Source organism: Malus domestica, chromosome 07 (assembly GCF_042453785.1).
Source record: "Malus domestica chromosome 07, GDT2T_hap1".
In the NCBI taxonomy this organism is placed as follows: domain Eukaryota; kingdom Viridiplantae; phylum Streptophyta; class Magnoliopsida; order Rosales; family Rosaceae; genus Malus; species Malus domestica.
In genome coordinates, this window is record NC_091667.1 from 30,292,707 (window position 1) to 30,345,441 (window position 52,735).

Genomic DNA, 52,735 nt, shown 5'->3' on the forward strand with positions numbered 1-52,735 from the left:
TCTGTGTTTGTTAAGTTTCATGCATTTGTTATAAATCATTTCAAATGCAATATTAAAACACTGCAATCTGATGGCGGATGAGAGTATATGAGTAGGTTGTTTAAACAATTTCTGGATACAAATGGGATATTACATCTTGTCTCTTGTCCTTATACCCCTCAACAGAATGGGTTGGCAGAACGGAAACACAGGCATATTATTGAGACTACTGTGACATTATTGAGTGCTGCAGGGTTACCTCAACAGTTTTGGTTTCATGCTTGTAGTCATGCAGTGTTTTTGATTAATAGAATGCCTTGCCAAAACTTAGAAATGGTGTCTCCCTATGTTAAATTGTTTGCCCAATCACCATCTCTGAGTTCCTTAAAGATTTTTGGTACTGCAGTCTATCCCTACTTAAGACCTTATAATGTCAATAAGTTACAAGCTCGAAGTGATGAATGTGTGTTTTTGGGCTACTCTATTGGATATAAGGGAGTGTTGTGCTATAATCGGAATACACAAAGGTTATTGTTATCAAGGCATGTCATCCATGATGAGAATGTGTTTCCTTTTAAGAAGTCTCATTCTTCTGTCCATATTTCTTCACCGGTTGTTTCCTCACAGCAAGAGTTACCAAGAATGAGATATATTGTGGTTCCTAATTCCTCTACCCCAACAAGAGAAGAAATTGGTGGGAATGATCAATCTGTGGATATGCATTCTATGGCATCTCAATCTTCCAGTCTCTCTTCAAGTCCAGTTCTGCATTCTTTATCAGATATACAAGCTACTACACTACATTCCTCTCCTTCTTCCTCTCAAGTGTTGCCTGTCCTTGATCTTGACCAAAATCAGGTATCTTCATCTCCTGTTATACATACTTCTTCTGAGCATAATATGGTTACACGTTTAAAAAGTGGAGTCCTGCAGCGAAAAGACTACTCTGCTTATTATGCTTCTGCCTCAAATACTTCTGTTGATAATGATGTGATGTTTTGTGGATTCACTGCGATTCTTGACATTCATGATTCACTAGAACCTTCTCATTATAAACAAGCTGTTCTTTCTGAGGATTGGAGGAATGCTATGAAGGAAGAATTTGTGTCTTTACAAAAACAAGGTACTTGGGAGCTCGTACCACCTCCGGTTGACAGAAATGTCATAGGGAGCAAATGGGTGTACAAGATCAAGAAGGATCAAGATGGCAAAGTGTCTAGATATAAGGCACGTTTAGTTGCTCAGGGTTATAGTTAGGAACAAGGATTGGACTATGATGAGACTTTTAGTCCGGTAGTAAGACATACAACAGTGAGGCTGGTTTTGTCTCTTGCTGCTATGCAAGGATGGGAATTGCGGCAGTTGGATGTAAAGAACGCTTTTCTTCATGGTGAATTACAAGAAGAAGTTTTTATGAAACAACCTCAGGGTTTTCAAAATCCTCAGCATCCTAATCATGTGTGCAAGCTTCTCAAGTCCTTATATGGTCTTAAACAGGCTCCAAGGGCATGTAATGCCAAGTTTACAAGTTATTTACCTTCTTTAGACTTTCAGTCATCTCATTCAGATCCTAGTTTGTTTGTGAAAGTGTGTGGGAATGATGTAGTGATCTTGTTGTTATATGTGGATGATATCATCATCACAGGTTCTTCATCTTTCCTTATTCAACAAGTGATTGCTGAATTGAGTAGTGCTTTTGATATGAAGGACATGGGCAAGCTTACTTATTTTTTGGGACTTCAAATCACGTACAAAGATAATGGTGATATATTCATTAATCAATCCAAGTATGTGACTGATCTACTCCATAAGGCCGGCATGATAAATTGCAGACCTTGTTCCACTCCAAGTAAACCTCATACTCAATTGCTCAAAGATGAAGGAGAACCATTAGCTGATCCTACAGTTTACAGAAGTTTAGTTGGTGCATTGCAATATCTCACCTTTACACGGCCTGATATTGCATATGCGGTCAACTATGCTTGCCAATTCATGACAACTCCAACTGAAGCTCATGTCTGTCTCGTTAAAAGAATCCTCCGGTATTTGAAGGGTACATGGCAATGTGGATTAACTTACTCTGCTCAAGCCAATATGGATTTATTGGCTTATAGTGATGCTGATTGGGCAGCAGATATAAATACAAGGAGGTCGACTACTGGTTACATTGTTTTTCTGGGCTCAAATCCTGTGTCCTGGCAGTCTAAGAAACAAGGCAGTGTTTCTCGAAGCTCAACGGAGGCTGAATATAAAGCCTTAGCTAATGCAGCAGCGGATGTGGCTTGGATCCGATTAGTTCTTAAGGATCTCCATATGTTTCTTCCTTCAGTACCATTGGTCCATTGTGATAATCTGTCTACATTGGCATTGTGTTCTAATCCAGTTTTTCATACTAGGATTAAACACTTAGATACTGATTTTCATTTTGTTCGTGAACGGGTGCAAAAAGGTGATCTGCAGGTACAGTATATTCCCACTGAGGCTCAGATTGCAGATGTCTTAACTAAAGGATTACATAGTCCTCTGTTTGTTCATCATTGTTCCAATCTCCGACTGGGATATCCCAGCTGAGATTGAGGGGGAGTATTAACAATGTATGGGGTATTTGAGTCTTTTCTTATGTATCTATACACATCAGCTAAATGAAGGATATTAGATTACTTAGTCATTAAGTTTGGACAGCTGCTATATAAGGCTGGATAAGGGTGTAATTGTTTAGTTTTTGTTCAGTTAATACAACAACTTCTTTTGCAAGTCACTTTTCTGTCTCGTTCTCTCTTCTTCTCTTTTCTTCTGCGATTTCCATAGTTTCTTGCATTTAAGCTTTTCTGAATGTTTCAATGGCTGAACATGCCATTGTTATGAATTTGAATCTTGCTTGCACGAAGGGATTGAAAAATCAAGTCAGAAGTCCAACAGAGTTTGAAGCATTACAATAACATTCAATCACACTCATCACACATATGATATTAGTAATTTAGTACCAATAAATAAATATTAATTATACCAAAAAAAAAAGAAAAAAAAAGAAAGAAAGATAATATGCAGAACAGAAGGGTTTTTGGCAAACGTCCATAGTGGAAGGCTGAGTCAGAGATTCCAGTAATGTTGTTCCTGTTACCCACCCACCCAAAGTCTAAATATATGAGGAGAAGAACGCGCTTAAGCTTAAAGCGTGACAGCTTGGATTTAATTTCCATATAGTCTACAATATTATATCAACAACTTATACGTTGCTATTCGGTCAAAACAACCGGTCCAACCTCTTCATGCATTTCATTCCCAATCCCTCCTCAGTCCTTATCTCCAATCCAGTCCCCTTCCTCGTCTAGTCATTCTTCATGCATTTCAATTTCATTCCCAATCCCCTCACCTCTTATCTTCAATCTGCTCGCGCTTCCTCCTTCTTGTCATTCTGAAAATGGTGTTGTGAGCAGTAGCAGATTTAGGATTTGAACATTGGAGGGCTCGGTGTTAAAGGTCTAAATTTTTAAATAGAAACAAAGCGCGAAGCGCACAAATAAAATTTAGTTTGTTCACTGAGACATTTCATTGAACACCTGGTGGACTTGTTGTCGTAAGATGAACCATGATGCGCACATGTCATCAAATATCGACGTATGCAAAAAAGCAATTTGATGAGTGCGGAGAAACTTTGTCGAGCGCTGAGAGAACTTGTCGAGTGCTCTCAAAGCAAGCTATCGAGTGCTGCCGAGATATGCATAGAAGTCATTACATCAAACACTTGGTGAACACAAAAAAGACTTGTACCAAACATTCGAAGAATCCTCAAAAGACCTTCAAATGTATATATTTCGTACTTCGGTCGGTCCTGAGACCACCTTGGTCCCAATGTATATCCGCCACTGGCTGCGAGTGTTGGCATGAGTTGATATTTTTGTATTTATTGGCTCGAGCCATATGTTCTATAATGTCACGTGATTTACAGAGATAACAAATAGAAAAGAACATTTTGGTGTTGAATAACTAGTTAGATTTCAGATATTCCAAACAAAACAAAAAAATTGAGTTTAACTTCAAAATCTTATCCAAATTAAAGATAGAAGATGAATTTCAATTAGTTATGAATGAGACTTACACAATCAAATAACAACATGAGCAATTGCCTCAATCGTTCTTCCTTGTTCTCTAAGAAACATGTTTGTCTTGTAAGTTTCCTTTAGATATATATATTTGAGTATTCATGTCAAAATATATGGCAACAAAGCATGAATAAAATGAGTTCCATTTCGGACAAACGTATACAAATATGTATTATCATCCATTTTATATTCCAGCCGCACATGTTTCACTTGATCAACAAGGATCATACAAGCTCTCAGACTCAGAGGTTTATTCAAATCTTTGACATCCCAGGTCGTGCGGGGATAGCCGGCGACATCACATCATCCTTAAAAGATGGAACAAGTTCCTCATTAGTTCTTATCCGCTTGAAAATATTACCAGGGGACTTGAGATCCACAGTTGCGCCACCTTCTGGACGTCGAAGCGTAGGAAAAAAGAAAGGACAAGGATCCGCCCGGCCGCCAGAGTGGAGATTACTGAACGGCGCAAGAACGAGAAACAGGGGCAGGGTTTTAGGGATAGCGTGTGTCGCGCGTTAGATAAAATAACAAGAATTTCAGATGATGGTGTTTGATGATAAATTTAGTCATGCGTGTCAATGCCTTTCTAGTAGTGCCATTCTTTATTTACGAAAATATTGTTACAATGAGCAGCTTACTTACTGATAATAAGCTATGATGAATCTCAATTTAGTATCAAACTTATTAGGTTTCGGATATGTGATTAAAGAAGTTGAAATTTCATCATAAAATTTATCGACAATATAGAAGTAGTGAAACTCTTTATAAACACTTGCAAGTCCTTTCTAATGTGAGATTCACACTCTCAACACGCCCTTTCATGCGTGGTGTCATTTAAGTTTAGTACATAAACGACACGTATTAGGTAACGTGGGATCATATGGACCCGTTGATCATGAAATCAAGTGAAATATAAGGAGTAGCCTAATTCTTTATAAGCACACACATGCTAGGTGCTTTTAATTTCTCAATGTGAAACTTACACTATCATCATGTGATAATCGCACGTAAGATATTTTCAAGCAGCCATATGTGTATTGCTAGATAAACTAATCATGTGCAAATCAAGTTTCGAATCTTTCTCCTCCTCCTCCAATATAGGGGGTACAAAAATTGACACATTACCTTCACTTTTTGAATGTCATATTCTCCCCTAACCAAAAACACACTAAAAAAAGAGAGTGGGAGATTGTATGTACGTGCATAAGTGCGAACTAGATTAAGAAAACCATGAAACCCAACCACAAGTGAAGGACAACTCCACTTTGGACTTGAAGGGGATTTAGTTGAGCAAAATCCTAAACGATGTGTTGGTGCGGGTGAAATCGAAGAGGGAGTCGGTCCACCATCTCCGCATTTGACCTGAATTTCATCCCAATTTCAATTTCGAATTTCATGTAAACCAGAAGGCCCTTCCTCAATTCTAATAGGATAGTCATAAAGAAGTGGCCCTCGCTTTGAAGCTTTGACTTTGACCAAATTCCACACACTCACGAAGCAAAGCAGAAGAAAAGTCACGCTTTCCTCCCTCCTTCCTGTGAGACCCTCAGCCAACAGCAATATAAATCCCCATAGCCTTCCGTTTCCTCAGAGCTCCCTCCAAGCTACTCTCACTTGAGGTTCCTCAGCAATTTTTCTCTCTCTACAACAAGAACACAAATTATCCTCCTCTTACTATCTCTCACTCTCTGTCTCTGAAGATTTGTTGAGTGCTTTAAACTTTAAGGGTGAGGAAAACCTTTCTGGGTTTGATTGTTTGAGGTTTTTAGGACTTAAAGTTTGAATCTTTCTGTATTTGGATTGAGTTTTTTGGAACAATTTTTTTGTGATTTCAATTGGGTTTTGTGAAATACTTTTGGGTTTTGAGTGGTTTGGGTTGAAGTTTTATATTTGGATCTGGGGTTGTCTGTCTGCACTGATATCTGGGTTCTTTTAGCTTACAATTCAATATTTAAGGAGAAAATTATTGGGATTTGTGAAGTTTTATGAATATTTCTGGAACTCAGTAGGAAAAACCAACCATATAGTTTTTAAAATTTAGCTTTTGGGTTTGTTTCTGAGGACGTGGGTTGAATTTTTCTGTTTCTCATGTTGTGGAAAATCTTAGATTCAACAACTAACCAGCTGTGGAAGTGCTTTTAAAAAAAAAATAAAAATTATTGGATGATATGAACAACTTTACATATAAGCAGCTTATTTAAAGCCGCTATCAGTTATTGATTTTGAGTGGTATATTGAACTTTTGCTGTTACAATGATGCAGGACTTTGGAGATGTGCAAGGTTTCCAAAGATAAACTCAGCCCCTCAAATTTTATCATGGAAAGCGAATTCCAGAAGCAGAAATCGGTTTTGGTCGAATTGTCCGCCTCGGACAATCTCGATGCTTTCAGGACTGAAGTAGAAGAGAAGGGTTTCCATGTTGACGAGGCTGGCTTTTGGTATGGAAGAAGAATCGGGTCAAAGCAGATGGGGTTCGAAGATAGGACGCCGCTTATGATTGCTGCCATGTTTGGTAGCACTAAGGTTTTGAAGTATATAATTGAGTCTGGGATGGTTGATGTCAACAGGTCCTGCGGTTCAGATAGGGTCACTGCCCTTCACTGTGCCGCTGCTGGCGGTTCCACTGCTTCACTTGAGGTTGTCAAGCTCTTGCTTGATGCTTCCGCTGATGCTAATTGCGTCAATGCCTACGGAAACAGGCCCGTTGACTTGATTGCCCCGGCTTTGAAGTCGCCCTGCAGCTCAAGAAGGAAGGCCATGGAGATGCTGTTGAGAGGTGATAAGTCGGTTATGGAAAGCGATCAGATTGCTATCGAAGAGGGAGACCAACGGAAGGTATCGAGCCCCCAGATGCCGAAAGAGGGAAGTGATAAGAAAGAATATCCTATTGATATTTCATTGCCTGATATCAACAATGGGATATATGGTACAGATGAGTTCAGAATGTTCACTTTCAAGGTGAAGCCGTGCTCGAGGGCCTACTCTCATGACTGGACAGAGTGCCCTTTTGTTCATCCAGGCGAAAACGCAAGGAGGAGAGACCCAAAAAAGTACCCATACAGCTGTGTTCCCTGCCCCGAGTTCCGCAAAGGATCGTGCCAGAAGGGAGATGCTTGCGAGTATGCTCATGGTGTCTTTGAGTCCTGGCTTCATCCTGCTCAGTATCGAACCCGCCTTTGCAAAGATGAAACCGGTTGCACGAGGAAAGTGTGTTTCTTTGCTCACAGACCCGAAGAACTACGCCCGGTGTATGCTTCTACGGGTTCAGCCATGCCTTCACCAAGGTCAATGTCAGTCAGTGCTGCAGACATGGCAACCCTGAGCCCGTTAGCTCTAGGTTCATCAGCTATGTCTATGCCAATTACATCAACACCGCCCATGTCTCCACTGGCAGCCGCTTCTTCTCCTAAAAATGGAGGTTTGTGGCAGAACAAAGTTAGCCTCACCCCGCCTACCTTGCAGCTTCCCGGTAGCAGGCTAAAGAGCGCGTGTAGTGCCCGAGATTTGGAGTTGGAGATGGAATTGCTAGGACTAGATAGTCATTCAAGCCAACAACACCAGCAACACCAGCAACAGCAGTTGTGGGATGAGATATCTCGTCTCTCCTCCTCACCGCCCTACAGCAGGCTTGGAGAATTGAAGCCAACTAACCTTGAGGATGCTTTTGGATCCTTCGATCCTTCTTTGTTGTCTCAATTGCAGGCACACTCTCAAAAGCCTTCAACACCAACCCATCGCCAAAACATGAACCAGCTTCGTTCGAGTTACCCAACCAACTTGTCATCCTCTCCGGTGAGGAAGCCCTCATCATTCGGGCTTGACTCACCCAGTGCTCTTGCAGCAGCCGTTATGAATTCCAGGTCCGCTGCATTTGCACAACAGCGGAGCCAGAGTTTCATTGACCGCGGAGCAATGAACCATCTTTCCGGGCTTAATGCCCCAGTTAATTCTTCCACCATGAGGCAGTCTTCAGATTGGAGCTCACCTGGTGGGAAATTGGATTGGGGAATTCAAGGAGATGAGCTGAACAAGCTGAAGAAGTCTGCTTCATTCGGGTTCCGAAGTAACAATGCCGGAACACCACCTGGCTTTAAGCCATCGGCAGTTGACGAGCCGGATGTCTCTTGGGTCAATTCCCTGGTTAAAGACGTTTCTTCTGAGCGGTCCGAGCTGTTTGTTGCAGACAACAAGCAAAGGTATCGTCACCTCAGCAACGGGGCCCACGAAATGCTGCCGTCATGGGTGGAGCAGATGTACATAGAACAAGAGCAGAGGGCATAAGCAACGATGTGCTCCGAGCATCCGCAGAAGAGATCGATACGTCGAAGTTTTATATTAGTCTTCCGATAAGATTTATAGTTACTTGTAATCTAAGAAAAAGGGGGAAAGCTACAGGCTACAGCAAACCAATTCAAGGCCCTCAAATTCTGGGCAGGAGAAAGGAGATCAAGTTTGGGCTGTAGAATTTGGAGAAATTAGATAGGAGGAGAATGCTCTGCTATATTTTTTCATTAATATTGTATTTATTTATTTATTTATTTTCCCTCTCCATTGGGAGATGCTAATTTCTAGTTATCCATCAAGATGATAAATGCATCAGTGGCAGGAATGTATTTTTATTCAATCTGATCTAGTTTTGCAACTCATTTGGAAAATAAAGTGTTTCTGTGTTGTACTCTAATGATACTTCCATGTTTTTATTCATCAGTCTTGCTTTAGATATGTTTTACATCGGAAATTTAGAAGGCAGCAACAACTTTTATTAGGGGATCGGCATCCACTTTGAATCTCTACGTTCGGAGCATGTGGACTAAAGAGATTCAAACTAGTCAATTTCAATTTTATGCTCTCTATTAGCCCATTTCACTGGCCCCCTTCACAAAGAACCAAAAACTGGCTTGAATCTCTCTCTTGAACGGTCCAGATCTCATAGTTTGCATGCTCCGAACATAGTGATTCGAAGTGGATCTCAATCCTTTATTCCTTTCATAAAGAACCAAAAACTTGTATAGGTTGAATCTTTTTCTCTTGAACGGTCCAGATCTCTTAGTCTACATGCTCTGAACATAGCGATTTGAAGTGGATCTCAATCCTTTATTAGGTTATTGAATAACTTGATGGTTCACTGCCAATATCAAACGCAACCCGAGCTCTTTTTATAAGGCTAATCTAGCTTAGTTCAAATTCCATTTGAAATAGATATTGAATACATGACACTACAAGCATAATGTGTGTCACAACGTATACTCATGCGTCTGTATCTCTCGTCACATAGCATTCAATGATAAGGCAAAACTTCTAAGTAATGCACAAATTATTAAAATATTGCATATCTTGTATGACACGGCATATGTCCACTCATATATGAGAAGTCTTGCATGCCACTGCATATATCCACTCATGTGCATCTCTCAATAATGGGACTTAATACTAGAGAAATTTTTAACCACGACAACTGTGTCACATAAGATTGTCCAAGACACACACACAAAGAGAACCCGCTACATTCAAGACCACCAAAATGAGCCATTATGGGGCGTGAACGTCGAGGGTCTTCTTTGTTTGTGTCTTGGCATCCCTCTACTAGAAAGAGATTTCACTACATTCTATAATATGCCACTTTGGCACCCCGAAACAACGAGACATTATTATGTGCAAAAATTAAAACACATGATATTGTCTCATCGTTTCAGAATGCCACGATAACATTTGAAAGTGTAGATGTAAGGTTGATGAAAAACAACATGGGGTTTAGGCATTTATTATAAAGAAAATTAATGAAAATGGTTTGAAAACTTTGAGTTTTAATGATAAGGAAAAAATAAAGGATAAAGTGAATAGTACCATGTTTGACTTTTTAGTGTAAAAATGTGGGTTTTCGTTAAAATGAACAGTACCGCAGACTTTTCGTTAAAACACCATTTATTATATCCAATCATCTACAGTGGAAATTGGGTGGTCAGTTCATGGAGGCGTACAGCATGCCGCCTTGCTGGAGCGTTTGAGTGCCAGCAAGGAAGGATAGAAAAACGCAGCGTTCCGCCTTTGTTTTGTTTACACAAAATTGTAAGTTAAAAGGGAATTTGGAAGCCAAAGGCGTGTGGGGCCCCAGGGCTTTTGACTTTGGGAAGCTTTTGGGTTTGTGGTCCACCCAGCCGCCCATGACTATTTTTTCTCAATCCAACAAATATAGTGACAAAAGTCCCCATAAAGGAAGCTTCCTCCAACTTCTCCTTTTCATATGTAGGTGATTAGTGACGAGGATGACACACCCACTACTTCCTTCTTGTCTTATTATATTTTTAAGGAAATGATTTCCGCACTTTTATTTTTTTATTCTGCTAAAAAGGAGTTCAAGTAAAAGAATGAGCGATTGAAAAATCGTTGTTCGTTCTTTATTCTGGTTTAGGGGATTAATGTTGAAGGTAAATTGGCTTTGGATGATGAAGGTGGTGGAGGTTGATGCAAAAGGTGATTCATATTCACCTTCAAGCATTTGTGGCACTTTTTCTTTTCTTTTCTTTTTTTTATCTCGAACTTTTGTCCAAACGGGTTCTCGTGAGAAAGTTTTCCACCGAGACCCACATTATCAGCGGACTTCAACTAGCTTGATGTCTTGTTTGTATTTTATAAATAGTTGTGTTGGTAATTGTAAGACATTTTGTTTCAAGTTGTGTGATGTCAATCAGACAATATGTAATTTAATTGAGATGTAACTTTAGTTTTTGACATTCACATTTGAGTTTTGGATAAATTCTTATCCTATTACTATTCTATAATGTTTTTTTTTTTTAACTAACGATATTTTTTACATTAAGGGGGAGATGTAGACTTGGCCTTACAAAAACTAGTGGAGTTAATGTACTACTTAACCAACTAGTCTAACTCACATATGCGATATCATGACTTCACTTCCCTCCGCAATGACAACTTTTTGCCAAAATTCTTAAATAACTATTCTATTATGTTTAACAAAGTATCTTAATTTATAAAAAAAATTAAAAAAAAAAAAAAAAAACTAGTAAAGATGTTGATAGAAAAATTAAAATAAAAAAGTACTGGCAACAGAAAACGCGTTAGACTCTCTCTCTTTGGTTTCTCAACCTTGCAAACTCCTTTGCCGCCGGCCCCAGCCTTTGGCTTAGGTGCCGGTGGCTATCCTTGTCCAAGTTTCTTGTTCTCCTGGTCCTCTTCTCTCTTTTTCAAATTTCCCTTAAGAATTTTCCCAGTTTCTTTGAGCTTTGTCTCAAATTTTCCTGTGAGTTTGTCTCACTTTTAGACTTCATGTCCCTCCTCTCCACCCCTCCCTCTCCTCTGGCTATTCTTTTCCAAACTCAAAACTCCATCTCCTCTCACTTTTCCCTTATGCTTTCCTTCCCCATAAACAATCCTCACCCCATCCTTTGATCTGCAGACTCCGGCCGAATATGGTTGCCAACTTTATTTCCCTCCTTCATTGTCCCCCCCCCCAAAAAACAAAAACGGTTTGCCAAATTTCCATCAAGGCCAAGTGTACTGCGGTAAGGGTATTTTACATACCACTTAGCCTCAACTTTTATCCATATGTTACTATATTTGTATATATTTGATGGGATTCGTGAATGAGATTTGGATTTGGTGACTATCTTTTGATTTTGCATCTTTGGTGAAGAAATCTGGATGTGGTGTGCTTCTTGTTGTGGGTTTGGTACTTTTGTGCTGCGATGTCTTGTTTGTTTTCACCACTCAGTCGTTTGTTCTAGTGTTGCTACTTCAGTAGCTCCTGACAAAACTTTCGTGGTGGTGACGGCGGCGATCATAAATTAGGGATTTGAGTTCCTGTTTTAGTTTATTTAATTGGGCTAGACTTTTATGTATTTGTTTCTCCCCAATGTATTTGGTTTATTTTGCCTTCTTTTGAGTTGGCCTGTAACCTACTATTGGATTAATGCATTTAACTTTCAGACCAAAAATAAAATTGTACTACTTAACCAACTATCCTAACTCATATCTAATACAACATGACTTCACTTCCCTCCACAAGGATAACTTTTTGCCAAATTTCTTAAATAAGAGGCCAAACTTGTGTAAAAAATGGAAACATAAGGCCGACAAAAAATGGAAAAGAATAGTTATTGCTTAAAAATTGCGAGTCCTTGCCACTTAGTACTACGTTGTAGTGGTGTTCCTCCTCACTTGTAAATGAAAGGTTTTATGTTCGATTCTTACCAAAAGCGAATTTGAATCACCTTATTGTTAGCCTTTGTGAGATTTAATACACTCCTGCCCTACAGATAATATCTTTTTTTCCGAGAAAAAAAAAAAAAAATTGGCAGTCCTTGTCGATTGGGACGAGGAAACTAGATTTGGACCAAAATCTTAGCCACACGGTCCACACTTAACGTTTCCTAATTTGGGTTTTACCAACCCAACCCCATTAAAACGATTTAAAGCGCTGTGGTATTGCCTCGCCATCCTCGCGCCCTTCGCAACCCAATTTGCTTTTTCGAAATTTTGCGCAATCCGATTGGAGGTTCGTTTCGCTCCGTCTCAACGTTTATCTGTACATTTATTCGGCGTTGGTGGGATCAACATGCTTACAGGTTCGTTCTTTGTGATTGTGTATGTGCTTGGTTGAAGTGCCTTGAAACTGTTCGACAAATTGCCCCAGAGAAATGCTTTTGTGAATGTGATAAGTATGTTTGTATATGTTGCCTTTTGGTTGAAGGAATTTGGATTAAAAAGATCATTTCTTTGGTACCAGCAGCACTTCAATTGTCTAATTTCATATGTTATGTGTAACGGGAAAAATCTTGGAATTTTGATTTTTGAGTTTTACTATTATTTTCTTCGTTTTCAGGATTAACTACTGGGACCCACATTCAGCCCGAAGTAGTCGGAATCTGTCATACAAGGCAAATTCCTGGTATTCCTACTAAAATTTATCATCTTGGTCGTAATCTAGACCGTTCCTTTATACACGATTACATCATTTCTCGGTGTCCTTATGTGCTTGTAGGTTTAAAGCATGCCCCGTCGTGCTTTTCAAATGCGAAGTTATGTAGAAAGAAAGTTATTACTTGCAGAGCTATCAAGGCAGAAGATGTAACCTCTAAGCACGAGGAACGCAAAAAGAACAGGCCTTTAGTTAAGATGTGCGGCATTACCTCTGCTAGAGATGCAGCTTTGGCAGCAGAAGCCGGTGCTGACTTCATTGGGATGATTATTTGGCCCAACTCTAAACGCTCCGTTTCACTTTCTGTTGCAAAGGAGATTTCAAGAGTTGCAAGAGAGTATGGGGCGCAGCCTGTTGGGGTATTTGTGGATGATGATGCAGAGACAATATTAAGAGCCAAGGATGCATCCGACCTTGAATTTGTTCAGGTATATAGATTTGTGTGCCTTGTTTAGCTTGCACATTGCATAATACATAACAAAATGCTTCGAATTGGAATACCTTGCGGTTTTGCAGCTTCATGGAGATGGCGCCCGAGCGGCCTTTCCTGCATTAGTTGGAGAGCACCGTATAATCTATGTTCTTCATGCTAACGAAGATGGAAGTCTTTTAAACCAGATTTCCGCTGAACAATGTTCTCTAGTTGATTGGATTCTTGTGGATAGTGCAAAGGGTGGCAGGTAACAAAATTCCTTTTTCTTCTTCATCTCGTTCTTAAACATCGTCTTGTATGTATGACCATTCGCATTAGCCATTGTCTGAACGACAGTTTAAATATAGGCGAAACCATGATCGTGATCCCTATAGTTTGGACGATGTTCAGTTTGCTCAAGATTTAACCCCAGTAGTTTACTAACAACTTTATTTAGAAAGACAATGGCGTTTTTCCTTCAATTTATTTGACAAAATTAGCACGTGAAGACCATTGTAAAGTGTTTTAAAGTTCCATAAAGTTCATAATCTCACATATGCATAGAATACATGAGATTGTTATGATTCACTTCACTCTGAAATTGCTGCAGCGGTAAAGGATTTGATTGGACGCGGTTTAAGCTGCCGAACATTAGAAGCAAAAACGGGTGGCTCTTGGCAGGAGGAATAAAGCCTGAGAATGCTGGTGAGGCTCTTTCTATCCTCAAACCTCAAGGAATTGATGTGAGTAGCGGCATTTGTGGCGCCTGCGGCATCCAGAAGGATCAGTTGCGAATATCTTCCTTCATGAATGCAGTTCATTCAGTAAACTACTGAATGAGAGCGTGTGTAAAGTCACCGTTTTGGGCCCTGTATAATGTTCGTTGTGCAAAAGTTTAAATAAAGCAAATGAAATTAAGAGAGAGCACAAAAAAATTCATGGTTCAAAAATATTAATTTTGCAATAATGTTCGAGGAGCCAGTGTTTTTCACCCGATTTAATCACCGAAGGATGTGTCTGTAACATATTAGTGTTACTTGTTAAAAATAAATAAGGTTGAGTAGGGACGAAGTCAGAGATTTGTATGGATTGATGCATCATCAAATAATTATTAATCCATAATGTTTTTCAATACAAATTATTGTAATATCTATCGATGTGTTTTTATATTTTGAAAACGTTACATAACAATCTCATTACCAATACCATCAAATATCTCTCTTTATCAAAATAACCAAGTTATTATTCATCTATTGATCTTCCATACAATTTCACAATTGATCTTCATAAATTTCATGGGCGAAAATGTTCTTTCAACGATAGAAGTAGCACATGAAAGAGTACATTTTTTTAACACCAAAAAAACTAAGTGTGGGGCATCCGCCTCCTCTGAGCCAAGTTAGCTCCGTCTATGAGGTTGAGCATGTTCTAAATGTGGATGCCCACATGTCCTTCATCTATTATTTGATTTGAGTGGACGGTACAAATTGTCAAAGAAGTGGCTTGGCAAAGAAAACACATCCCACTTGTTTTCAATTCTAAAGGAACACAATAACTCACAGGGAAGACACGAGCAGAAGAAAAATGACGAAAGGAAGATAAGAAGGAGAGAGAAAAGAAAGAAAGAAAAAAAAAGAGAACAGAAACAAGATATAAGTAAGCTACAAGGCTAGAGAGAGAGAGAAAAATAATGTGAATTATTTTGTACTCAGTCTTATTTTTTTGTTGGTCAAAGTTGTGAATTTTATTACCATTAAACAACTAAATACGGAAGGTCCAAAATAAGTAAAACACAACAAAAAACAAAAAGACCTAAAGTTACACAACACAGGGCCCAACACACTTGTTGGACCCAAATGTTAGAGTATGAGTGTGATTCTCACAGTTTAGTAATAATCATTGTTATTTCATATTGGTATAAAGAGGTCTTAATGTGTTTATAAGAGTTAATTCGACTTTGGTTTGGATTGGAACTCTATTGTTGGCTTGAGAATAGAACTCATACTTGTACAAGGATTTGGTCTTGTATTCCTTGTAGGATTGTAATAGGGCAATCTATGTTTAGTATAAAAACATAAGCCACTGCTCTCACAAAAACATACGCTCAATATTGAACTAAGACCTATTGTTAGTTTGAGTACTTTTGGTTTTGCAAGAGAGGAGAAGGTGCACTGTTTAGAAGTTTGCTTTGGCTTCCACTGTTTTTTACGATCTTACAATACAACCACCACATTACGGCATTCACCACAACAAGGATCAGACAGAGGATGAGCTGTTCTACCATCATGAGCATAATGAGCTTTTGAAGTCGGTCCAAGAATGGATAAAAGAAACAGCAGAGTCATGCTCAACCGTAGCGGTGCTAGTGGCCACTGTGGACTTTGCGATCGCCTACGCTATCCTACGGGTTAGTTTGTTATTGTGTTTATCGAATTGTGATTTTAATGCTTGTATAAATTTGTGGTTCATGAGCTTAATCTCTTAACTTATAAATTGGATAAGTTTAGTCTTACATGTGGTATCAGAGCCTAAGGTTTTTGCTCTTGAATTCAAATTGACGGTATTAAAATCAAAGCAATAATAGGCGTGATGGTTTAGCTGGAATTGATCTTGATTTGCAAAGAAATTTCTAGGGTTGCTGTAAGGGCCGAATTATTTAGTCGGTCAATATTGTCTCTTTTAAAAATCTCCGGATGGTACCCATCTTTGGACATTGATCTGGCCATAAAACCACCCGACACATTTATAATGTTTTTGTGAAGATTAATCTTGTATTGCTGATACATGTCCTTGGGATCAAAACGTTGCGGTAGTACATCGTTTGTGCAGCTATCGAAGCAACATGTTTCCATGTCCATGGAATCCTCGTTTGCACTTGTGTACCCTTCCCTGCAAAACAAATCATGCTACATGTACCCTTAAAAATCTGCAATGTTGCAGCAAACTAAGTTTTTTATATCAAGTCTGTCTATTTGGTTTTTGAAGAACAACTAATACGACATCGTTTGTAGCATATCCTTTAAGTTTAATTTTATGCCCGTTGGCTGCTTAAAAGACAAAGAATAGGGTTTTGTCTTTTCAAATTTTTGACCGTTAGCAGTCTGAACAAGGTGAGAACTTGTGATTCTCGATCTGGGTTGGATATTTTCTTCCCACGCCTGCATAATTGAAGATATATGTATCAAATTAATAAGTTATATCTCTATTTAAACATCATAATTTTGATTTTGAATACATTGCTTCCGCTGCAGTTGGTTATGATGTTTGTAGATTGAGATAAATTTTGGTTTATTAATCCTCCTTGTATTATTAGCATAATGAATAAACTTGTATTCTGATATACTAATTGTGTTATTGAACAAAGATCATGTTATCTGCATATTGAGATTATATTATTATTTTGGTTCTTCATGTTGACGTTAACTCGTTTGTCATTCTATTGTTGCAATGGTACGAGGTCCATGGGAATTGGGAATGATGGCAATCCGTATGGATGGGTCTTGAGCATTGATGGATAATTTGTTTCGTTGATTTGGAGCCGAGGAATTGCAATCGGGTTGTCGAATACGAGTCCAATGATGCATTCAGGTAACTCAGTTCATTGTTTCATGCATAATTAATTGTTATCCTATATGCGTGATTATAGTGTGATGAGTTGGAGCATAATGAATTAGGGCTTTTGCTATTCCGAGTATGCTTGTTTATTTTGTGAAGGCACAATTAAACTTGAAATCCCTATAGATGCCAACTTATGATTTATGTGAGATGACTGGAATCATTCTTTCTGCATAAAGATTCATTACACTAATATTTGGTGTACACATTGCTCTTCTATTTTTGAGTTAGAGCCTGTGTAATTAAATTGGGTGGAAAATATTGTTTTGTTGCTATTTTGTAGTCTCAAGCAGATGTAAGATTTCTCATTAACTTGCTTGAAACTTGGAAGCTTGCATCATGATTTTCCATTATGAATTATGATAATAGAATTTGACTTATTGTTGCTACCAAATACCTGTGGCTTTTATGTGGGTCTGATTGGTTTGAATTATTCTAGAAAAGCAAAATCGGATTATACGAGTATCCATAATGACATTTTTAAAATTATGAGTGTAATTCATATCCCAATTTTGGTTAGACTATATATAATAGGTTTTGGGGGTGTTGCCATATATGTGAATGATGTAGTTCGGAATGTTTGGGTTCGTTAATGCCAATATGTGCACTGTATAACCAAAAACATGTGAAGGCTCTTGTGTTAGTACCTGTATGAAATGATATAAATTGTTTAGTGAAACCTTGTTGGCAAGAATGTATTCTGAAACTCATCTCACTTGATATATTGTAAGTGTAAGAGATTTGATATTATGTATTAAATCTATAAGTACACTAAATTTTATTGGATGTTCATCTTGATTATCTTGTTTTAATCAAGATGACTTGTGCCTTTATATCCAGACATTATCAAATTTTAGTTGATCTTGCTCGATGGGTATTGAACTAGTTAGGATCAAATTGAATGCAAGAATATTATGCTTGCTATTCTGATTTTGATTATTGATGAAACTGGTGATTTTGGGTCTATGTGAGATAAGTTTTTCCGAATGGATTGTGACTATCTTTTGATACATAGACTATTTGCATAATGGTTTAGGTGTATTTGACTAAACTGAGATTATGCAATTGGTAAGGAATCGGGAATCAATTGGTTCATATCTCCGGTTTCTTTATTGGCTGTGCAGTACATTCTGCTTATGCTTAAGTGGGAGAATCATATGTTCGAATGTAAGCATAAGGTTATTTAGGCCGGCCATTATAATTCTTATGGATGCTTGAAAACCAGATTATGGTTTTATTGAAGCAATTGGTAATTATTTATGTTACTTAATTTGTTTAAGTAATGAGAAGTTCAGTGTTATTTGCTGGAACTAAACTTAACTTGATATAGTGGGAGCAAATCAATTTATGTGTTTGTTCTGGTCAAGTAAAATCACATTGTTGTAAATATAAATTGGATGAATGTGATCATGGAATTTGTTTGCATATTGGTTGCGGCAATTGATCACATTGATAAGACATTCAGTGTATTGCAATGACTGTTAGTTAATACAGTTGATATTAACTTATACTTAACTTGTTTGTGTTAAGTATAGCCTAGATAAGTGGGAGCAAATTGGTTTGGTTTTTGCTATATTGGTTCACATAATTACAAAGTGCAAATTAAGTATGTTGTGACTTTTGAGTTAATTCTGCGATGTAACAGAAAAAAATTCTTAAGTTCAATACTTTAAAATGCATGGGTAAGTTGTATGTGAGGTTAAGCTTTTGTTATCCAAAAGATTTGGTGGCTATATGAGTGGGAGTAGACGTCTTGGTTTACTTTTGAGCTTAGATACATTGATATGAACATGAACTGGACATTGTGATTTATAAGTTAAATCTGTATTTTGTGTTGCAGAGGCAATTATAAATTCATTGTTTTGGTTTATGTAAGCTGGTTGTATCTATGTACTAGTGTGTTGATAAATGACTTATGTGATTACCTTTATATTGAATTTGAGATGATTATTTACTGTTGTGAATCATACTCAAGTGGGAGAATGTTAGAGTATGAGTGTGATTCTCACAGTTTAGTAATAATCATTGTTATTTCATATTGGTATAAAGAGGTCTTAATGTGTTTATAAGAGTTAATTCGACTTTGGTTTGGATTGGAACTCTATTGTTGGCTTGAGAATAGAACTCATACTTGTACAAGGATTTGGTCTTGTATTCCTTGTAGGATTGTAATAGGGCAATCTATGTTTAGTATAAAAACATAAGCCACTGCTCTCACAAAAACATACGCTCAATATTGAACTAAGACCTATTGTTAGTTTGAGTACTTTTGGTTTTGCAAGAGAGGAGAAGGTGCACTGTTTAGAAGTTTGCTTTGGCTTCCACTGTTTTTTACGATCTTACAATACAACCACCACATTACGGCATTCACCACAACAAGGATCAGACAGAGGATGAGCTGTTCTACCATCATGAGCATAATGAGCTTTTGAAGTCGGTCCAAGAATGGGTAAAAGAAACGGCAGAGTCATACTCAACCGTAGCGGTGCTAGTGGCCACTGTGGACTTTGCGATCGCCTACGCTATCCTACGGGTTAGTTTGTTATTGTGTTTATCGAATTGTGATTTTAATGCTTGTATAAATTTGTGGTTCATGAGCTTAATCTCTTAACTTATAAATTGGATAAGTTTAGTCTTACACCAAAAACTAACACACCACAAACAAAGCACCCTAGCATTCTGCAGACGCTGCCACTGCTTACACAGATCGCAGTCAAGCATCCAGCTCCCAAAAACGAAGAAGATGGTGACTTCTACAACCTGCAACAACCACCATGCTGATCGCAACCAGAATACGAAAGAGCCGGGGGAAAACCCACCGATGACAGTGCCAATAAAGGCAAGCAAATGGAGGTGGTGGTGTGTACACCCGAGTAAAAACTCTACGCACTTTCTAAAGAAACCACACCCGAGTGCGGTGAAGAAAGGAGATTGCAGATCAGAAAATAGGAAGTAACGAGGAAGGATGGAGCCAACCCCGGAGTGGGACTGGAAGAAATTGGAAAAATAGAGTGAGAGGGATAGATGAGAGCCATGGAAGTGGAAGGAGAACAGAGGTGAGGGTAGATTGAAAGCGAAAAAAGGGTGGAAGAGCAAGGCATATAGGAAAAGTAGGCAGTGGAAAATTGAAGCAGAAGGAAACGAAAAGAAAGAAGAACAAGGAAAGAAGGTAGAGGACTACCACCGACCCTTGCCGGAGCATGGGCAGGCGGCTGGGGAGAAAAATCAACGATGAAAAAACTCGCACAGAAAGGTGAGAAAGACTCTCAGAGAGAGAGAGTTGGAGACGAAGTTGGAGTTAAGCTTCTCAAACTCGTACTTGTCTTATTTTAGAAAATTAGAAAAACTATTATTATTGTCCAAAAACATAGACATATTTTTCGAACTTTATAAATAAATAAATAATGTGTCTTATTTACTTTACATGATAATGCATACGTACGGTCTATTGAACCACATAAGGTACACATTATTGGAAAATTTTGTTTAACAGTCTTCCCACTTTTGCCTATAGACTGGCAAATTGTCAATTATTTTGACTTTGACTTTTCTCCAATAAAACAAGCGGTGCTATTTGCGGCTGCTGCGGAATCAAAGATTTGACAGTGAGAACGCTTGCGTCATGCTTCGCTCTGAAGCAGTCAAATTCAATTTGGCTAAATAGTTGGCAAATTTGTTATAAAAAAAAAAAAAGATTTTTTTTATTAACACCTCATATATTGTTGAATACACCTCACTTAAAAATGTAATATTAAGCAACTTGTAACTCTAATATAAAATCACTATTCGAGCCCTCATAGGTACTCTTACTTTCCATTGTAGAACAAAGCCCTTAAAACACAAACAAGTTGATGAAAATATATCTTTTGATGAACCGAACAAAAAATCGAGTTTTACTCCTTGTTCATTCGTTGGTTTTTACATTCAAGAAATTATTTAAATAATTGAATAAAATTTGACTTTTTGCAAAATCATGCTCTAATTGGAATCCAAGAAATATGAAGAAAACTGGAGAATGTTGAAAATTTTTAACATGTAATTAAATGTAATATTCTTGTGGCTGTTTGATGATGAAGAAATTCAATGGTTTTTGGTTGGTTGGAACTGACATGACCTTATAAGAACAGTTCTTGCCATTTGTTCATCAGGCTTCTTAGAATCCAACGTGATTGTTCAAGAAAATTTGACGGATTTTATAAATCAAATGACAAGATGGAGATTTTATACAACAATTTAATTTATCTTTCTCGTCTTTAAAATGTGGATTATTCTAAAGAGATGAAGAGTTTGATGTGTGGTTAATTAGTTGATGATTGTGGGGTGTGTGAGATGTGAGGTGTGAGGGTAGTATTGGAAACTACATGAGGTGTGTTAAGACATTGAGATGGAGAGAGAGATTTCTAGCAGGAAAGAGGACAGATTTTTCTTCTTCTTTTATTTCACAACTACCTTAAAACAATGTATGTGAAGAAAGAATGGGTGCTAAAGTAAGACTAGTTATGCAGAGCTGGGAAACTCTCCGGGGGTTAAAGCAAATTTAGTCCTTTGGTATGCTCTAACGCTTCAGTCGTTGTACCTCAAAACTTCACATGGTCATTCTGATACCGCTGACCCGGCAAGTTCCTTATCGGTTTGATAATATACAACATCCCCAGTGTCACTCACGTAATGATCGCGTTTAAAGCTTCTTACAAGGACTCCCAGTAGGTGAAGTGGGAGAGGCCCTGATTTTTTCGGTTCTCTGTAGTACTTCCCGAGCACAGGCTTAGCTGCCTCCGTCTGAAACAAACAAACGAAAGGAATTGAGAATCAGAATGGGGGTACCAAATTGAATTGATTTTCGGCCAAGGAGTCTAGGTTGAAGTGGTACTCACTGCTTCTATTAAGTTGTAATGTGGGATTTGAGGGAAGAGATGATGTATGACATGAGTTCCGATATCATGATGGATGTTGTTGATCCATCCGTAGTCGCGATCAATGGTTGTCAGTCCTCCTCTTAGATAACTCCATTCCTGTTTGATAGATAAAGAAACCAAAGATTAGCCACGTACATTTTAGGAAGTGCTAAAGCAGTTGCGTTGCTCGGATAGTTGATGAAATCGAACACTTTACCTTCCCACGATACCATGGAAGCTTGTCCTCGTGGCCATGGTGATGTAAGTAAGTCACTAAGTCCAACCACAAGACAAACATCTGCATTTGAAAGCAAATTCAATGAAACAATTTTAAGATGAGAGAAGATAAGAGAAGACTCGGAAGAGACTTTTGTTTTATGCCAACGATACAGAAGCACAAGCATATAAAGAAATGGAACCTACCCAGTATGGAACGCCGTAGAGCTTAAGCACTTGGACAGGTCCCATTGTGAAAGACAGACCGACTAGCAGCGCAGCCATTGCTGCCCAACAGGCAGTGGAAGTAATGATGTCTTTCCTTTCATTTGGGAGAAACAATTCGCTGTTTGGATCATAATGAGAGCCACTCTTTCCCGGACTTCGATTCCACTGTGATTGAAATCAGTAGCATACACCAAAACATATCAGAAAAAGACATCCAGAGTTCATCATTCGTGTAAGTAACGAGAAGCAAGATGCGAGAAGCGAAAGGCTCACCAGATAGAAAGGATAAGCAAGCATGGGGAATGGTAGGGTGAACCTAAATATCTGAGTCATCTTATCCAAACTCTTGTAAATTTTCTCAGGCAACTGCAAATCAGATGAGACTAATTAAATGACTGAATGACATAAAAGCGAAATAACTTACTTCTTCTAAGTTAAGGAAAAAAAGATCTATACAACGAACAATTTGATAAGCCGAATTAAGAACAGAGTCAGAAACAAATGGAAGCTCACCGGATGCCAAGACTCGTCATTTTCGACGTGTCCATGGTTCTGATGATGAGTTCTGTGGCTAATTCTCCTGTGACAGTAAATAGCTAATTGTTACTATGCAAGTTTTGTTACATGTTGTCTTAAGAACAGGATAACTTATTCAGGACTGGACTGGACAGGATTATTTTCAGAAACAAACTAACCATCCATGGTATGGGACAAGGATTGAAGAATGAAGAAGATGACCGACCACGCTATTCAGCTTTGGATTATTCGAGAAACTTCCGTGGCCACTGCACAAACAAAACAACAAACAATTCACATCAGTAGGCTAAGAAAAATTGCAAAAAAAAAAAAAAAAAAAAAAATCAGATTGCAAGCAGAGGAAGCATTCAAATTTTAGTTTTCTCTGACTCATATTTCAAACTACTCTAATCTGCATCGATGATGATTCAAACTTGAATGCAAAAGAGCGTGCACCCTGAGTCGGCCAACTAGCCTAACGCAAGAAGCATGCAATTCAAGAGGTCTGAAATCCCGAATTAGAAAGTGTACATTTTTGCTCACCGTCCCTTACGTGATGTAAGCATCATTAATTGCCAATTGAATGAGTGTTAGTTAATCTAGAGAATCTACACAAAACTTAAAACTCAACTAACGATAATTAACGTGGATAAATATACTCATTTAAAAAAACGTGTAAAAATGGATAATTCAACAAAAAGAAAGCAAACTTTACGTACCAATCATGTCCAAGAACAAAGAGAGCCCAGAACATGGTGCCCTGAGCAAACCAGTAGAGAGGCCAAACAGCCCAATTGTTAAGGTAAGATGCAAGCGCCGCCATCCCAAAAACCACAGCCACATCTCTGACCACATAGCTCATAGATTTCCAAGGGTCCTTAACCCAGCAATGCTTAGGAATGGCAGCTCTGATGTCACCCAACTTGAAGGGGGGAGGGGCACCGGGGTCAAATTCACCACCGTCTCCAACCCCATTAGTGCTCACTTTGCCATTGTCTTCCCCATCCACGGATGGGACACGCAATGGCGCACTCACATTGAGTGACCATTTTGCCCCTCTGAACCCCAAAAGATTGGTGCTCCTCACATTGGGGAATGGCCGGAGGGTGGACGGTTTTGAGGGGAGGGCGTTTCTGGGATGTGAGTAGAATTTAGGGAGAGGTTTTAGGGTGCATTCTGAGAGGACCCAAGTCGCCATTGGAGATACCCAGATGGGGAAAATGCAGAAAGATTTGAGCTTTTGGGTCGGATTGGATTGGTTTGGAGGAATGGAGAGTGGGAGTGGAACTAAGTGGTCACAAAACGGAGGAGAAGGATAACGTAAGGGCCGCCCTCCTCCACGTCCAAATACAACCTGTGCTCCTTGTTGCTTGTCCCCTCTCTCTCTCTAGGACTACGCAATTGTTATCTCTCTCTCCTCCTCTATTGCTGGATAAAAGCTTATTAGTTTGGAGAGTTTGATTTTGTTTATATATTGGATTTTGGTGCGCGTGGAAGCAAATTAAAAATTGGAAAATTAATAAAAGAAAGTAGGATGGAGGGCAAAAGAAAGACGTTGAATTGGACGGCGGGTCCAAACAAATGTGAAACAGAGCGGGTAGTGGACGCGGTCAAAATCTGGCTCTTAGTGTCGGACTTTTTTTTGGTCCTTGTCAAAATCATTATTTATTTATATTCATGCTATGCAAATTTTATAAATCATTTTGATTAAAAAGTTTTTTAATTTTAAAATTTTTAGGCTTCGTAACATTTCAACAATTTCTCTTCTTTTAAAGAGTTGATTTTTCAATTCTCATAAAAAAAAAAGAGTTGATTTTTAATAATTTAAATCACAGTATGACATACATAAATGGAAATTTTTTTTTCATTTTTTGATCAAAGATATAAAAGGATGTTGTTGCATATGGTCCAATATCTTAGTAAATATCGTGTTAGTTTCTGCCCATTCGTCTTGGGTTCGAAACACTCACATTCTCTAAATCATTCTAATTGAATCAAACTCTCCCCCTCTCCTTGTTGATAGTAAAAATACTTTAAAAAAAATATTATAAAATGATCTTATTCAAAAACAAGAGCTTTGTAAACACGTCAAATTTTGATTTATTTGTAACTCTTTACATGTAAAAAGTCAAGTATTTTACTTCAGCTTTTCACTCTTTAATTAAAATTATCTTCAACTCGTTTTCAGAATTAAATAAATAAAATATTAATGAACAAAGAAGAGCAGAAGAAGAAATTCGAAGTGTGAAGATAGTGCCTTAATTGCTAGCCCTTCTTTCAATCAATTAACCAAGAATTGACTATACAACAATTTACACATGGGCGGTTCAACCAAACCAAGTACTATTACTAAGGTGTTCAGTGAGAAAAACACGGACGAACAATAGTGCTGATTGACCCAAATCAAATGCCGACCAAATCAAATTTTGACCCAAGGAAAAATCAAAGAATCAACCACACGCGGTCCGGTCCTTGCACATTCTTTTCCATTGTATTGAGTCCTTACTCGGAAGAGTACTGTTGATGCATGAAATTGGACCAACGTATGGAGCGGTATCGGTTTAAGTGGTTCATCTTTAATTATTTTAACACATTAATCAAATTTTAAACATTTTTTTGTTCACGAACACAATACCATACCAAACCCGAAAACACAATATTGGAAAATGTTTGCAATTTATGTACAAGAAATATAGAATGTGGCAACGCTGGATCAAATGCACTAGTAGGATGTGAGCAAATAAGTAATTAGAATGTGCATGGTAGAACGCTCAACTGGGGTACCTTGCCACCATTTACGAGTTTCCAATCTCTTGGCGAGCTCCTTTGCCATTGACGCGAAGTCCTCAGCTCCGCTTCGCAGTTCTTTTGAGTTTTGGCTGAGCTTCTGGTATGTGCAAAACAAGCCATGCTCATCAGCAGATGAATCACGAATTGTGTAGTATCGGAAACAAAAGTACACAACGCTCTGTAAGAAGAACTAATGAATCCCATGTCATAATTTGGGGAAATATGCTAGTGTCATGCACCCGCGCGCAGCCATTGATGTTTGTGGACTTCCCAGTAAGTCTCGCATTCATCAACGGCTGTGATAGATAGACTCAAACACCCGCAATTGACTGATGCTAGCACAACTCTAATTCGGGATCTGAGGCCTCCATTAGTAGAAACCTGTACCTCAAGCTTTTCCTGGCGTTTTGCAAGCTTATATCTCATACATGCAGCTGCTGCGCCTGCAGACACATCCTGAAATAATCGACCACGTTAGAACGCAATCCCCATTTGTTGTATATGCTTTAAATAGCCATGAGGTCTCTTTAAAATAAGCCGTTACGGTGAATATTCAAGTACTTGAATCTTTTCATGGAAAAAGTAGTGAATTACTAGTCATGCCTTCAAATAATCTTTCCTTCTCTGTTCCCTTGTTGCGAAGAAAACACCGGGACATCAAGTCAAGACCACTAGAAAAATTTCGACCTAGAGGAAACAATACCTTTCTTTTCGGTCTTGTTCTTTTGAATTGAAGATGAAGGAGCAGGTCCATCGAATATAACAAGTCCGTCTATTACAACATCGTCTGCACTAAAACAGTTAGATTACGATCACAAAGAGAAGGGAGGTAAAGGGAAGGAATAAAACAAAAGATAGTGAACCTATACGAAGCTCTATAACATCTCGATCATCCTCCCCAGCTTTGGAAGGTTTTAAGGACGGCGGACTTGAAAATAAGCTCTCTAAATTCTCACAATACTTGTCATGATTTGGAGCTGGTTCCATGTCTTGCTCCGCTTTATCCGCTTTTAAGCCTTTAATGATACCGCCTAAAATACCAGGGACACCAACCTGTGGCTAAACAAGATGTTCAGCTCGGCAATAAATAAAAGAATTACACTTCACCACAGAAAATAATAAGGGAGCTTGAACCAACACACTGCAACCTGTTTCTGGTTAAGAGATAAACTGGCGATGACATCTGTAGCGACTGCAATCACTTTATCGTGAAGACAAGGCAAGGTCTCCGGAATCCTGAACCAACCGAAAATCCATTTAGATGGGATGATTCGTATAAAGTGTTTCGACTTTGCATTTTAGTCGTTCTTTAAAGCTTAGCACACGCATACACACACACACACGAGACTACAGGAGAGAGGGAGAAAGAGACCTGAAGTCATTTTCGCGGGACAAAAGAGATACAAGCTAATTCACACACATTTACCCGAAAAGATAGAAAATAAGTCTGAAGGTTAGAGAGTGCAACATAAAGCTATAAACTGGAGGTGCAGAATACAAGCACCTGCCACTGGAAGATTGATCGCTTTCTGGATTAAAGAAAGTTTGGATTGTGAAGAAGGTTCCTTCCAGTGGCATATAATATACGACAGACAAACAACGCGTGGTTATCTAAAATGAAGAAAGAAAACTGACCAGAATCATTTGTCCATGATCAGAGGAGCAGATTGTCTTGTCCACCTTGATCTTGAAGCTCCATCTCAGAACTGACATTAATGAAAATTCTCCCACTTCTTCAAGATTTGGAAAAGACCTTTTGAACGATGGCCAATCTTTCATGATACAAGTGTTCTCCAAATAAAATGATCAAACAGATAGGTGCCAAATGCCAAAGACTTCCCCGCATATATGCATTCAACGATCAAAGCGATATCAGATTACACAGCAGAAAAAAACTCAGAGAAGCAATATGTGCTTCACCTTATTTCGAAGACTCCTGTCTGATAGAACAACCAGTCCACCATCTTTCCCACCTTTCTTGAAGACTGTAGTCCAGCAACATGGTTTCGCAAGATCCACCTTCTGAGTGGAGTTACTGTCACCCTGGAATTAAGGTGGTTTCACTTATTCGTAAAAAGAGATATGGAGATGTTCAAGAATAACAACAAAGTAAAACAGCTGTGTTCGTTGATCTCTACGCAAAATATGCAGTTTTGCTGGTGGTGTCCTGCTCAACTTCGACTGTGTACTTCCGGAGTTGGCATGTGCATGATCCTTCTTAGCTTCAGTTATCTGAGAGACGTTCAAGGATTGCTTTGCACTTGGAACATCACATAACACATCACCATCCTGTGAATACAACAGTTCTCCCTATCAAATATGATCAACAGTTTCCGTGATTAAATCTTAAAATTCATAATTCTGACTCAATTAGCTTCCACTGTATCACGTCGATAATTTCTACCCCAAAAACGATCAAATTAACTAAAAAATTACCTTCTAACGAGATGTGAATTAAGAAAAAAAAAATATCTCAAAAATAAATGACAATTTGAACGGAATGGATGGAGCACCTGAATGAGATCATTTCGTCAGAAAAGTTAGACTGTCACGTAATAATGGCAATTCATTATTTATATTTGACCTAGCCACATATAAAAACTTAACTTGTCTATCATCCATAAAAATAGTTCCACGAAATTAGTCTTCATACATATATCGAACTTTAACGATTTGAACCGTTTATTTCTCAAGTTGTATATCTTATATCATCTTTGCAAAATATTAGCCAAATCGAAAATATTTAAGACATCTAATCGAGTTCAAAGAAATTAATGAATACTTTGTTATATAAGAAACAATGAAATTTTATCTGGATAATTAAATAAGCAAATGGTTTCGGATTGAATTGAATTTTTGCAAGGATGATCTATGAAACGAGACTTACAAAATAAACGGTTCGGATCGTTAAAATTCGATTCGGAGTGAACCCCACACCTAATCCCATTTCTTTCTTTTTTAATGAGGATCCATTTGCATAAAGGGTCCATTTGCATAAAGGGCCTATGTATATATATATATGGTTTTGCTTAAGATGAGCGCTACCTACAATAATTAATTAATTATAAATAAACGTAGTCAAAACATAATTATGCTATTTTGATCCCAAAAAAACATAATTATGCTATGTAAGCAAAGCATTAGTATGATAAATAGTTGGCAATAGTATGACAAAGAAGCGAATAATTAATCAAAGTTGTTAATATTGTTCATTGGTCTAACTTCAAATTGATGATGTCCCACGTCGGGCATTCGCAATGTTCTGGCATTAAAATCCAATTCATTTTTTTCACACCAAAAAGAACCTAATAATTTCCCCAAATTTCATGTTTTATGATTCTAACACGTGGATCTATCATCTATGATATCATAATTAGGTTTATAAAATTTTCTTAATAGAAGTGATTCTGATTCTCTTGTTCTACTTTTCCATCATGTATTAAATTAATCTTCATATGAAACAACTTGCGTTCATAAATTAAAAAATAAAAAGCTTGTGCTTTAAATATTAAAATAAAAATAAAAAACGTGGGTTTGATGCGTGTTTAGTATAGTAGTGACGGGCCATAGGAGATATAACTTCTGTTGAAAGGTGTATTAACACGTATTAAGCCCAAGCTGAAGGCCGCTAAGATGAAATTTGCACAGAAACTACGTATCATCTACCGAATAATGCGAGGTAGATCAATTTTATGTTCAAATTTACAAATTATATGATGTGCCACTAATAAAAATATAATATAATGTAAATAGAAGATCTTCCTAGTATAATTTGGGTTCAACTCCGGAAAATAGAATATTATTTTTTTAATATCCCACACATGCATGGAAATTGCAATCCTCGTATGCCCTTATAGGTTGTTTTGGAACTAACTCATCTGCAAATAGCTCCTTCAATGGTTCTTGTTTTAAACTTTTCATGCATATATTTTCAAATAAGCAAAATACTGACAACCCTACCATAACAAACTTTGGAGTCAAATTGACCCAATTTGTTAACATACCTAAAATAAACACATAATTTAAATATGGTAATGTTAGGGAGATAAATTTGCAAATCAAATGATATGTCGACATTTAAGTAATAGTCTAATTATCAATGTCCATATGTTTATCAAATTTGGTTTCGAAATTTAATCTCCCTAGCATTATCCATTTAAATATCCATAAATACATTGTACTACTTTTCTTCCGTATATTTTTGTCAAACAATAGAATGATTTTTCTTCTGTATATTTTTGGTCAAACTTTTTTTTGTTTTTTTGTAATTTAAATCTCAATATTTATTGTTCCAATTATTTTTTTCTTCTTCTGTATATGGTCATTGTATATTTAGAATTCCTCCAAAAGCCAATTGTTTCTCTTAAATCATGTTGGTTATGAACAATTACACCTGATAGGTAGAGCGAAGAATCGTAACTCCATAACTACTTAAGTAGGTTTACGACCCCTAAAGAAATATAATAAGTAGAGAACGAAGCGAACTAACTACATTCTCATCAAAAGACTAAATCCTTATAATAGCTTCTTTTTTTTTTTTAAATATATTTATGTAAACTTTATCTCCCTCAAATTTCAGGTGATGGCAAATTGTTACATTGCATTTGATGACCGACATCGTCCGTGGTAGAATTTGAGACTAATTACTATGTCCAGACACAACACAGGCATAAGAACTCTGGTGGGTTGCAAGTTACCTCGATCATCGACCGTAGTAGATGATCTTTAGTTGTCTTGTAGCTGTGTCATCACATTTTACATATAAAAATACCAAGTTCTTTCCATGTAAATTTTTTTAAATTTGTGACGTATTTTTTGTTTTTTTATGTTTATTCCTATTTGTATGAACTGACGTATAGCTGTAAATATCTGTGTTGAAGTGGTTTTGATGCTGCAGTTGGCTTTGGCTTGACTTGTAAAATAAGCAAACAATCCAACCATCGATCAAACTACCACGCACGCAGATCAAACTACCACGCACGCAGAGAGGAAGTACACACACACAAACACCAGAGAGAGGCGACGAAAAAGCTTTCCTTAGACTTTACTTTTCTCAAACATAAAGTCATTAATAATTTGGATTTGTTCGTCTAAACCACATCATTATGCCTTAATGATGCATCAACTCTACGCTTGGGCAGTTGAAGCTTTCTTGTTGGAGACAAAGATAGGTCACATGCATGTTAATTGCTATATTTTGAGGACTGAATTTTAAGGAATTCTATCTAATGTTAAATAACTCAAGATTTTCACAACTTAATGCAATGTTAGGGCTAGTTGAGTACACGCATGGACTAATTGTGGTCGTTGATGTTTTGTTGAAACACGCACGTGTTTTAACTGATCATGACCGTTAGATGTTATGCGTAGACTCACACATGGATTGATTGATTTTAATTGATGGCCCCACAAACATCGACGTCTAGAATCACTCTACCACACCTCCACGACTACTCGTGTTTATTTTTTACATTCCTATTGAAAAAAATTAAAATAAAATAAAATAATAGAAATAAACAATGTGTAGGAAAATTATTCATGTAACTTAATCTTATATGTGACTTAAAACATGATTAGGTTAACTTTTTTTCCTTATTTTTAATAAAATGATTAGATGACTTTGAGAATCACGATGGTTCATATAGTCATCATCATTTGTTGGTTGGGGCCTATTAGTTTTAGACTCCAAACTAGAAAACAAACGTTTGGTATTAGAGTGGGAAGTATAATGTTAGTTTCATTAGTTTGTTCATAAGCAAATGTTTTATCTTATTAAGACTTAGGGCCCGTTTGGAAGTATTTTTAAAATGACTGAAAGCACTTTTAAAGAAAATATTTTGGGGTCCAAACTGGTGCTTCTTGCAGGAAGCATTTCAAGTGTTTTTTTGTGATTCACTAGCATTTTTACTAAAAATTAGTTCCAAAAACATTTTTACTAAAAGCGCTCTCTATCATTTTAAAAGCACTTTTAAACCAATCCTTAATATTGTTTCCTACACACTCTACTTCCTCATCCATGACATAATAAGTTAAGAGCAAATTAATAGAATTTGGTTATATTTGTTGCCTACAATAATCTTTCTTCCTTCCATATAATCACCAAACTAATATTACCTAAATAAATATTGCTATATATATAATGTACAAATGTATTCAACGTGTGCCATACATATATACATGAAGTGGCATGTATATATGAATTTAATAATTTGCTACTCAAGCCTCAATCTAATGTTGAAAGCCAAAGCACACTATTACAATTTCAAACATAAAAATAAGATATGGACAATTTTTTTTTTTTTTTTGAAAGACTGGATATAACACCAGGCAAAACCAACAAAACAAAGAAAGCCCACCAGAGGGGCAAACGCAGCAAAACAAAGAGAAGGGTCGTGGCATTATTTGGTGAAAAGTGAAGGAGAAAAATGGACAACGCTCATAAATTCAAGAGTGGTGATGTGTACGCTTGTGTTTTCTTCTTCTGCACTATTTCTTTGTATTTGTCTATTATTTTTTCTTCGATTTATTAGTCCAAAAAATAAAAAAAATGAAAAAATATTTTCAAAAAATATGCGAAAATCATTTTTTATAATTCATAATGAGATTAAATCATTATATTAGCTTTGACTCTTGACAACTATAGACCTTCGTACGACCTCCAAACAACTGAGTGAAAGTTGAAGCTTCCCCATCAAAATCTATAAACAAAAGCAGATTATCTGCATTGGAGTTGAGTTTCAAATCACCACCACAGCCTGCAGATTGAGACCAACTTGGCAGAAGCTTTGAGATTACTTCTCTCTCTCTCTCTCGCTGTCTCTGTGGAGCCAAGTTTAAGGGAATTAGTTAGAATTGGTCTCTATTCAAATAGAAAATAAATAAGCAAGAGAGCAACTGAGAAGGACAATTGCCCTCCACCAAAAAGCCAAAAACCATTGTCTTGAAGACAACCACATTTCACCAAACACCCAATTAAACAAATCTCATTAATCTAATATTCCCTTGCTAAAATCCCTTAATTCTCTCTTAATCCACACGTTCATGTCTTTCACTTCTTTCTTATATTTTCCTTCTTCTTCCTCCCTCTCTCCAACTCCCTCTCTCTTTTCTACTCTCTCTCTCCCATGCAGCTACCTCGCAGAAAAACTCTCTCTCTCTCCGAATCTGCGGCAATGAAGGTACGCAAGAACAATAACCTCTCCATCTTCGTCGTCGTCTTTTCGGTCTTCCTCTTCGGGGTGTTCATGTATAATGAGGACGTGAAATCCATCGCCGAGTTTCCATTCTCGAGCCACAAAGCTCAAGAACTCCAGGAAGAACTCCAGTTGTCGAGACAGAGCGACCCGGTTCAAGAAACGAAACAGACCGACTCTGTTCAAGAAACCCACAACAGAGTGTCTCTGAGCTCGAGAACCCAACTGGAAGAAACCCATTTGGAGAATCACAATTCAGAGGAAACCCAGTTGGAAAATCACAACTCAGAGGAAACCCAGTTGGAGGATCACAGTTCAGAAGAAACCCAGTTGGAGAACAACAATTCGGATGAAACCCTAGAGCCGGTTGATCTGAAATCCATCGTCGAACAACACAAAGATCAGAAGATTGAATTGTTGGGTTCTTCTCAGGAAGAAGAGGAAGAGGAGGAGATTGAACTGCCGCCGGAAGATTGCGATTTGTTCAACGGAGATTGGGTTTTCGATCCCGCGACTCACCCCTTATACAAAGAAGAAGAATGCGAGTTTCTTACGGAGCAAGTGACGTGCATGAGAAATGGAAGGAAGGACTCTCTGTACCAGCATTGGAGATGGCAGCCCAGAGACTGTAATCTCCCGAAGTATGAATCTTTAACTGTTAATTACTGGTTTTAAATTTTGATTTCTGGGTTTTTGTTTAATTATGGTTTGGACTATTGTGTGATTAGGTTTAATGCGAGATTGTTGCTAGAGAAATTGAGGAACAAGAGGCTGATGTTTGTTGGAGATTCACTGAACAGAAACCAGTGGGAATCCATGATTTGTTTTGCTCAGTCTGCCGTTCCTCCCGGCAGGAAGAGCCTGGTGAAGAATGGCTCCCTCTCTGTTTTCAGAGTTGAGGTAAACATATTCATTTTTCTTCTTTACCTTTTCGTAGGTTCTATTCTTTTAGTGGATAAAATGATTTTGTAGGTTCTATTCTTTTAGTATATAAAATGACGTCATCATCGACCCACACCTCGAGATTTTCAGTATATAGCACGGTTAGGTACACTAAGTGTAATAATACAATTGGTTAGAAACATATAAATAAAAAATTAACAAATTGTATTAAGACACTTAGTATACTGAATCATATTTCCGGCATAATATAAAATTTCTCTCAAAACTCTTACAAAAGAATAAGTTATTGTACATTTTGATTCCCTCTGTTCTACATGATGGAAGAGTAGCCCTAAGGCAGTTTTTTCGAAGTTTCTCTCGTTATTATTTCAGTAAGGAGCCATTATTTTTTGTGAAAAAAATTAGAGTTCGAAACGTGTCTAAGAATTTTATATTTTATGATTTTAGTAAGTTATTTTTACATATTCATTGGACTTTATTTTACAGTTAAATAAACGGTAAGAAATCAAGCAGTGTTCATATCTATGGTGTAAAGATAATTTCATGTCTGGCATTGTAGATTGCTTGGCAGACACATATTTTGGAAACTATCTAAATATTGTTTGTTTTTGTTTTGTTTAATTATGTGGTTTTAGGACTATAATGCCACGGTGGAATTTTATTGGGCACCATTTCTGGTGGAGTCAAATTCAGATGATCCAAACATGCACAGCATATTAAATCGAATAATAATGCCCAAATCAATTAAAAAGCATGGTGAAAATTGGAAGGGCGTCGACTATCTAATTTTCAACACATACATTTGGTGGATGAACACTTTCAACATGAAAGTTCTGTAAGTAGCCAACTTAAACTTGCTCAAAAATTTAAAAAGTTAATTTCTTAGCAATTTCAAGAAGTTGATGTGTTTTTATTTGTTGTTTCGACTGAAAAGACGAGGTTCGTTCGATCAAGGGGCAACGGAATACGATGAGATCGACCGGCCGTGGGCGTACCGGAGAGTCATGAAAACTTGGGCTAAGTGGGTGGACAAGAACATTGATCCTAATCGGACCACCGTTTTCTTCAGCAGCATGTCTCCTCTTCACATCAAGTAATTTTCTCGCACGTTTTATTTAATTATTTTCTTATGCTTCAAAATGTGGAAACAGTTTTGTCAAAATTTGCATTTTTTTTGGGGAAAAAAACAAGACAACATAAAACAAAAGCATAGAAAATAACGTTCGACTAAAAACAAAACATAAATAATAACGACGAATTCTCTGCAATTACACAATTGAAAGTATACACAAGCACATGCGTACTAAAGAATCTTAGTTTAGTGCATATGTAGGTTTAGGTTGGGTGCATAGTTTCTTGCACTTGTTTTTTGCATCCGAAATTGAATCTTCCTCTTCATAAGAGTGGTTTAAAATATCGGTTGTTGAATAAAAGAACCTAAGTTTGGTAATTCTTCACGTGGTTCTTGTACCTAATTAACTAATTTGCAGTAGTTTAAACTTAAACAAACTTTAATGGCAACCATTTTTTTTGTCTTTTTACCCAAATTTTTCTTTCAATCATTAGCTTGTGAGGCAAGTCTACGCCTAGTAGATTTGTTGAGAAAGTGCATTTAGCTTTAAGGCAAAAATACCTGTCTTCTGTTTTTTTTTTTGGTTGTATATTTTGTAAGTGAATATAATATAATATAAGAATATCTGCATTTGAAATATGATGTTTAATTTTCCCTCATGCGTCCCAAATTTGATACTCTACGTTCTCTTGTAATAATTTAAAACCCTCTTTCTCCCCTAATTAATAATAAATTTAAAAAAAAAAATATATATATATATATAATAACATCCCTTAGGTGAGCGTGAGCTGTTGGGTGGTTGATTGTGGGTATGAAAATGAACCCCAAATCTTTGATTCGACCCTAATCTTTGGTTGGTTAACCACTACATATCTATTTCTAAATGAATAATCATAATATATGTCCTTTAATCCTTTCCACTTCCAACATAGAGGACACATGTTACATTATTCGTACAACAATTCTCACAAAAATATAGACTTCTGCATTTTTGTTCCATCTGATATGAAAGTTGTCTTAATCCAATAGTCGTACCAAAACTTTTCTCGTATTGACACATTATTTGGTGAACACAATTCACGAAGTCTGACTTTCTTCTAACCGCGATTGACCTTTGTGGTGTAATAGGAGTTTGGATTGGGACAACCCAAATGGCATAAAATGCGCAAAAGAAACCACACCAGTTTTGAACATGACAACCCCATTGGAAGTGGGCACGGACCGCAGGCTATTTGTGATTTCAAGCAACATAACAAAATCAATGAAAGTGCCCGTCTACTTTCTCAACATCACAACCCTCTCCGAGTTCCGCAAAGATGCACATACCTCAGTCTACACCATCAGGCAAGGCAAGTTGTTGACGCCGGAGCAGCAAGCCGACCCGGCCACTTACGCAGACTGCATCCATTGGTGCCTCCCCGGGTTGCCCGACACATGGAACGAGTTTCTTTACTCACGTATCATCTCCCGCTCTTGACACATAGGAAAATCCGTACACTCTGCCCCTTGTTGTTTTATAATTTTTGTTTTAATTTTGGGTCCACTATTTCATGTAATTTCTCTCCTCAGTTTTTACTGTCTTAGGAACTCTTGTTTTTTATTTTTTGGTTCTTTTATTCAGCCAATTTGACTAAAAGGTGAGAGCTGAATGAGGATGCTAATTTTTAGCCAAAGTCTCACAAAATTTGCTTAGGCTGAAAAGGGACTCTTTGATACCACCCCCTCCCCACAAAACCCGAATTGTAAAATTCATATTCCAAAAAATAATAAAGAAAACGCAAAACTGCATGTCCTCTTCTCTTATCCTATTTTTACTTCTAGTGTTGGAATAACGACTAAGTTCCCGATAATTTTCCTAGAGACTTTTGACGGTTAAATCTTGGTCACTGGCTCCTTGATCAAGAATCTAACGGTAAACAATTATGTTGGATACGGTACCTCAAGCATGCTGGAAAGGGAAATTTATTTGAACCCATAGAACTTCTTTCTACACATAGCTTACTCTTTACACATATATCATTATTAATTAACCCAACTGCCTAAACTAACCTCACAAACGCAATTCAACATGTAATTTATCTTTACACCCATTTCAAAGTTCAAAAACCAAACTAAAATGAAAAGAGCTCATGCAAAAACAATGAAACAAAGTATGTAGCTATTGTTGGTTTGGCTAATTAGAATTTAGATTGCAAAGCAAAGACTAATAGTATCAGTATGATATTATACGAACGCACACATGAGAAACTTAATTAATCCATGTTGTCAATAATTTAACTGTTAGAATCTTGGACTCTTGAATTAAGAAGTAGCTGTTTGATATGTAATCCAAGAAAAAAAAAACACGATATTATGGTTATGTAAATTAAGAAGTAGAATACTTGGTAAATGGTGTCCAAAAAGAACAAGAAAAGACTTGGCAGCGTTAGTATATGGCATATAAATTAATAATTCAACTCTTGCATAAATCGATTCATACTTTAGTCGGAGGATTCAAAACTTCAAAATCACCGTCCATCTGGAAAAAAGAGCTTGTTTTTCTCTATGAGAGCAAAACACCTCTAACAGCACCCTACTACCAAGACAAATAAAAGGTTTCGTATTTAATTGCGACATTTTACATATACCTACTTCAGACAATATACATGTAAGGTTCTGTAATGGGGAGGCTGCCTAGCAGATGAATGTGATATGCTCCACAGAATATGATTATCCAGGGCGGAAAGCAAAGAACAGATCATACCTTCGCGTCTAGAGACAAATATTCTGCAACGAATCTTCACCTTACTCTGTACAATCCATGCTTCATCTGCTCTCGTTAGATGAAAAGAGCTTATCTATCGCGGCAATAGCATTGATGTGAGTCCTCGGAAATAGTAGATGTAACAAAGGGACCAAAGTTGACGAGGACTTGAGCTTGGGCTTGACTTTCTCCACAGCCATCTTAATTACAGATGGAGCTGGTACACCGAACCACTGAAGGTACCAAGAGAGAAGTATCGAGCGTTTATCTCCGTGGAATTCCGCATTTGGCCACCTCCCAGAATACATATAATTACAAAAGTCGTCATTCAAGTCCTGAGAACAGTTTAGGAGCTCTTCCACCTGCTTCCTAAGACATGCTATAAAGTTGGACTGAACAATGCCGCCTCTGGAAGCAGTGGATCTTCCGCTTAACAAAGTCTCGTTGTAGGCTAGTGCAAGCTGCAGTCAGAAGGGGGTGGATGAAAATACAGTGCAACAAATTATGTCATTAAGAAAACAAAAGTTGATTATTAGAGATCGAGGAATGAATTAACAAAAGAAAAAAAGTTGATGCGATATCAATCATTTGCAAATTTAACTTGTTTTTCTTTCTTTCTCCAGTTATAGCAAAGTTACATATTCAACTCATCCTAATTCAATTATGATCACCTACGTTTTTTTGACCACTTTTTTTTTTTTTATAATGTGTTTTCTTGATCATTAAACAGGAAAACCATACCGATGTTCAACTCTAAGGAATTGATATAGTTTTTGGCATCATTTAATATGAAAAAGTTGAAATGAAAGTTATAACTAGGGCAAAGTGAAAGGTCAATAGAATACTACCTTAAGATTACAAATAGCAAGAGAGTCGGATAAAACAACAGCATCACTGGTAACTTGACCTGCCATTGATCCAATTGTCGTGTATAATGACAAATAGACCTGCATATTTTTCAGGAGATTGTATTAAGTTTATTATTAGAAGGGTAACTTTCAGAAACGGGAATATCTCGTAAGCATTGATTAAAATGAAAAGCTTAATCAGTTCGACTTCTACAGTTATAGTTGAAAAGCATAATCCCATATCACATTAAGAAAATGAAAGGCAAATGTCAGTTGCATTGAATGTGTCGCATCTAAATCATATCAAGATATACCACCCGGCAGGTACAAGCAGATTATAGCCCTTGTGGCATCCAACCATGCTGGAAGAACTAATTTCGGAATGCAAGGTTCATTTAAATGGAAGGCAGAGAAAATAATCTCATACGCATATTTTATGGTTACCTGTAAAAGAGCAGGTCTGTCCTTGCTCACACACTCAAATAAGACTTGCAAGCAAAATTCTTGGAAATTAATGTCAGATCTGCATATACATCTTAAGACTGGTTATTTCAAAGAAATTACATGGATAATGTCCAATCCCTACTGAATTCCAGACCACAAACTGGAACCAAAAGGCCAAAGAGAAAAATGCGAAGATAAACAGGTACTTACTTGCTCTTCCAGGAAGGGTCGCAGCAGAGTTGTGCAAAAGCAAGCAAGCTAGGATCAGATGAGAAGGTACCAACCAACTGGTCAACAGTAACAGAACCAGGTCCATTGTCCCCGCTTGGACAGGGATCACGTCCTTTTAAACTTGTCAAACCAAACACCTGAATCAAGAACAATTTGGTATCCACTCTGTCATCCAAATACATCACTAACATAATAACCAGTGGTAGAGAATTTTTTACCTTATGCATTGCCCGTGACAGCAGTGACTGACACCCTATGGGATCATCAATGTACGAACATGCTCCAACCTTTCTTTTGATATACACAACACCAGAATTAAATGGGCTATTCTTGTCCCCAGGGGTCCACCATGGTTCATCTGTTAAACAAAATATGGAATAAAGCAAAACATCACATAACTATGAAATTAAAATAGAGTTGACAGTTTGACTATCAAGAGTTAAAATCTCGGAAACAGAATAGATTAGCAAAAACAAGCAGAAACAAGTGCATACCTTCAGGGACAAGATCTATTATTTGGGGCCAATACCGAGGGCCACAAATGCGTATTGACTTCAACTGCAAACAGCAGAAAATCAAATAATCCGTTAACCAGTTTTCTGTGTAACATATATACAATAGCAGTCAGATTCATTCCAAGGTAATTAACTCACCACTTGAAGTCACGCAGGAACACTAAACCTACATAAATATACTATATTTGGCAGTCCATAAATGCTCAGGTAAAAAAAAAAACTCCATAATGTTTAAAACTGGTATATTTTATATAACAGTTTCTTCAAATATTTTTATATCCAAAAGGAGGAAAATTTCTATGCAGAGCTTAGATATTTCCCAAGCAAAGTCTCCTTTCATTTTATTTATATGGGGGAAGAGAGGGAAGCTGAAGAATTAATGATTTCCGACAGAGTTATTCTTAACAGTTGAAACTTACAATGTCACGTTCTGGTAGAAGGCAAGGCGTAACCTCACAAAAACTTGTTTCCGAATAATGTTCAGTTTCCTTAATAGTAACTTCAAGAGGGGCATACACAGGTAGACCAGTGTCAACATCAACTGTCTGGATCCAACGGGCTTCAGTTGCAAGTACATACAAGTGCCGAAATGCCTGAAATTACACTTCGTTCAGAAACTCAAGATACTCATAATCAGCAATTAGATATCATAGGGTGAAGAAGCAAGCACTTTCTATTCGCTCTTGACAAAAGCTGTCTGACCTAAACAAATATATTTTAAACGTGTTTCCCTCTAACTTTTTTATTCAAGGTCAATACTACGGTATAATCAATTATGAATTAAACCAATACATTTTTCAAAACCAATTATAGATGTATGTGATGCCTGAGAAAACCATTTGACCTGGAGGTGGCATCGATTATCACTTGGTCCAGTAGGCAATCGTGGATAGAGAGTAATCAGCAAAGCAGCAACTGAACTGTTGCTTGTTGAAAATGTCCGTGTTCCTCCCCCAAGGAACAAGAAACCAATTGCTAGGCTTACCTAGAGTGAACAGAAACACAAATGCAACAAAATTTAAATTGTAATAATGGGGATGCCATCAAAGAAATTTTGAGGAAAGTATGAACATTTCTAGAAGAATACGAGATCTAACGATAAGCAGTGGAAGACTTACAGCCATCTGAACACCATAATTAACATGTCCATCTGCAGAATTTCTGTTGCGGAGAAATCTCAACAGCTTAAAGGTTTGTAAATGTCCAGAACCAGCCATAACCTGCCATAGCACCAGATACTTAACTGCGCTCATACTAAGAAATAGTAGATACAAATACCCAAAAAAAAAAGTAGGAATGAAAAATCCAATTACCAGAGACAGGGAAAGAACAATGAGATGAAGACATATCTCCAATGTGCTTCGATCGACATAGTGAGACAATCCCTTTGGGAAGGTTCCACTTGTAGCAGAAACTGGCTTGATCTGCAAACAAAAGAAAAGTACTTATTACTAACGTATGGGTGGTTAAAAGTTAAGCAACATCATGCTAACGTCCAACCTCATTCAGAAAGTAAACAGCATAGCTGTAAAGTAACTCCTGAGCATTTGCATCCTTTGTACCAGCAAATCTCAACCCTGCCCATGATAAAGTTTTAATGGAAGATAAAATAAGAGACAAATATATGTTTAAAAGCTAATGAGTACTAAACTATAAAAGAACATTAGAAGCATATCAATTTGTTTGTAACCAAATGAAACAGTTATAACATAAAAAATAACTGAATCTGCTCAGAATCTTATTATTGAACAATTGGAATAAAAAGTTGCAGGAGGCACATCCTTTTAGCTTGCCAAAAAAGACACAGCATCTTATAACACATTCAATAAAAATGAAAATTACATCAATATCCTTCGAGTTGGATGCAACTACATAAGCAAATGATAAAAAAAGGTTGTACCCAGTGCACAAGGCTCCCGCTTTACGCAGGGTCTGGGAGAGGTGAATGTCGGCTAGCCTTACCCCCATTTATGGAGAGGCTGCTCCCAAAAAATCAATACCATATGAAAACCACGTCTTACCAAGGGAAATGCAGGCTCCAGCCACTATATTGACATATGCCTGCACAAATGCTTCAGCATCCATTTCATCAATATCATCAGTATCATCCCCAAGGCATTTGACACCATTTTTGACAATATCAGGAATCTGAGACTCTACCCAATCTTGGGAAGGATGAATCCTACAAACGATAAATTGTCAAATTATGTCTAAAAAGTAGTTATATAGACCCGGATTGAATGACCAGCAGTACCTGCTCCACATTATCAAATTTCGGGCAATGACACGAAGCATGATAAAATCAGGCCTCACATATTGTAACTCAAACTGTGTTTGAGGAATAGAGAGCTTAGACACAATCACCTGTGATTCAGTCTGTAACAGAATAGCGGTATGTGAGAAATTATCGTGCAGACAGATAAGCTAATTGGAGTGTACTTTTCAAATCAGTATCGTCTTTATTGGAAATTACCTTCAAAAACATTAAAGCAAGAGCAAGTGTGGCTCCAGGTGCAGTGGCATCAACATTGACTGCTGTTCCATCCATCATCTACAAGACAATATTAACATGGGGAAATGTCCATATCAACTGTTAAAAAAATGCAGACAAGTAGGTTAAAATAAAGACTGCTATGTAATGGAACGATTACAATTAAGCTAGTGTGAGAACCTCAACCTGTGCAGCAGCACGGCTGTGCTCATCGGCTGATAATATTGATGAAAGGGATCTATCCTGATGCAGGTGAACAATTAACTTTCATGTTAGAATAACCACAAATTCAATACTATGGTAGGATGAAATTCTTTCCCAAGACATTGGGGGCATAGATAAACAAAATGCACTACTGTTCAAACATTCGAAATTAAACATGACGAAAGATAACAGAGTAATGAAAGAAATATGGATTTAACACCATACATTGTTAACTTCTTTTCCACCAATATAATGGAACAATTTATCAACCATTGTGTCCATGAAACCAAGAGCATCTTCTCCCCGACCTTCATTAAACATCCATCGTTATGACCACATTTTGAAATAATTGATATAAACATTTAACTGTCCATACCCAATGCAACAAGACCCAATGAAAATCCTGCAGAAACAGCATAACCCTCCCTTTCAAGAACATTATCCCCTGCACTTCTACGTCCTATTTCCAACTGTAAAATGCAGCATATAACATATGAAGTCAGATCCAAAGGCATCTTACAGCCAAGATAAGATTGTACGGATTAGTATCAATCACCCAAAAAGTTAAAAAACAGAATAGCATAGTATCTCATGCAATGCATAATAAAATATATGCAAACTAGTGGAGCAACAAAAAAATGAAAAAGAGAGCAAACCAAGAGAATCTGCATTGTTTGTGGATGTGCTGATCCTTCATAAAGAAGCCCAACTGACATTAGACCCGCTGACTGTAACGACAAAAGAATCATTATGTAAAACAAGATAGGAAGTTGAGGAAAGTAAAATTAGTAACTATAGTAACATAGTACACTAGAACAAGAAAAACAAGTAAAAGATATATGTTCATAACTGCAAGTTTTCCAGTAGAAGGTGTGGTTTGAGTCGTTTGACATATATTTGGAAAACAATATCCTACAGATACATAAGAGACCTATTCTGAAGGTAATATAATAACAATAGCTCAGCAGATACCTGCAGAAGGGTTGGTAACTCTACTTCACTTGCAACTGGAAGTCGAGCAGGTATATGAAAATAAAGAACCTGTAATGAAATTGTAAAAACATAAAGTTACACCACAAACAGCATACGCATATGGATACAAAATTAAGAGAAAGGAATCCGAAAACAACTACAAATTTGAAAGAAATAAATTAACCATGCAACTTCAGCTTAAATCATGCTCAACTAGCATGTTCAAATGTGTCCTTCCTCCCATTTAAATAAAATAAATTTATGTTCTGACTCTCTAAATATACTTTTAATATACTGAAACAGCCCACTGCACAAAAAGTACATACCAAGGAAATGATACTGGTTAAAGACAATCTAACTTAGTAACTATTGAAAAGATTACAAGTTAGTCCACTCTCCAACTTATGCAACTATAATGACAATCAACAATCAGAATGCAAGATGAATGATATTGAAATTTCTCAGTGGGAGAGAGAGGGGACTGTAAATATTATTTTCAACACAAAAAGCAACAAAAGTTGCACACAGGTTCTTTAAAGGCATAAGTCATTACCTTAGATATTGCTGGTTGCATAGTACCTCTGTAAGAAGCTGCCAGGCCAAGCATCATACCAACCGTTGTGGTCTCATGTTCCTAAGAAATTGAAGTGTCGAGTAAATCAGGCACTAACTGGAGAACTACATACAGAAGAGAAAAGAAATGGTAACTAGGGTGGTGGCAATCAAGAAGGAACAAAAGGCTAGGCAGTCAACATCTCTCTCTCTCTCTCTCTCTCTCTCTCTCTCTCTCTCTCTCTCTCTCTCTCTCTCTAAGAATTTAAAAAGAAATTCTGACATTAAGATCCTCCTAATTAAGAGGTTTTAATCTTGAGGTATCAAAACAGGTAACAGCAACTCAAGGGCATTACAAAGAAGATAATAGATAACTAAAAGTCACGGAATACATCACCTGATAAAGATACTGATATATGTCAGTAATAGTTAAAACACGAAGATAACCATGTAATCCCAGTGCAAGGATAAGTCCAGCATGAATAGCATTTGGCTCCTCTGGTTTGTTATATATTATCCACATTCTTGACATTTTCCCCTGGAATGATAAGCCAAGAGAAGACAGAAAACTCAAGAAATACCATATAAATATTTAAAATTTATATAGAATATGTTGGAGGAATGAAGAGTAGCATGATGTTATATTCGATATCTAATGGTAAAACTAAATGGTAAGACATCTATGTAGAGATTCATGGCAAAGCAATACATACAAAAGCACAGATCAAAAAGATATTAAAAATGGAAGTCATAATAAGGAAATTATTAGTGCTATATGTCCTAAAAAAAAAAACAGAGAGAGAGAGAGAGAGAGAGAGAAAACCTGAAGAGGAGCCAGCCTTAGTCCAGCGGCAACAGCATTGTTGAATTCAGGCCAAGATTTGATTTCTTGTATATTCTTTACATTTGGGTCCAGGTTAACCTTTCATAGAAAAACATAATATGCATGGGTAACAGACTGTACCAAGATGGTAATTCTTTTTGTTTTTGTTTACAAGACTCAACCTATCATTTTCAAATCAGAATCATTTATAGTTATCATATACTGTTCAATGAAAGAGTAATTTACCAAAAGTTGTCGTAGCAGAGGAGATAAAAATCTTTGAAAGAGAACTAGAAATACAAAGAATATGGCACAAAAGAAACAAAATTGCTAAAAGAGCAAATCTGAACATACAGTTGCATTTTGCTGGGCAGGTAACCGACCTGCTAAAACAAGCTTGGGGACTGCAAAGGCCTAGAAAATTGGTGGTGGGGGAAGGAGAATCTTGTTAGCATACTTCAAGCAATCAACGTATAGAAACACAAGGACCAAAGAAAAAGAGGTACCTCTGTCAAAAGTGTATATATGGTTGCAAGAGTGAATGCCCCACGACCAAAAGGAAGGGCGGTGGTCCTTTGTGCAAGGTGCCATAGCTGGGCCTTTACAACAAAGAAAAAGACAGTAAGAATATGCAGAGATGGCATTAATAAAAATTGTCTGTCCACTGAGCAACAAAAGGGATATCAAAGTGTCCAAAAATGTATCTTTTGGTTTGGCAGAGGGGGATCAACTATGAACCTATGATAGATCAGACGTTTTTATCTTCTCAAGTGAGCATAAACGAAAATTTACTTCTACAAATTTAGATGTGCTGAGAATGCACAGCTGCATTTCTTCAATGGCTGTTTTAACTTTTAAGTTTATTATCATTAGCATTTCAGTTAACAGAACAGCAGCATATGCAAAACAAGTAATTAATAGTAAGGTGTACCTGTTGGAGGTCCTGATCAGAGGCACTAGGATTAACAGATGTTTGAATTGCCACAGGTCTTGCTGAGCAGAGGAGACGTCTAACCTGATAGAAGTAAAACTCGCTTTCAGACAGGCATAGTACAGTTCAATTCAGGAGATACTCCAGAACACCAATAACAAAAAAGACAAAATCCAACACAAAACAGGTAGATACAACCCAACGAACCAATCAATAATTGATGCTGAATAATAACAGAACTCTATAATCATCGATTGTGATTAGAGTCTGAAAGACGAAAACCTTAGAGTCACCTGCATTAACACTCCAACCGCATAGAGGTAGAAACCATTGGTAATAATCACAGTAATCCCTGATGTCGGTAGGAAACAGAGCAAGCTTTACAAATTTTAGGCATTCTGTACAAACTGTGCCCCATGTAGATTATACATATTTAATAACTGGATACCTTAGCAATGGCAAGGCTCAAACTTACTCAGATCACACAGACCAACCCAGTAGAGAGGATTCAAATTAAGAGAGAAGATTAGATTTAGAGCATAGTTTCATGCATTCTTACAGGTACTCAAAATGGCAACAGAAACTAATCACCAGAAAAGTTTCCTGCCGCATAACCAAACACATTGAAGATAGCAGTGGTACATGAATACAACAAATATGAGAAAATGAAAATCTTCAACAAGTTCCACTCAAAACTCTACACATCAACAATTTCCATTATGACCTTTTTACATCTAAGGTGTAGCCACATGCTCTTCCTTCACACCCAAAAATATATATTAGCCATATTAGCTTTGTCAGTAGGTTAAAGGGGAAAATGACAAATACACTTACATCAATAATTACTATAAACACAAGAGCAACCACTCCATCAAAATACTGTGAGCCTAGTGATAGCATGTCAAAATGGCCAATTAAAGTAAAAAGAACTAAAATTCACCTCATTCAGTCGTAAATCACGACCATAGCGCAACTGTGTGCTAGTGTTGAAGATATGCTCCATGCCATCAATCATAGATCCATCAACAGAATCTGCATCTTCAAACTTAGTATTCTCCAATCCAGTTGTATCAGAAACTGCAGAAGGAATTGTGACTGGATGCAAATGTAGCATGTAAGGTGCAGACATAGAGATTAAGTTCACATTAGTCTGTGTTTCAATTTCCTTAGATTTGCACGATCGTTCAAGACATGACAAAGCCAAATCTTCCCGACCAAGAAGAACATATGCAGCTGCAGGCCAACCAGTGGGAGGAGATTCCCGGCACTTACCCAGTGCCTATAGAACACACAAACAAAGGATTCAGTTGATAATGAAAATTGATAACTAGGAAATCAATAAGGAGACCTAAGTAATATTACAATACTGATACCAAAAAAAATAAAAAATAAAAATAAAAGTAAAACTCTTTCAGATAACAGTAAATTGCCCAGGGGATAAGTAAGTGATGCTTAACTAAGTGAATGTAGCAATTCTTACATGTCGCAAAGGAAGAGATACACCAGAAGGCAATGAGTCAAGCTGTTGCAGTCCAAACTTTTCCCCAACCATTGCCAGAACTGTGAGTTCCTCATTTGTGCTGTATGATCCAGTGGCAATATTACAGTAAACACCAGATGACAGTTGCTTCCCTAGGTGTTTAGCACCAGATAACAAACTATAAAATGAGACTATCTTCCGGGCCCAGCTTACAACAGAATTTCCATCTTTACGAATCAATGGTGGAAGATCATTAATACTAGCTGAATTATATCCATGTAGCAAACAGTTTTCAAGCCATCTGAATAAACTTGGAGAAGTTTCCTGTGAAAACGATGTTTCACATATTCCAACAGTTCCAGAAAGGCCAGGAAAGTCACGAATGTAATGGTCCACATAACTTTCCTTACCCAGAAACTTAGCAATATTGCATAATAGAAATCCCAGAAGCTCCAAGTCCCTGAAAAAAAATTTAGGAGAAAATTTAAAGCAAATTAAAAAAATAATAATAAATAAATAAAAACACGAGTCAATAACTATGTGTTTGCAAAGTTACAACTTGCACCATGACAGATTGCAGATTAGTTAAGTATAATAGCTCAATATGAAATGCCCATAGAAACAATCAAGTATCAAAGAATGAAACCCTCCGGTAAACAATTAACAAACTGAAGCGTTATTTTAGTGCTGACGATCTTAAGGATCCTGCACTGCTTAGCATGGAAAGCATACAATAACGGTCTTGCAAGGTAACGCATCAAAAGAGGCACTCCACCTAAACTATCAATTTTCACAAAACTTTAAGAAGGTTCATCCAAGGTCACTCAATCACTGCACCTCAAGTATATGCAATCAATATCATAATTGCAAAATAGTGCATAACGCTAAATAACTAAAAAAATAAAATATTAGTAGTAATGATAAAAGTTAAAATACAACAAGATTACAAAAGATTAAACAAACCTTTTGCGAAGACTGTTCAGTTTCAGGCTCTCATATACTGCATGCAAACAATGTAAACTCTCCATCAACAGCTTTGGATAAAATGTTTTATCTGACCTTGTTGTACCATCTGAATTTATCCGAGAGGAGTCCACTCTTCGCACATTCAATGATGTTACTGAAGAGTTTTCAGTAATAAAGTTATGTTTGCAGAAATTGATGTGAAATTTACTGTGAATAAGAAACTCCCAAGATGACTGAGGCATTGGATTTGAAATCTTTTTAGAAGTGGCACTTGATCCACACATTTCCATTATAATGCTACAAAAGGAGTCCCATTCCGAGTGAACACTAGAATCAGCTTCTGCTAAATAAGCAAGGTCACCATCTTTCCAAAGCAGACTAAGAAAATGGCTATAGAAACTGGTACTTAGTCCCTCAGCCATGGCTGTGATGCAATCATTTGCCAGGGTAGATGCAGGGCTTCTACGTAATACACACCGAAACATCTGAACAATTTTGAAAAAATAAGACCATAAAATAGCTGTCATAGCAAGTAACTTAAATTGATAAAGAAATCAGCAGTCACTACAATTATCGAGAATAGCGCGTGTTTACATCAGAAGGTATGTGGACAGCAGTTTGGCTCAACAATAAACATGGAAACCACTTACCTTCCCATTATTTACAGTAACATTGATACGCCCCTCAACAGCATCGACCAATCCTATAACCTTCAGGCCCTGAGTAACAGAAGTTGTTTCTGGAAACTCTAAATTATGTGAAAATCGGCCTTCACCAAGACAAGAAGGCAACATATACCTACACAGGCAATGTTTCCCCGACTGCAAAAACAAAAAAGGTTGATTGCATAAATGTTGCACACTTATGCCAGAGGTAAACACAACATTATAAAGATATTGATTAAACATAAGAAACGGTAAAATAATAGTTTCTCAATTGATCGATTCATTACTAATAGAATGGAAAGCAAATTGGAAATTCTATTTCCCGGTACTATTTGAACCATTAGAGAGAATGTGAACAATCTATTAACAATGATTCAACTGATATAAGCTACCAAGTTGGTATAGCTTACATAGAGAAGAAGGACATTTTCAGGAGCCAGAACAAGCATGTCTGAATATGGCAGCAGTCCCACTTTCGCCCTGGAAAAGTTAATGGAGAAAATCATGTTCATATAATTGTTAAACAGACTTGGGAAGAAAGGAAAGGGAAAGTAAACATGAAATGAAACCATACCTAGGGCGGGTAACAATCACAGGTGCTGCTGCAACTGCAGGTATGCTCCAGCTCATGTCAGGTTTAATGTCAAAGATAATTTCATTATTTATCTCAACGCTTTGAAGCCTTACACACATCAATTTTTTTTGTTCTTGATGAAGAAAACAAATAATAGGAGCTGCATCATCATCAGTCGCTAGAAAGACCTAAAATATAGTTTACAAAATCAGATGAAAGGAAAATTCACATGACTTAATTAAGGTTTATTTTAGATACTGACTTAATTGATGTTTGAATAAAATGAAAGAAAAAAAAGCACCTTACAAGCTGCTGTGTGGGCACCCTTGCCTTGCCATATTCTACGAAATGAGAATTGCTTTGCTAGAACACCAGCAGGAACTGCATCTACTAAACTAGCACTTGCCATTTCATGGTTAGAATTACTGGTTTCCGCAACCCACACAGAATGTTGCATCCTTCCTGCATAGAGAAGTGGCAAGATTATATATTAATTTAACCCCAAAAAAATGCAAACGGGGAAGTAACTTGGCATATAAGGAACCTGTATTATATGATGCCATAAGAGGAATTCGATCACTTGTCCAAATAGTAGTTTCATCAAATTCCTTCATTAAGTTCAGTTTTCCTCTTTCTTCAATATAAGCCAACTGAAATATTTTCATTAAAAAGACACGCATCAAGAAAAATACAAAAGAAACAAAAAACAAAATAGCAAAGCAAAGTACAAAATTCAATAGCGTACGTGTGGTTCTTCTAATGGATCTTTCAAAATCAGATGTGAGGACACCGGGCTTGTTTCTCCCTTGGCGATATGGTCAAGTGAAGTCACAAAATTGACATTATGCTGTGGACTATGTCCACTTTCTCTTCTAGGACGAGGGAGATCTCGTACGCCAAACAAAGTAGTCGAAGATGAAGAAGGAGCATGTATAGTTGAGTTCACTTCAGCTGCCTGCTGAAGTAACAAACCAAATGGAAGAGGCCATACCGATGTGATGGTTCGAGAAAGAGGGACAGAGACTACTTCACCTATTGGACAACAAACAAAACAACATATTTTGTTCAATCTTTTCAGGAATTTATCGCCAATTAAGTTTCAAAATGGAGTAAAATATCTACTAGTTTTCGCACCTGATGTGTTGTAGATTGTTAAACAAGCAACTTGTAAAACGCATAGAAGCGCTTCGGTCATATCCCCCAAGCGACACCAGCAAGCCTGGATTTATATATACAAACAAATTTCCATTACCAAAACAAATGTATATCACCAGAAAAGCAAATTCAGGAAAAATGTATGTACCGTGATTACTGGAGACGGCAATGTGAATCTCTTAAACACTCGCGGACCAGTTGACCATATTATCCTGTTACATTACGGCAAATATGTTTCAGAATTCCACATCACACTCACTGCATTTTCAATTTTAATTTAAATTCAATTTTCTACTCCATTTTCCGAGCAACCAAACAGAAACAAAAAAAAAATTGCAGAAATTACCGATTTCCTCGAATGAACAACTCGTGATCGCACCGATCGCTCAGCGCGGAGGCCGAAGAGTCATTGTCATCCGTTTCGTCTAGTTCTCGGACGGTTTCGGGGTCAAAGAGGAAGTAATCGTACTTGTCGGTGACGTTATCGGCGGGCTTACCGTCGAGAGCTTCGGCGATTAATCCGAACGGCTTGAACTCGCCGAGCACCGTGAGGCGGCGAACGGCCAACGGCGACATTTAGAGGGGTTAGTGAGAGATTGAGCTCAGTGGACTGAGAGACTGTCTCCCGCTCTTTTTTTTTTGCTGTGTATGGTGAATAACGGGTGGGAATTTGGGGAGATTGGGGTTTAAACCCTAGAGTTTTAGCCGTTTGGTTGCGTGGACAATTTTGTTCCAGTGAAGCATAGGAATATAATTGTTCTGGCTCTGGTTAACTTTATATTGATGGTATGCTGAGTTGGATGTGTCCGTTATTCATTATAAATTCGCGGCATCATCTCGTTACGGAGAAATTATTAGATAGTATTGTACTAACACATCATCTGTGATACTCTCTTTTTTCTTGAACAAATGATACTCGTTCTTTAAATTTGATATCTGAACTATTTTATCACAACTGGATTTATAGTTTACTTCACGAATTAAAAATAAATTAAATACTTGAAAATACAAAAACCCAGCGACCACCTACAGCGCAAGGGGGGCGGAGATTATGAGGCAGCAGACCAAGGGCGCTTAGATGGGGCAAGTGCCCTTGGTCTCCAGCATCGACACCGTGTTTTGCCCGCACAAGTGATCACTCAGGTAGTTCGCACCAATGTTGGTACAGACACGTCCTTCACCGTTTAGGTTTTGACCTCGAAGCCCTTAAATCACAAGCCAAAACACACAAAAAATAATCAAAATTTTGAATCTGTTGTGGAAAAAAAAAATGTAAAATTAGCAAATCAAATGAGGATCAATTGGGAGGATTTTTGTTGGGATCGGACATAGCTATACAATATGAACAAAAAATCTCAGTTTTGGTTTTGATTACTTCAAAACCGCACCGAATTGTAAAGCAAAAAAGTAAAATTAACAAATCAAATGAGGATCAATTAGGAGGATTTTTGTTGGGATCGGACAAAGCTATACAATATGAACAAAAAATCTCGGTTTTGGTTTCGGTTACACTAAAAAACGCACCACAGTGAACCGTGTCTATCCCTAGAAACATTGTACAAGTGACAATATGTGTGAAAACTATGTGACTTTTATTGTGTTCAACTTTCTTTCTTTTTTATAGTATTCCCACCATAATAGTTATAACCATCATTTAGTATTTGAAAGTAGAACACTTTTTCAACTTTTTATGACAAATATTATTAGAAGTTAAAACATTAATATAACACAATGGTGGAGAAGAGTATTGTCTTTGCACCACGATTTGAATTCGAATCTCGTCGGCTCCCTAATCGCATCTAATATAACAAATATATCGTTCAAAAAATTAAAACACTTTGTGTTTGTCTAAAATCACTTTCAAATTTGCCATAACTTGAACTACTTAAGCTAAGTTTGTGATTCAGGTGCTAATAATAGACGATGAATAAGCAACTCGTGTTTTCAATGTCAATTAGCAAATTAAATAATATTGCCTTTATTAATTAATTACCATGTGTCCCTTACGGATTGGTGGAGGATATAATTTTTTGTGTTCACCACCACCACGCACTAATTGAAAATAGGTTTGTCTGTGGCAGATCATGTTTTTATTTTTTTATTTTTATTTTTTTGGAAACTATGGCAGATTATGGGATGGTTTGCGAGTGAGGTGCTTAAAAAAAAAACATCCATGAAAAAAAACTATGAGAGTTTTAGGTGTTTGGTAAACTAAAAAAAATGGTTTATTTTGGAAGCTATTGTGAGAATAAGCTGAAATCAAAATAAAAAGCTAAAGCT

General features: G+C 37.2%; 6 protein-coding genes and 2 long non-coding RNA genes across 8 annotated transcripts; 5 read left to right on the forward strand and 3 right to left on the reverse strand.

Moving 5' to 3' along the window:
* Positions 1-1,317: 1,317 nt before the first annotated feature.
* Positions 1,318-2,550, forward strand: LOC108173191 (uncharacterized mitochondrial protein AtMg00810-like). Its single transcript, XM_017331832.2, has one exon. It carries the CDS (start codon positions 1,318-1,320, stop codon positions 2,548-2,550), a length of 1,233 nt encoding a protein of 410 aa, XP_017187321.2.
* Positions 2,551-5,513: 2,963 nt separating this feature from the next.
* LOC103432836 (zinc finger CCCH domain-containing protein 29) lies at positions 5,514-8,767 on the forward strand. The gene is made up of 2 exons (XM_008371043.4): positions 5,514-5,812; positions 6,348-8,767. Exon 2 carries the CDS (start codon positions 6,358-6,360, stop codon positions 8,365-8,367), a length of 2,010 nt encoding a protein of 669 aa, XP_008369265.1. The 5' UTR covers positions 5,514-5,812; positions 6,348-6,357; the 3' UTR covers positions 8,368-8,767.
* Positions 8,768-12,307: 3,540 nt separating this feature from the next.
* LOC103432835 (N-(5'-phosphoribosyl)anthranilate isomerase 1, chloroplastic) lies at positions 12,308-14,571 on the forward strand. Its single transcript, XM_008371042.4, has 5 exons — positions 12,308-12,668; positions 12,926-12,991; positions 13,085-13,449; positions 13,538-13,701; positions 14,044-14,571. Exons 1-5 carry the CDS (start codon positions 12,659-12,661, stop codon positions 14,267-14,269), a joined length of 831 nt encoding a protein of 276 aa, XP_008369264.1. The 5' UTR covers positions 12,308-12,658; the 3' UTR covers positions 14,270-14,571.
* A 2,310-nt stretch (positions 14,572-16,881) lies between these two features.
* LOC108170018 (uncharacterized) lies at positions 16,882-19,377 on the forward strand. The gene is made up of 2 exons (XR_011582894.1): positions 16,882-17,021; positions 19,331-19,377. It is a non-coding gene; the product is annotated as an uncharacterized lncRNA (long non-coding RNA).
* Positions 19,378-21,641: 2,264 nt separating this feature from the next.
* Positions 21,642-24,101, reverse strand: LOC103432837 (omega-3 fatty acid desaturase, chloroplastic). Its single transcript, NM_001293987.1, has 8 exons — positions 23,623-24,101; positions 23,083-23,172; positions 22,901-22,967; positions 22,661-22,753; positions 22,367-22,552; positions 22,161-22,241; positions 21,923-22,060; positions 21,642-21,827 (listed from the first exon to the last, which is right to left on the reverse strand). Exons 1-8 carry the CDS (start codon positions 24,099-24,101, stop codon positions 21,642-21,644), a joined length of 1,320 nt encoding a protein of 439 aa, NP_001280916.1.
* Positions 24,102-25,562: 1,461 nt separating this feature from the next.
* LOC139197457 (uncharacterized) lies at positions 25,563-26,694 on the reverse strand. The gene is made up of 4 exons (XR_011582895.1): positions 26,557-26,694; positions 26,397-26,480; positions 26,081-26,149; positions 25,563-25,790 (listed from the first exon to the last, which is right to left on the reverse strand). It is a non-coding gene; the product is annotated as an uncharacterized lncRNA (long non-coding RNA).
* A 5,953-nt stretch (positions 26,695-32,647) lies between these two features.
* On the forward strand, positions 32,648-36,664 carry LOC103432839 (xylan O-acetyltransferase 1-like). Its single transcript, XM_008371045.4, has 5 exons — positions 32,648-33,527; positions 33,615-33,786; positions 34,425-34,624; positions 34,724-34,882; positions 35,990-36,664. The coding sequence occupies exons 1-5, from the start codon at positions 32,818-32,820 to the stop codon at positions 36,336-36,338; spliced, it is 1,590 nt and encodes a 529-aa protein (XP_008369267.1). The 5' UTR covers positions 32,648-32,817; the 3' UTR covers positions 36,339-36,664.
* A 630-nt stretch (positions 36,665-37,294) lies between these two features.
* Positions 37,295-51,117, reverse strand: LOC103432840 (anaphase-promoting complex subunit 1). Its single transcript, XM_029105939.2, has 37 exons — positions 50,802-51,117; positions 50,604-50,667; positions 50,435-50,519; positions 50,046-50,332; positions 49,845-49,950; positions 49,602-49,762; positions 49,301-49,488; positions 49,137-49,206; positions 48,712-48,882; positions 48,059-48,546; positions 47,096-47,555; positions 46,556-46,894; positions 45,616-45,699; positions 45,191-45,283; positions 45,039-45,098; positions 44,685-44,783; positions 44,259-44,399; positions 43,863-43,943; positions 43,310-43,378; positions 42,994-43,065; positions 42,714-42,807; positions 42,563-42,645; positions 42,320-42,376; positions 42,116-42,193; positions 41,897-42,018; positions 41,664-41,824; positions 41,143-41,219; positions 40,956-41,066; positions 40,761-40,862; positions 40,487-40,627; positions 40,062-40,235; positions 39,622-39,685; positions 39,346-39,485; positions 39,107-39,264; positions 38,897-38,975; positions 38,453-38,551; positions 37,295-38,065 (listed from the first exon to the last, which is right to left on the reverse strand). Exons 1-37 carry the CDS (start codon positions 51,029-51,031, stop codon positions 37,667-37,669), a joined length of 5,487 nt encoding a protein of 1,828 aa, XP_028961772.1. The 5' UTR covers positions 51,032-51,117; the 3' UTR covers positions 37,295-37,666.
* Between the last annotated feature and the right edge of the window lie 1,618 nt (positions 51,118-52,735).

Excerpts from the sequence above, each read along its gene's own strand:
- LOC108173191 (XM_017331832.2), top strand. The coding sequence starts at position 1,318 with ATGCAAGGATGGGAATTGCGGCAGTTGGATGTAAAGAACGCTTTTCTT.
- LOC103432836 (XM_008371043.4), top strand. The coding sequence starts at position 6,358 with ATGTGCAAGGTTTCCAAAGATAAACTCAGCCCCTCAAATTTTATCATG.
- LOC103432835 (XM_008371042.4), top strand. Across the intron at positions 12,992-13,084 it reads TCATACAAGGCAAATTCCTG|GTTTAAAGCATGCCCCGTCG; the intron begins GTATTCCTACTA and ends ATGTGCTTGTAG. Across the intron at positions 13,702-14,043 it reads GATAGTGCAAAGGGTGGCAG|CGGTAAAGGATTTGATTGGA; the intron begins GTAACAAAATTC and ends AAATTGCTGCAG.
- LOC103432837 (NM_001293987.1), bottom strand. The coding sequence starts at position 24,101 with ATGGCGACTTGGGTCCTCTCAGAATGCACCCTAAAACCTCTCCCTAAA. Across the intron at positions 23,173-23,622 it reads TTTGTTCTTGGACATGATTG|TGGCCACGGAAGTTTCTCGA; the intron begins GTACGTAAAGTT and ends TTGTTTGTGCAG. Across the intron at positions 22,968-23,082 it reads CTTGTCCCATACCATGGATG|GAGAATTAGCCACAGAACTC; the intron begins GTTAGTTTGTTT and ends TTACTGTCACAG.
- LOC103432839 (XM_008371045.4), top strand. The coding sequence starts at position 32,818 with ATGCAGCTACCTCGCAGAAAAACTCTCTCTCTCTCCGAATCTGCGGCA. Across the intron at positions 33,787-34,424 it reads TCTCTGTTTTCAGAGTTGAG|GACTATAATGCCACGGTGGA; the intron begins GTAAACATATTC and ends ATGTGGTTTTAG. Across the intron at positions 34,883-35,989 it reads ATGTCTCCTCTTCACATCAA|GAGTTTGGATTGGGACAACC; the intron begins GTAATTTTCTCG and ends GTGGTGTAATAG.
- LOC103432840 (XM_029105939.2), bottom strand. The coding sequence starts at position 51,031 with ATGTCGCCGTTGGCCGTTCGCCGCCTCACGGTGCTCGGCGAGTTCAAG. Across the intron at positions 50,520-50,603 it reads TGCCGTCTCCAGTAATCACG|GCTTGCTGGTGTCGCTTGGG; the intron begins GTACATACATTT and ends ATATAAATCCAG. Across the intron at positions 50,333-50,434 it reads AACAATCTACAACACATCAG|GTGAAGTAGTCTCTGTCCCT; the intron begins GTGCGAAAACTA and ends GTTGTCCAATAG.